General features: G+C 36.4%; 1 protein-coding gene across 2 annotated transcripts; it reads left to right on the top strand.

Annotated features, from left to right (window-relative positions):
• The first annotated feature begins 28946 nt into the window (after positions 1-28946).
• Positions 28947-63718, top strand: LOC144967439 (inhibitor of Bruton tyrosine kinase-like). 2 transcript variants are annotated; one of them, XM_078904687.1, is made up of 27 exons: positions 28947-29140; positions 32156-32793; positions 34577-34673; positions 35108-35232; positions 35997-36107; positions 37307-37392; positions 38797-38887; positions 40560-40677; positions 41285-41459; positions 42086-42209; positions 43223-43433; positions 44907-45072; positions 45350-45455; positions 47187-47384; positions 48313-48563; positions 49341-49427; positions 50615-50735; positions 51414-51510; positions 53053-53154; positions 53563-53680; positions 54468-54528; positions 55141-55491; positions 56819-57132; positions 57424-57519; positions 58472-58618; positions 60204-60474; positions 61827-63718. In XM_078904687.1, the coding sequence occupies exons 2-27, from the start codon at positions 32464-32466 to the stop codon at positions 61950-61952; spliced, it is 4080 nt and encodes a 1359-aa protein (XP_078760813.1). In that variant the 5' UTR covers positions 28947-29140; positions 32156-32463; the 3' UTR covers positions 61953-63718. The 2 variants fall into 2 exon arrangements, with proteins under 2 accessions (XP_078760813.1, XP_078760814.1); XM_078904688.1 differs by lacking the exon at positions 32156-32793 and having other exon boundaries at positions 28984-29140.
• Positions 63719-72089: the final 8371 nt, after the last annotated feature.

Raw genomic sequence — 72089 nt, 5'->3', positions numbered from 1 at the left:
AATGTGGCTCGTATCATAAAATAGAATGAAGGATCCACAGATCCTGGCTCCTGGCTCACATCATTAGATTATGATGAGCCAAGATGGAGAGAAGATGAGAAAGATAGAGATATATTATAGAAAGAGAGACATCTATATGGGACAACTTCCATGTGAGTACATCCATCCAGGAATACGTGAGTAGGTGACAAGACGAACATGCCATTGAATTAAACATAAGTAATAACACAAATGTGTTAAAACAATTAAACATTTATTACGGACGATACATACTATACTTGGACATATTTACAAACACTTAAACACATAGATATATTTTCAAACTACATGGAACAACTGGTTATCTCCATTTTCACTCACATCCTTTCTTCACACGACATGAACAGGAACTGAACTAAAATCTACTCAACTTCAACCCAGGTCCGTGAGCTTGGGCATGGGACCATAGTTGAGGACAACTCTTAATTACGTTGGGGGGTGAGATAATATAATAATTATCTCTCTTAGACCGTAACAATGTGGAAAACGCATTGGAATCCAAACAAAGAGTCTCCCATAGTGGGCAGGGAGGCACTTACTGTGTCTTCATCCCCTTATATTATGTTTTCCAACTTGCTTTCTGTCTTTGTCTTGGAATGAGATTACTTGGTTTTGTCCTGATCCTGGCTGAGAGGGAAACAGTCAAATGTGTAGTTAGTTTTGGGAGATGATATTTTTGTCCTTGTAAGTCATCTCTCTGTTATGCACTGTATTATGTTTTGTTTATGTATTATATATGATTTGTAAACATTTGAGTGTTTTCCTCTTAGTGGGGGCCTGTGCTTGTGTCTGGATGAGACTTTTAGGTGATCTCAAACTAAATACTTTGACGGTGTGCTCTTGGAATCTATATCTGTTTCCTATTTGGACCACTTCCCCTATGTCTCACTTTTTCTTTTGTGCTTTAATTGTAATTCTAGAACTTTTTACTATCCCATTTTCTTCCTTTTTAATGGCGCTGATATGACCTTAATGTGTTGCAAGCGCCGTAAAACCCTTAAAAACAAACAGACATACACAACAATCGCACACACTAACTATGCAAGTTTTACAAAATGAATTGACATTCAACAAAATGGAATCAAAAAATAAAACGTATACTTTACTCATCAATAAGAAAATGCCTAAGATAAAAATTTCTGGAAAAGATGAGTCTTTGACTCCAACCTGATTAAAAAATTAATTCTCTCATTATTTATCTGAGAATAACCTTTGGATAGGCTGCTAGTCTATCTCAAGTACTTTCCACCAAATGTATCAGACCCAGCTACCCAATTATTGTTGGATAAACCGGGGGAAGGGGTCAGAATAATATCATGTGGCACCTGGGATCTATATGTGAGGTAAATACTCTACCAACTCTGGATGTGTTTTTTTTTTTTTACCTCCCGCAGTTATCAGAGATGCCACTTGCTGTCTTCTATCCACAAATCTATTTTCCAATTTGCTTCTGTCTTTTGGAATGAGGTTACTCAGTTTTGTCTTGGCTGGAAGAGAAACAGTCAAATGTATAGTTAAAGTTTTGAGAGATAATATTTTTTCCTTATAAATCATCTCTCTGTCGTGTGCTGTTTTGTTTTGAATATACTATAATGGTTTGTAAACATTTTATTGTATTCCTATTGGTAGGATCCTGTGCCCGTGTCTCGATGAGACTTGGGTAATGTGATGGTATGCTCTTGGAATCGACATCTGTTCCCTGTTTGAACCATTCCCCATTGTCTTACCTTTTCTCGTGTTCTTTCATTTGGAAATCTATAAATTTTTATCGAACACATTTTCTTCCTTTTTACTGGCGCTGAAATGACCTAAATATGTTGCAAGCGCCATAAAACTCTTTTAAAAAAAAACAAGCAGCTGAACTAACTGAATTATGGGGACCTGCATAAAGAACTGTGATATTCATTCCAATTTAACATCTCTTGGTTTACCAGTGATTATAATCTTCCGCGGATCCGAGGAATTTCTGGGATTTTAAGATTGTTTCAGAACTTTTCCGCTGTTTTTGCCTTGTCAAACATTTTCCGCTAAGTAGTAGTACAGCTGAAAAATCACCCGTGCCGTTAGGGTCATTTTTTTTTTTTTTTACACCTCTGTTCAGCTGCATGATGACACTCCCATGCCCAAGACGATAGTCTAGACACTCTGGCGCCAAATGTGAAAAGTGCGCACATACCCATATGGCCTTGGATGAAGAGATAATTGAAAGGGAAGGGGGGTGGAGCAAAAGGTCTAATTGTTTTCTTGTTGTGTTGTTGGTTTTTTGTTTTTTTTTTAATGTTAATTTCGTTTTCTGTTGTTTAGTGTTGTTCTGTTTTTGTTGGGTTTTTTGTTTTGTTTTTATTTTTTGATACTTTTTCTCCTTATGTGTTTTGTATTTGTTTATTTCCTTATAGAGAAAAAAAAATTAAAAACCCAAACACCCCTAAAAGATACAATATCAAGAAATGAGAAAAGTACCCTGTTAATCCGATCTTATCCCGTAACGAGGATAACACACACATGACAGGTGAGAAGACACAAGGAACGCATGTCTCAAAAACACGGGATCGGGTTTCACAGTCAGGGCAATCTGAGGTTTTACTGTGATTTGTTTGGTGATACTGTGGGCAGTGGGGCAGTATACAGGCTTTAGCGTTGTTAAACAGCGTTGCTAAATCTGCCGTACTGTGGAAAAAAAAACATATTTAAGAATTTGGCCAGAAAAATTGTCCTTCAAATATCGATCGATTTTTGCACACACAAAAAAACTCTCAAAACTGAGACTTCACGAAGTCCTAGGTTTGGGAGTTTTTGCCAAGATGAGGGTCATTTAAATCGATCGATATTTGAAGGACGAGTTTTCTGGCCAAATTTTTAAATATGAGTTTTTCCAGACTACGGCAGTAAATGTCTTATGCTTAGTCTTCCCTATTCCGGTATTCGTATGGATTAAAAGTTACAAAGTCAACTTTAGTCTTGTAAATTGAATCTAAACTGCGGCTATGTTGTCTTGTAGTATGACACTCACTTTCGGATCGGAAGGCCCTGGGTTCGAGCTTCGCTCGGCGCATGGTTGAGTCCTTGAAAAGGGACCTTTACTCACATTCCCTCACCGTTTTCAGGTGTAAAACGAATACCTGGCCGTCAACAGCGTTGTCTCTGTCCGAAAAAAATTGTAATATCCTACATGACAAGTGTTGCTGTTGGCCAGGGAAACTTTGTAAAGCGCTTTGAGCACGTTTAGTGGATATTGCGTTATATATAAGCTCAAGTTTGTTTTGTTTTTTTTGTTTGTTTTTTTTTTGTTTTTTGTTTTTTGTGGGTGTCTTTTTTAAAAACTTACAGAATAAATAAACAACAAAGCAACGAGAGAAACTTCAATCAACAAGTAAAATAATGACAACAACAAAATACAGGGCAATGCCAGCAATCAAAATGTATAAGATGATTTATTCCTCGTAGAAAATGCGTTTTACCTAATCTTCCCTTTTTTCTTTTCTTTTCATTTCTTCTTACATCCCAAATTTCACAAAACCACTCGCAAGTCGTAACTATTGTTATCTGCCCCAATCTCCCTTAGATCAGATAGAGAACTCGTAAAAAGAGGATGACTCGTTAAGATTGATAAGGGCCGTCGAGGTGGATCACATACGTACATATAACAAACCTGCCTAAAATTACGAAAAATTCGTAATATTACGAAATATTAGTACCAATTTCAGAACTTCATGAGCATCCATAAGTCATTAAAACTTATCGAAAATGTGAGTTGATTCCAGACTACATAATTTTTAGGATTGTGAAGTGTTATTTAATCTTCGGGTGGGGGGGGGGGGAGATAAATTGTTGATTTTTAAAGCTAGATAAAGCGATTCGAATTTTTATCTCCTAAAAATGACGAATTTTTGAATTTTCAATTTGGCAGGTCTGATCTACAAAAAATAAATGGACCAGACTTTAACAAAAACTATCAATCGGGCACAGCTTTGAAGTTCGTCCCCAAACAAAAGCAAGCTTGATCCCCTCTTTTATGTCACCGATACGCCCTCGATAACATCTGGTCTTGAGTCTAGTCTCAGCTGGTCGGGCTATTTGTGCACACGCAGTGTCGTTATTGTCCAATGTATCTTTACTTCCTAGAGTCGTCTGCAATTAACTCGTGTCGTGTCGCAATAGCGATGAGACGGGCAGATTGCTCGTCTGGTTCTTAATGGGTTAAAGTTAATCTTTATCATTAAAATGTTGCTTTTGGGGAATGCTTAAAAAAAAAATTTATTGTCATTTTGGCATTGTTTAAATAACATGTATAAATGAAACAGACACATTTCATTAGCAAGGAGGAAATTAATCATTCCGAATAATTTAAAAGGTCTCAACCTTCCACCATAAAACAAACAACAACAACAACACGCGCACAGCACCCCCCCCCCCCCCCAGCAAAAAAAACAAAAACAAAATAAATAAAATGAAGCCAGGAAGTCTGAAAAAGAATAAAGGGTGAATTACGAGTGGCAAAAAGACACGTCAAATTAAAATGCACATTCCCAAGTTTTAAGATGTGAAGACGACTGGAAAAGTATTAAGTGTGCGACTTTGTGGTCTTGTGGTATAACACTCGCACTCGGAACGATAGGTCCAGGGTTCGAGTCCCTGTCTGAGCGACGTACAGCTGAGTCCTTGGAAAAGGCTATTTACTTACATTCTTTGTCAATACCTAGACGTGAAATGAGTACCTGGTCGTAAACTTGTAAAGTGCTTTGAGCAAATGTAGTTGATACTGCGCTATATAAAAGTTCAATTAAAAATTTTAAATTTTGTTGTTGTTCTTTTGTTTTGTTTTTTGTTTTTGTATTAGTTTTTTTTTTTTTTTTTTTTTTTTTTTGGTTAAAAAAAAAAAAAAACAGCAATGTCTCTAACTGGGGAAATTGTGATATCGCCTTACATGCACCATGCCTCGTCCTTTAATATGTTAAATGTTGCTGTTGGTCAGGGGCCCAATATAAAGCGCTTTGATCACGGTAAGTGGATATTATTGCGCTATATAAATGCTCATGAGTAGTTTTTTGTTGTTGTTGTTTGTTTTGTTTTGTTCTTCTTTTTGTTTTTTTTTTGTTTGTTTTTTTGTTGTTTTTTTTTTTTTTTTTTTTTTTTTTTTTTTTTTTTTTTTTGGGGGGGGGGGGGGGGGCGTTTCAAAGCCCATTCCTCATTGACAAGGAGACTGACTAAGTTGAGAGGACACATTCGTTAATGACAAAGTCAATAGGATTCAATAGTCCGATGTCACGTCGCCCAGCAACGGCGGCCATCGTGGTTCTAAACAAAGAAAATCGGTACTTTTTATTCTTCATGCTGGCTAGAACTTTTCATATGTCTTGTGATCAGAATGTATAAAAGTCAAAAAATGGTCATATTTATAATGTTTTACTCATCTGGATACACTTTTATGCTCGTCCGAGAAATATTTCTAAAGAACCAATCAAACTGCACGAAATCAAACTGCACGAGAGCGAACTGGATGAGGTTGACCACTTCACGTATTTAGGCAGCATATTAGATAAACAGGGTGGCACAGATGCAGACGTAAAGGCAAGAATTGGCAAGGCGAGGGTAGCATACTTGCAGCTTAAAAACATCTGGAGCTCCAAGGTGGTGTCAACCCGAACCAAAATAAGACTCTTCAATTCAAATGTCAAGTCAGTCCTTTTGTATGGAGCGGAGACCTGGAGGACCACAAAGACCACCACCGGAAAAGTACAGACCTTCATCAATAGCTGCCTCAGAAGGATCCTCAAGATTCACTGGCCAGACAGGATCAACAACGCAGACCTGTGGCAGAGAACATCTCAAATGCCAGCAGAAGACGAAATCAGACGGATTGGGCACACCCTGAGGAAGCCAACCAATAACACCGCTAGGCAGGCGCTGAGATGGAACCCCCAGGGAAAACGGAAGAGAGGGCGGCCTAGAAACACCTGGCGGGAGACCTGGAGGCGGACATGAAGAGGATGGGACACACCTGGGGAGAGTTGGAGAAGATGGCCCAGGACAGAGGAAGATGGAGGACTGTTGTCGATGGCCTATGCTCCACTAGGAGTGACGGGCATAAGTAAGTAAAGAGAAATATTTCATAAGGGCGTCCGCCATTGTTCCGATAGTTTAGAGCCAGTTACTAAGTTACCATCAACCCTATGATTATAGATAGTATGCGCTTGGCTAAGTAGCTCACAACATTGCCATCCGGAAATATAACGGACCAACACACAAAAATATGTACTGTGTTCAACCATGAACGTTTATAGATAGTATGCGATTGGCTAAGAAGCTCATAACATTGCCATCCGGAAGTCTAACGGACCAACACACAAAACTGTCTGTATCCATGAACATTTACAGTCAGGTTAATACAGTTCAGTGCGCATTACTCATAAACGCGGATGGCAAAAAACAATAACAAAGACCTGAGTGATGTCATCTTCGAACTATCTATAGATAGTATTCACAACATTGCCATATCAGTGTCAGCGTAGCCATCGTTAAGTTATAGATAGAATGAAGATGACGTCACTCAGGTCTTTGTTGTTGTTTTTTGCCATCCGCGTTTATGAGTAATGCTCACTGAACTGTATTAACCTGACTATAAACGATCATGGATACACAAAGTTTTGTGTGTTGGTCCGTTATACTTCCGGATGGCAATGTTATGAGCTTCTTAGCGAAGCGCATACTATCTATAGATAGAATGCGCTTGGCCAAGGAGTTCACAACATTGCCATCCGGAAGTATAACGGACCAACACACAAACTCTGTGTAACCATGAACTTTTATAGTCTGGTTAATACAGTTTAGTGAGAACAACTCACAAACGCGGATGGCAAAAACAATAACAAAGACCTGAGTGACGTCATCTGCATACTATCTATAACCTGACACTGAAACCGTGGCCTTCGTAAAGTTATGGCCTGATACTGACCAAAAAATGACGTCAAAATGCCAGTCTTTTGCCAGAAAAGAAAACAAATCGTGAGTTGTATTCAATAGCTCAACCAATGAAATAACTTGTTTCTATGAGCTCTACTAACGACAACTCACTAGGCGGTGCAAAAACCAAATAATGACGTCAAACTGCCAGTCCTTTTCGATTTCAGTATCAGGCTAAAACATAACGATGGCGACGCTGAAATCCAAAAAGACTGGCATTTTGACGTCATTTTTTGGTCAGTGTCAGTTAACGATGGCTACAGTGTCAGGCTATAACTTAACGATGGCTACGGGATAAAACAGTTTAGTGAGAATAACTCATAAACGCGGATGGCAGAAAACAACATCAATACGCTTCAACAGTCGTAACGTCACTTCCCTCGTAATGACGCATGGTAACTTAGTAACTGGCTCTAAACTATCGGAACAATGGCGGACGCCCTTATGAAATGTTTCTCGAACGAGCATAAAAGTGTATCCAGAGGAGTAAAACATTATAAATCTGATCATGTTTTGACTTTTATACAGTCTGATCACAAGACATATGAAAAGTTCTATCCAGCATGAAGAATAAAAAGTACCGATTTTCTTTGTTTAGAACCACGATGGCCGCCGTTGCTGGGCGACGTGACATCAGACTTTTGAATCCAATTGCCGTACTGAATATCATGATGGATAGAGTGACACTTCCACGAGGCCAGATAACTGTTCACCAGTGCTTTATTATGTGACAAACTTTTTTACAACGGTCATGCTCTCTCTCTCTCTCTCTCTCTCTCTCTCTCTCTCTCTCCTCTATATATATATATATATATATATATATATATATATATATATATATATATATATATATCGCGCGCGCACACACACACACACACACACACACTCACACAAACACATAATATTATACAGACACACTATCCATTCCACCAGCCATCCCCAGTCCCCCACAATGAAGCCCATACCTACACATTCATTATTTTCAATTTAGAAAACTCCCACACGGTGAGTTGGCATGGCTGGGCAAGATCCCATTGTTCTCCTGAAAGGATGAATATGTCAAATTTCCAAGAATACCAGAGCTATTATTCCAAGAATCCAGAGATGACGTCACAGAATCGGGTGTGGCGGAGTGATTTCGGCTTCCAGGCAGGACGGACGAGACTGTAACACAATGTTGTTCGTATCCGATTTCAGTGTCCAAGGGAGTATTCCACTGATCAACACGCGGACATTGGAACTTCGTAGAATCAGAATGACCAGGAATATCCAGATGGTGATTTATTTCAGATACATTTCTGATTTCGTGATTTTGGGCGAAGTTGTTCCTGTTGAACTGAACAATTTCCCTGGGCGGCCAAAAACTATTTTGGGTCACTTGCGAAGGCTTGAAGTTATGTGACTGTTGAAGATCGACGATACGTGACTGAGAGTTGCTACTGGAGCCGCTGTATAAACAATAATCACTCGAAGATTGGTTTTGGACATGCGTAGTAGAAGAAAAATATCCGTTGGAATCACAGTTGTTCCCCATTTCGTAAGACTCGAAGTTGATATGGTCTATATCGGCAGCAGCAGTTGTGATGTTGGAAAGTGGGATTGAGCACGATTGTAACTCTACCTTGCGTTTGCTATGGAAAGATCTAGGTGGTTTGTGGTGAGAAAGGTCATGGTGCCCGTTATTAACGTATTTGTATCTGGCTGTCATTTTGTAGTCATGTGACTGGATTAGGTCCTGAAGATGTCTGATGTACTGTATGGCAACTTTCAACGTTTTGAATTTGGACAGACGCTTGTGCCTGGGTTCATGGGGCACGTGTTTTCGAAGTCGAAGGAAGGCAGAATTTACGGCCTGAACTCTCTTACGTTCTCGTTCGTTGCGTTTAGCTACGAGATGTGCCGGCTTCTCGCTGTGAGGGATATGCTTGTAGGTAGTCTTTTTAGGGGGCTTTTGTTTTGAGCTTTTTTTCGTTGCCTGTAGTGGTTCCACTGCAGAATTCATTTGAAACGATGGGAAGGATTTCAAATTTTCCATAGAATTGAAATCAGAAACGTCTGAGAGAGCGGCCCGAATTCGTTTGGTAAAAAGCAAATGGTTTCTTTTGTGATTCCCCCTTGTCATATTTAAACAGCGCAGTGAGTCACTCATTGTCTCAATTCTATTTCCTAAAGCACAAGTACGTGGAATCACTATAAAGTGTCTCTCTTCTAAATCACTGGATGCATATTATGTAATCACGCAAATGTTCACTCTCTTGTGTTTATTTATATATTTTGTTGTTGTTGTTGTTTTGTTTGGTCGATTTGTCAAAGTAAAGAAGAATTGTCAAAACAAGTAAGATCTCAGTATAAAGCTGTTTCGTGACCATTTGCTAGTTCTTTCAAAATCCATTTCCAAGTCTCTATTGAAGACACCGGGGCTGTTTCCGGTCACAACCGAGGCATCGTAAACCGCCAGGACTATTAAATACAATCCGATATTGATGAGGTCGTTTCCAGCAATGGGTGACAGAGAAGTCTTGCCTCGAGGAAGTCTTTTCGACTCAAGCGCCACCTGTCGGAGATGAGATTTGAATAATTAATGAAGATGCGGGTATATTTTATAGCGGTTTTAGTTTTGTATAAATTTCAATTTTTCTGGATGTTTGTATTGTTTCATATTTAATCCGATATTAATGGGGATATAGTGAAATTTAAAAAGCGGTAGCAATAGTAGCGTCATATTATAGTAGTAGTAGTCGTAGTAGTAGTAGTAGTAGTAGTAGTAGTAGTAGTAGTAGTAGTAGTAGTAGTAGTAGTAGTAATAGTAGTAAGATATAATAGTAGTAGTAGTAGTAGTAGTAGTAGTAGTAGTAGTAGTAGTAGTAGTATAGTAGTAGTAAGTAGTATAGTAGTAGTAGTAGTAGTAAGTAGTAGTATGTAGTAGTAGTGGTAGTAGTAGTAGTAGTAGTAGTAGTAGTAGTAGTAGTAGTAGTAGTAGTAGTAGTAGTATTAGTAGTTTTATATAAAGAGAGATAACATTTATTTTTCAACTTAATAGCATTTTCCTTCTTAAATCAAGAAGGGGAGACAATTTGAACTAGAATCATTCCTCGATATTTATTTCTATCATTTGTCTGAATTTAGGCTGACATTTTTATTAACGTTTCGAGCATGTTTTCTTTCACAACAAAAATGGCATGATGACGGCATTGAACATTTTTTGCGTTTGTTTTGGGAAAAAAATAACGATAAGTATTGAAATGTAAGCTTCAATTTATTAAACGAAGACATATACTGTGGACGTTTCGGGTTTCCCATTTATCAACAAAACACGATGAATTCATCCTCACTATCTGTCTTCGTTTAATACATTGAAGCTTACATTTCAATACTTATCGTTATTTTTTTTCTTTCCAGCTTCAAGCAGCAAACATTTCCATGCTTTAGTTATTGTAGTGTCGCGAATTATGCTGTTTAAGTTTGTAATTTCTCACATCATAACAATATTTATATGACGTTTGATAAACAAACAAACAAACTCCCATGAATAAATTGGAATGTATTAATATCTTTAAATAGTGACGATCACAATATTTATAGTTTAAAAAAAAAAACTCATTTGATAAATTAGGAATGATATTTAATATCTTTTTTAAATGAGTGGACGATCGAAAGTGTATCTTCAAATTTTATGCAAATTTTCAGATTCTTAGAATTTGCAAGAGAAAAAAAAGAAGCTTTTGCTACCCTACGCGTGCATGTGCAATTAAAAAAATATATATATTACGACCGTCGTGTACATATATGCAGGTCTGACATCCGATCGAACGCACTTATGGGCCTAGTTTAACATTGTTATAGACATATTTTGCGTCATTTTGTTTGAGATTTCCATTACAACAATGAGCCCATAATGAATTAGGTCATCAGACTTGTAAATAAGTGCACGTTTGTTACGATCATTGCTATTTATTGGAAGTAAATTTGTAGTTTAATCGACGTGAACTTATTTGCAGGTCTGATAACCGAACGCAATTATGGATCCGATCTATCATTGTAATGGATAATATTTTGCGTTGGTTTGAGAGTATTTCCATCACATCAATGAGCCCATAACGACGTGGTGAATATGAGAATAAAGAGAAAATTTGGAATTTATCAAGTGTTGTTCCATTTTTAAAAATGTTATTTGTACAGAATCCAAGTGTGAATGGCGGTGGGATATTTGTTTTCTGTTTGCGTGATCACCTCATCAATAGAAACTTTTTGACATTAAACTGAAAAAGTTGGGTGTGGAATTCCCCCACCTTACCCTACTTATTTTTTCAGGTCTGATAACCCATAACAATTGATATGGGTTTATTGTTGCAATGGAATTACTTTCAATCCGACGTAAACATAATTGCAGGTCTGATAACCGGACGCAATCATGGGCTCATTTTAACATTGTTGTAATGGACAATATTTTGTGTTGGTTTGAGAGTATTTCCATTACAACAATGAGCCCATAACAAATGGCCTATCAGACCTGCAAATATGTGGACGTCGTCTCAAACCAACGCAAAGTATTGTTTATTACAACAATGTTTAAAACAAGCATATTATTTCGCTCGTTATTTGACTTGCACATATTATGTGCACCAAGGCCAATATCAAATTGGGTTACCAGACCTGCAAATAAGTTCACGTCGCACAGGGTTCAGCTGTGGTAGGGCAGGATTGGCTCATTAAAATGTTGCGTCATTAACCCGTTAACCGCCGTACACTGGAAAAACTCGTATTTAAAAATTTGGCCAGAAAACTCTTCCTTTAAATATCAATCGATTTAAATTTCCCTCATCTTGGCAAAAACTCTCAAGGAGAGTGTTAGCCTAGATGAGGGACATTTAAATCGATTGATATTTGAAGGAAGAGTTTTTTGGTCAAATTTTTAAATACGAGTTTTTCGAGAGTCCGCCAGTTAAATGGTTAAAAATTGCTGCCTTTGATTTGTGATGTGACGTCGAATATTTTGTTTTAGCTTCATAAACTGTTGCGTGGAAACAACAAAATGGAGGTTGTAATAGATGGGTATCAGAATCGTGAATTATGAAATCTTAAATCTTAAAAGAATATGATTTGCTTTTACAATGGGTGTATTTGCATGGTCTTTAAAAATATTATCTGCACACAAACTTTCAGGGAAAAGACAATCAGTGCTATTTCTTCCGAGTATTATCTCCTTTACATTATTATTATTATTATTATCATCATCATCATCATCATCATCATCATCATCATCATCATCATCATCATCATCATCAACAACAACATCATTATCATCATCATCATCATCATCATCATCATCAACAGCATCATCAACAACATCATTATCATCATCATCCACATCATCACCACCAACAGCATCATCATCATCATCATCATCATCATCATCATCATCATCATCATCATCATCATCATCAACATCATCACCATTTAGGTACTTCATCATTATCATCAACATCATCATCATTATCAACATATCAAAAAAAATATTAATAAATAAACAAACAAATAAATAAATAAATATCTAAATAAATAAATAAATAAATAAAAAGAAAGAAAGAAACCAACTAAATACAACAATAAAAATCTTACCTGTTTATTTATGTCATGCCTCCATCACAACAATAAGCACACTCAAATATAAACTTATAAAGCGAAAATATTTGAAAACATCCACTGTAGTAGAATCAACAGTACAGTCAGACATCAGTGAAAACTTATACGAGACTTGAATATATATGCATACACTTTACGAAAAAGAAGAGAGAGAAGAAAAAAAAGAAAAGAAAAAAACAACAACAATAAAGAATCGCAACATTTTGGCTACAAAGCACGTCAGTTATAGCCTGGTTTTGATTGGCTGACCGGGGTATGTGTCACACAGCGAAGCCCCGCCCCCTGGACAACCGGAGGTGGTAATAGTGAAATCCGAGTGGGTTGGCAGGTCCGTTCTAATCCGCTGACAATCCGACCACCGGGACACTAGACACGGGGCGGTCAATTCCTGGGAAGGTCGGGTAGCGCTCATCAATATTTAGCAGTTCCTATTTTGCATAACACACGAAAACATCGCAATTTGATGAGTTTGAAAGCTTTACTGATTTTTGCAATTGGATCTTTCATTCTAACTCTCTCTCTGTAATTTGTCGATATATCCACATTCCTACCCATTCCTATCTATCTATCTATCTATCTATCTATCTATCTATCTATCTATCTATCTATCTATCTATCCAACCAACAATCCATCCACCCATTTATTTATCTATTTATCCAACCATCTATCCACCCATTTATCTTTCTATCTATCTACCTATCTATCTAACTATCTGTCTATCTATCTATCCAACCATCCATCCACACATTTATCTATCCATCGATATATCTATCTATCTATCTATCTATCTATCTATCTATCTATCTATCTATCTATCTATCTATCTATCTATCTATCTATCTATTTATCTATTTATCTATCTATCTATCTATCTATCTATCTATCTATCCAACCAACCATCCACCCACCCATTTATTTATCTATTTATCCAACCATCTATCCACCCATTTATCTTTCTATCTATCTACCTATCTATCTATCTACCTACCTATCTATCTATCTATCCACATCATCCATCACATTTTATCTATCTTCTATCTATCACACATTTTACCATTATCTATTATCTAACTATCTATCTATCTATCTATCTATCCAACTATCACACTTTATCTATCTATCTATCTATCTAACATTTCATTTATCTATCTATACTATTCTATCTATCTATCTATCATCTTCTTCTCTCTCCTCTCTATCTATCTCTCTCCCCCTCTCTCTCTCTCCCCCGTCGCTCTGCCCAACGAGTATAACATCATTGCACTAACACACAGACACACCTACATACACACAAAAACAAAAACACGGACACACACAACACACACGCACGCACACACACACACATACACACACACACACACAAATGCGCGAGCTCACGTCAATGTCATGTCACTTTTTAAAACATTTATTTTTGGAAGCTGAATCCACACATCAGATTATGTGTCCGATCCTGGCAACAGACTGGGTACAATTTCAATAGGTCTTCCTCCTAAATATCATCATATCCACGCGCCTATGGTCCATTAACACCGGAGAGACCATCTCATCATTTATACTCTACAGAAAGCATATTATCTTTTCCATACAGAGAGCAAAAGATGATCCCATTAAAAATATTACTACCCCACCACTCTTTACTTTTGAGAGGGGGGGGTGGGGGGGGGGGGGAGAGAGAGAGAGAGAGAGAGAGAGAGAGAGAGAGAGAGAGAGAGAGAGAGAGAGAGAGAGAAAGAGAGAGAGAGTAGACAGTTGGGGGCATGAATCTGCTTTGTAAAATACGAAGATGTTGTAGAATTACGAAATTTTGATCCGCCTGCAGTTCTTCAGAGCCATTGGGCCTTCCCATTAACATAATGGGCCTACCCATGGAGCCGGAATTTATCCCAGTTTTATAACGTGAAGCGGAAAATATCAATTGCATGTTATCCTTTGGATAGGACGCAAGTCTATCGCAAAATATTTTCAACCAAATCTATTAATAATAATAATAATAATAATAATAATAATAATAATAATAATAATAATAATAATAATAATAATAATAATAATAATAATAATAATAATATAATAATAATAATAATAGGAAACACAGTTTATCAAAGTCCCAGACTCGTGGAAAAAAACAAACCAAATCCTCAAGCATTGTGTACAAGCGACGAGTATTAATTTGCAGTTATGTGCTCAATGTGTACACGTAATAGATCGGTTTATGAATGAATGAATAAATAAATAAATAAATACATAAATAAATAAATGTAATTCCTTTGATTTATCATCTCGGGGAATTTGTCTTTAAGGTCTATCTAGAAAAGCAAAGAAAAAGAAAGAAAAAAAGATTTAAAAAAACGGCATTCAATCTCGTGGTTCGTATCTAGGTCTCCCAGGTAGAAGTGTTATGCCTTGTGCGGATATGTAGTCTAGTGGGATGACATTCGCTGGGTTTGAGCCTCGCTCGGCGCATGGTTGAGTCCTTGGAATAGGCTCTTTACTCACCTTATCTCACCTTACTCGGGTGTAAAATGAATACCTGGCCGTTAACAGCGTTGTTTCTATCGGGGGAAAAAAAATGGAATATCGCCTAACAGGCGTCGTGTCTCGTTCTACATGTTACGTGTTGCTGTTGATCAGGGACCCTTTAAAAAGCGATTTGAGCACGTTTAGTGGAGCTTGTGCTTTATAAAAGCTAAAGTTGTTTAGATTTTAAATATTTTTCTTTGGATTAAAGAAAAATAAAATCCGTAATCCTATCACCTATCTCCTCCACATCGCGTGTACATATATTATGCAGGTGTGACATCCGGATCCACGTATGGGTCTAGTTTAACATTGCTTTAAATGGACAATATTTTGCGTCATTTTTTGAGATTTCCATTACAACAATGAGCCCATTAGTAATTGGGTTATCAGACCTGCAAATAAGTGCACGTTGCCTCCATGCTATTCACAAATGTTTACTTGTGGATTTGCAGTTAAGTTTCAACCAGATTAAGTGTTACTATACATACTGGATAACGATAATCTTTCTAGTACTAATGTGGTACAACAGACAATATGACAGATTATGATGATGTTACCACGAGCATCCCCGCCTGCTTCCCGCTCTATCATTTTTTAAAAAAATCCACCCCACCCTTTTGCCGCTCGCCCATTCATACACGAGCCCAAACCGATCAAAGGTCATTATTGTCGGTGCCGGAAGTGAGGCTAAATCCAATGGATCGATTATGGAGGCGGGCTTAGACACTTCAAACAGGAAGGAAGTAATCGGTGGGCGGTGACCATTGGGTCTGTTGCAGTGACTACCAAAGATTATATGGCGGGAGGAGAAGAGAAGCAGACGTTAACGTTTATTTTGTGCGGTCACCTCATAGAATTAAACGAATGAGAATACGTACGAAGCCTAAAAAGTGTCCACCAATGAAAGCATTCAGCGCCATTTTGTTGTTGGCTGAGAATGTAGTAATTACCATTCATTCGGTATCTATGTCAACATAACGACACAAGAAAAACAACAAACAATATCAAAATCCACAATAAAATGTTTCAGAACTGTTGCGTATATTTATGGCACAACGAAGCTGTCAAAAAATGAAGTTAGAGAATGTGTAGTAATCATGTATTATAATAACCTGTAATGTGTTTTCCAACCACCACATCATCTACTACTACAACCACCACCACAATATCATCACTAACACTACTACTACAACCACCAGCCCCACATCATTATCACTACCACTACTACTACACCACCACCAGCACATCATCATCACTACCACTACTACAATCACCACAACCACATCGTCATCACTACCACTACTACTGCAACCACCCCACCATATCATCATCATTACCACTACTACCACAACCACCACCACCACTACTACTACAACCACCACCACATCACTACCTCAACTACTACAACCACCACCACAATAGCATCACTACCACTACTACTACAACCACCACAACCACATCGTCATCACGACCACTACTACTACAACCACCACCATATCATTACCATTACCACTACTACTACAACCACCACTACCACATACATACATACCACTACTACTACAACCACCACCACCATATCATTACCATTACCACTACTACTAACAACCACCACTACCACCATATCATTACCATTACCACTACTACTACAACCACCACAACCACATCGTCATCACTACCACTACTACTGCAACCACCACTACCACCATATCACACCATTACAACTACATTACAACCACACAACCACATCGTCATCACTACCACTACTGCACCACCATACCACCATATCATCACATTACAACTACTACAACACCACACACATCATTCACTACCTACTACACACCACCACCACATCATCATCACTATCACTACTACTACAACTACAACCACCACCACATTATCATCACTACCACTACTACTACTGCAACCACCACCACCATATCATCATCATTGAAATATATATTTTTTTAAATTGAGCTTTATATAGTGCAATATCTACTAAATGTGCTCAAAGCGCTTTACAAGGGGTCCCTGGTCAACATTTAACATGTCGGACGGGACATGACGCCTGTTAGGCGATATTACAATGTTTCGGACAAAGACAACTCTGTTAACGGCCAGGTACTCATTTTACACCTGAGTACGGTGAGAGAATGTGAGTAAAGAGCCTTTTCCAAGGACTCAACTATGCGCCGAGCGCGAGGCTCGAACCCAGGACCTTCCGATCCGGAAGCGAGTGTCATACTACTAGACCACATAGCCGCATCATTACCACTACTACTACAAACACCACCACCACATCATCATCACGACCACTACTACTACTACAACCACCACCACCACCATATCATTACCATTACCACTACTACTACAACCACCACCACATCATCATCACTACCACTACTACTACAACTACAATCATCACCACCACCACATCATCATCACTATTACTACTACAACTACAACCACCACCAACACCACATCACCTCACTAACACTCAGTACTACAATCACTACCATTAGGTTTTGGAGCTTTACTTCATTTGAAATAAGGAAACTTCGGAATTGTATTTGGCATTGTGTTTATATATCATAATATAATTCTAATCAGTTATCTATTTAGAACTAGATACTATACAATATGTATGCCAAATACCACCCCAATTCCCCTTTCTTGTGTGCGGGAATTCCTCTTTCGGCATTGAAATTGAGTGTGAGAGAGTCATCACTACACACATAAACAACAGAAACAATTTAAAAACAAGACTATGACACGCAACCACACACACACGAGGCTATACTATTTATCCTTTTCTCTATATAGAATAGGACAAGACAAACAATAGCTTGACTCTCGCTACACTTCGCATTGATGTTTGTCGTCTCACGAGTTCAACCTGTCGGTCGACCTGTCAATATTCCTTTTTGCCTCGGACGTAATCATTAATAGAATGTTGTGTGGTTTTGACCGTGAAGAAAACCTTAAGAAGTCACATTTATATCATTTTAGAGAGATCGTTTTGAATAATTTTGAGTTGAACGAGCGAGCAGCAACTTGTTTTCATGAACGGCCGATCAGCGCTTGTTTACTATAGTAACGCGATTCCCAGCCAACAGCAAAATGGCGGATATTTTTCTCATCGAGGCCGCTGGTTGGTTAGCCAATAAAAGCACCGTACGGTTTCCATTGGGTAAATTCCTTGGGTCACCTAAAACTAAAAGATGAGTAGCAGATCTGTGGACCTGACTTGGAAAAGGTGATCGCATTGTTGCAATTGTTGTTGACTATTGCCCTGATTTTAAAACATTAAAAAAATCAAAACAATTAAAACAAAAACCAAAAGAAAATTGTTATCATTAATAATAATAATAATAATAATAATAATAATAATAATAATAATAATAATAATAATAATAATAATAATAATAAAACAAATAATATTAATGATGATGACGGTGATGATGATGATAATAATAATAATAATAGTAATTATTATTATTATTATTATTAATTTTAAAAAGACAATACAAAGTGAAGACTTTTGCGTTGGTTAACGGCCAGGCACTCATTTTACACCTGAGTACGGTGAGAGAATGTGAGTAAAGAGCCTCGACTATGCGCCGAGCGAGGCTCGAACCCAGGGCCTTCCGATCCGAAAGCGAGTGTCATACCACAAGACCACATAGCCGCACAATATATAGCTGATCAATAGTTGATCAACGGTATTAAATAGAACGCAGATGAAAGTATCTCCTCAACTGACATCATGATTATAATTGAGCAACACGTTGCCATTTCAATGAAAACATGCTATATCTACCATTAAAGATAGTGTATGATTGTTTGGACGATTTAAAATATTATTGGACATTGAGTTCATTGTCAAACCTATTATGTGTTTATATATAATTCTGGTCAAGTTGTGGTTATTTATTTATTTATTCACTTTTTTTTCTGTCTATTTATTGACTATATTCATATTTATTTATTTATTTATTTATTTATCTATTTAATTATTTTGGTAGTTTCCATTTACCTGTATTGATTTGAAATTATTTGTAAATGCATGGTTCATGATATTGGCAATTGCCTTAAAATAAACCTTTGAATTGAATTGATAAAGAAAGCAACAACAATAAACGTATAGGAGAGAACAGTTGTTAATGTGGTGTGTTGTCGCATTGGGCCATAATCTTGTCTGTCCTAGACAAGATGTTATCGCTCATGTGTTTGTTTTTTTTTTTTAAGTCTAAATGGAGGATCTATTTCCTGTTTTACAAAAAGTTTGAGTTTAATGTCTCTTTTCAACGAAATCTCATTAAACTTATTTAAAAGACGCACCTCTGTTTAAATGTTTATGTGCTGTAGGAGCCAGTCGGCCAATTTATCGTGCGGCTATGTGGTCTAGTGGTATGACACTCGATTTCGGATCGGAAGGTCTTGGGTTCGAGCCTCGCTCGGTGCATAGTTGAGTCCTTGGAAAAGGCTCTTTACTCACATTATCTCACCGTACTCAGGTGTAAAATGAGTACCTGGCCGTTAACAGTGTTGTCCCTGTCTGAATTTTTAAAAAAATATCGTTCAACAGGCGTTTGAGCACGTTTAGTGGATATTGCTCTATATAAAAGCTCATTTATAAAAAAAAAAGCTCAATCTATTGTATCGTTTAAGAGCTAATAGGTTCTAAAAACCTTTAAATGCTCTGTGTTACTTTTATGCAAAGATACAATTTATCAATTATAGAAATAGCATTCAATGTCACTTAATTGATAATATTGAGAATTAAATATATAACAAATAAATAAATGTCATTTTCAATATTTGTAGTATAATTAATTATATCATTTGGCATGTCCAACTTTGTACATTCGAGCTTGTTAACAAATTGTCAACACGGAAGGTATAAATATTGTGACATACGTCTCAATACGGTATTATTGTAAAGGTGGCCTAGATGCTGAAAAGGGTGTTTATAGTAATATCAAATTATATTTTTTCACAACGTACGAAACTAACTCATTCCTTTTAATAAAACATACTTAATTTTACTCATGTCTCATATTTCTTTCTTTTTTTCTTTTTTACTTGTTAGTGCCCATGTACTCATTTTACATCCAAGGACGGTGAGAGAATGTGAGTAAAGAGTCTTTCCCAAGGACTAAACTATGTGCCGAGCGAGACTCTAACCCAGGACCTTCCGATCCGAAAGCGAGTGTCATACCACAAGACCATATTATAGCCGCACCCCCCCCCCCCCCAAAAAAAAAAAAAAAAAAACGATAAAAAAGAAAGACAAACAAAAAAGCAAAAAACAAAAAAAGCAAAAATAAAAGCAAAAGCAAAACAAACAACACCAAAAATAATTTAAAATAAATACAAAAACAAAACAAAACAAAAAACCCTCCAACCAACCAACAAACAAACAAAATCCAAAAAAAAAAAAAAAAAAAAAAAAAAAAAAAAAAAAAAAAAAGAGAAAGAAAAAGAACAACAATGCAACAACAAAAGACAACAAAATGAAAAAAAAATATTCTATATATAAAAATAAATAAATAGATAAATAAATAAAACCAGTGATAACATCATGTTCCATTATTTGTATTGACTGGGGGAAGGACTTCTCTATCGGTGTGTTTTGTGTCAGTCACATCAACCCTGTGATTATAGATAGTATGCGCTTTGCTAAGAAGCTCACAACATTGCCATCCGGAAGTATAACGGACCAACACAGAAAACTGTGTAACAATGAACTTTTATACAATAACAAAGACCCGGGTGACGCCAACTTCATTCTATCTATACCATTGTCGATTATTTATTTTACCAAAGCCAATAAGTGTCACCGTTTAAAGAAAGGCCACCTTGTCCAGTTGTGTCTGATTCCAAGATGGCGGACGGAAGAGATTACCATGGAGATTCTTCTTCTTCTTCTTCTAGGTTCCATGCCTGGTCCAGGCTTCGGATACTGCATGAATTATCTCTCTCCATTCCTCCCTGTCTCTTGCTTTTTCAAACAGCTCTTGGATTGTTAGGTTGGTGAAGCCCTTCAGTTGGTCTATGAGTGTTTTTCTTTGTCTCCCCCGGGCGCGTTTACCAGGTATTTTTCCACAACTTGCCAGGTATTCATTCTTATCTTTCCTTACTATGTGTCCGAAAAAGGATAGTTGTCGATCCACTATTAAGGGCATTAGTTTCCTTTGTTGGTATGTTTGTTTTAGCACTTCTTCGTTCGTTTTGTGTGCGGTATACGATATTCTCTGCATCCTTCTCAAGCACCACATTTCAAAAGCTTCAATGTTCTTTTGTGTTTCTGCATTTGTAGTCCAGCTTTCGCATCCGTAGAACAAGATTGGCCACACGTAGCACTTCAAGACTCGGAATCTAATCCCGAACGACATCTGTTTGTTTTTCAAAATGTTTCCCAGGTCCATGAAGGCCTGTTTGGCTTGAGTTATTCTTGCTCGTATGTCTCGGTTACATCTTCCATCTGTTGTCACTATTGAACCTAGGTATTTAAAACTTTCTACGTTGGTAAGCTGCTCGCCGTGAATCGTTATATTGCAGGTGTTGTTGTTTTCGGGGTTTTTCTGTATTACCATGCATTCTGTTTTGGTGATATTCACTTCCATTCCCTTGGCTTCACTATCTACTACCACTTTGTCAACAATCTTTTGAAGTTGGATTTCTGATGTTGCAATGAGTACCGTATCGTCTGCGTATCTTATATTATTTATGTTGTGACCTCCTACTTTTATTCCCTCCATATTATTTATGCCCCTCATGATTGTTTCTTGGTATAGATTAAACAGATCTGGTGAGGCAACACACCCTTGACGGACTCCTTTCTTAATAGGAATGGAATTTCCTGTAGAGTTTCCGATTTTGATAGATGCCTGCTGGGTGTAGTATAATGTTTGCATGAGTCTGAGGTCTTTCTCATCAGCGCCAATGAAGTGCAGTTGTTTTAGTATTTCTTCGTGGCGTACTCTATCAAAAGCTTTTTTGTAGTCGACAAAACAGAGGTATAGTGGGGTCTGAACCTGTATAGCTCTTTCACTTAAAACACAGAGGAGGTATATTGCGTTCCTTGTCCCTCTGTCAGGTTGGAATCCATATTGTTCTTCTGCGATTTCGGGGTTAATCTTATTCCTTAGCCTGTTGATAATTATAGCAACAGTATTTTGTTGATGTGACTTATTAAACTTATAGTTCTAAAATTTTCGCATCTGACTGCACCTGCTTTCTTTGGTATTGCTATGAAAAGAGAGTTACAGAGATCTTCTGGAATTTTCCCAGTATTGTATATATTGTTGAATAATATGTGAAGTTCATCAATTGCTAGATCTCCTAGGCTTTTTAATACCTCTACAGATATTTCATCAGGGCCTGTTGCTTTACCATCCTTCATTCGTTCCATAGCATGTTCAATTTCACTTTTGGTGATGTTTGGTCCGCTTAATGGTTCTTTGAATTTCAGTGGTGGTTCATTTCTATTTGGATCATTGTACAGTTCGCCTATGTATTCTACCCATCGGCTTTCTATATGTTGTTCTTCAAATAGCAGTTCCCCTTGTTTGTTTTGGATACAACTTCCTGCTGCTTTGCTTTTCCTTTTCCCTGATAGTTCTTTTATTCTTTGGTGAGCTTGTTGGGGGTTGGGTTTGTATTCTCTTTCGATTTCGCAGCATTTCCAGTCTAGATAGTTCTCGTGTGCCTCGATGCATTTGGATTTAATGTGGTTGTTCAATGTTTGGTATTCTGCAGACCCTCTGTTGCATTTTCGTCTTTCTTCAAATAGGTTTAGAATTTCATTTGTCATCCATTCCTTTTTGCTGTTTGTTTGAGCTATTGGTAAATGCTTTTCTGTAGTTGCTTTGACACACTTTTGGAATATATCAAATTGTTTTTCACATTTTTCGTTATCAGGTTCACTTTGGCTTTGTATCATGAGTGCATTTTCAAATTCTTCTCTCATTTTTGTTTGTATGCCATTGTCTTTGCATAACCTGTAATCCCTCTTTATTCTACCAGCTGTTCTCTGAATAGCTTTAAACTTTATCCTTACTGTACAAACAACTGGGACATGGTCACTGTCTACATCGGCGCCTAGACAAAGCAAAACGAATGTGTAAATCACAAGAAGTCCTTATGGTAATGGGGGACCTAAATGCTAAGATTGGCAGAGGCAGAGATGGTGACATAATCGGACCACATGGACTCGGAGACAGAAATGAAGAGGAAACATCTGGGCAGATTGGTGTAGAACAAATAAATTAATGATTTCAAACACCTGGTTTCAACAACACCCAAGAAGAACCTGGACATGGCAATCACCAGGGGACAGAGCAAGGAACCAGATAGACTTTATAGCAGTATCATCAAGATTCAGAAATGGCATATTAAATTGCAAAACCTACCCAGGCGCCGATGTAGACCATGGAGATTACCGATCCACTAAAGCCTACTAAAAGCCAACCGGTTTGTCGTGTTTAATACAGTGACTTATTCTATACTATCAGTAGACAATGGTTTAATAGCATTGCCAGCTTGACGCTTTAAATGCCAAAATTCGTTTTTAAAAAATGTTCACAAATTTACGTCTAATTTTGATAATAAAAATAAATAAATAAATAGATAAATAAACAAATACATAAGTAAATAAATAAATAAATAAATAAATAAAAATAATTGGAGATATACCTACATATTATGATGTTGGTATTCTAAGTATTTTTTTTTTTTATGAGGTGCAAATTCCTTAAATATTTAATAGCACACACACAAAAAAAAAAAATGTCAATATGAACTAGCTAGATGTTGAAAGTGAGATGCCTGCTCGAACCCGGTACCTTCCTAGTTACAGTGCTATGTCTTAACCACTCCCCCCCCCCCCCAAACCTACACCAAGGTTCCCTAGCCAACAGCACCACTTAACATGTAGTACTAAACATGACGACTGTTAGGCAAAATTATATTTTCTCGGACAGAGACAATGCTGTGAACGGCAAGGTACACATTTTACACCTGAGTACGATGAGAGAATGTGTCAATAGCCTATTTCAAGGACTCAATTATTCGCCGCTCAGATCAGGACTCGAACTCTGGACCTTTCTGTCCGAAGGCGGGAATTATTCCACTAGAACTCCTCACACTGACAGTTATTTTCTGTCAATCAGTATTTGGCATTTTTTTGTGTGGAAAAAATATATTATCTGGCATCCCTGTGGTTAACATCGTCCTCTGTGTGATCATCCCAAATAATAATAATATTATATTTTAGCCATGGGTCATTACCACTAATACCAACGATATCATTATCGTGGTTATCATCACCATCATTCCAACATGTTATAAAAATCTATCCAGTTTTACATAACTTCGGATACAGGCCCGACCAACCAACCCCCACGTCACTTGCCCCTGCCCCGAGCCTGCTCCTCCCTACCAAAAATTCGTATGATTTTGTTTTTAAGCGTTTTACGGTACTTGCAACACAGGAAGGTCATATCAGCGCCAGTAAAAAGGAAGAAAATGGGATAGTAAAAAGTTCTAGAATTACAATTAAAGCACCCAAGAAAAGGTAAAACAAAGGGGAATTGGTTCAAATAAGAAACAGGTGTAGATTCCAAGAGCACATTATCAAAGTAGTTAGTTTGAGATCACTAAAAGTCTCATGGCTGAGTGGTTAAGGCATCGCACTGCGACCCGGAAGGTCCCTGGTTCGAGCTCCACTTCAGGCACTTTCGTTTTTTTCCCTTGGGAAAGATTATTAATCCCCAATTTGCTCACTTGGAGAACTGTTGACATCAGACATTTTGTTTGATGGGTTATCTATATTCCCTCATGGAATGCTTAGGCGACGGGATCTATTGATGCCTTTTCGGAAGGGGGGGGGGGGGGGGGTAATTTTTAAGTATCAAAAGAAAGTTCAGTAAAGCTTTTGAAAAGAAATGTTTGGTTCGAGTGTTGGTATAATATGAGGATTTTGATTAGTAGTCAGCTAATCTTTCCAAGAAAAAAATTGTGCGGTATTGGTATTTTATGGGATCCCGCTAGCTCAGTTGGTAGAGCACTCGCTTCACACGCGAAAGGACCAAGATCGATCCTTGGTAAAGTCGAGATTTTTGTTCTGACCCCCCTTGTCCACCCTGCAGTGATTGGGTAGCTGGGTCTGTTAGATCTGGCGGAAAGTACTTTACGATAGATTAATATTCTATCCAAAGGGTACCAAGCAATTGCTATTGTCTGTTTCACGCTCTAAAAACCGGGATAAACTCCGGCTCCGTGGGTCTAATGGCTCTGAAGGACTACTGCTGATATTCCATCCAAATTTTCGCATGAGAAATACGAATTTTAAAAAAAATTGTAAGTTGGCAGGTATGCCCCTAACCCATCCCATAAACCAACTTAGGTGGTCCCTGCTCAATCTATTGTAAACGTTTTTTACCAGTTAGGTGAGATCAATATGCAATATGCAGGCCTTTAAGTTTTCACTACAAGATAAATAATGATGACGTGACTTAATTCTTTGTTATTGCTTGGGTGATTCGTTCTCAATAAATTCTCTCAATCAGACTATAACCGATACACGTTCAAGGTTAAATATTATAGTTTTGCATTTTTGGACGATTAGTGTGCTGGGCAGAACAGGCGAGTATTATATTAAACGTATTTTGGTGATTAGTTCTCACTAAATTCTTACAATCAGACCATAAGCGTTCGAGGTTAAACCTATGTTTGCGTGTTGGGGCAATTGATCTGGTGGGCAGATCAGGTGAGTAGTTAATCTTAAACGCGTACCATCAAATCCTATTAAGCCTTTAGTAAGATAAGATAAGAATAGAATGAAAGACACAATGACGCAAACTGCCTGCTTTAAGTTATAAAAATTCGTAATGTTCGGAAGATGAAAACTGTACTCTCTATAGTTAACTTAATCATCATCAATTTACTTTCACAAGGATTTAACACTTCAAAATACTTAAAATGATGAGATCTGGCATCATCTTTCATTTTCCATAAGTTTTAATGACTCATCAAGTTCTGAATTGGGAGCCAAAATCTCGTAATTTTACTAATTTTTTCGTCCAGAGATTTTTAACTTCGCGAAGTCCCAGGTTTGAGAGTTTTTGCCCAGACGAGGGTCATCTAAATCGATTGATATTTGAAGGACGAGTTTTTGGGCCAAATTTTGTAATACCTGGAACGGCAGTTAACTGGTTAATGGTGCTTAAAGAGCGTTATATCGGAGACTAAAGAGCGTTATATCGGAGACTAAAGAACGTTATATCGATAGAGACATGAATCTTCGGGGCTCCATCCGTATTAGGCTGTTCAATGTCAAGTCAGTAAACATGACATTTGTGTATTGATGATATGTGTTTAAATAAAATACATACCATTTCTTCCCGCGATAGATAGTTCGAAGTTGACGTCACTCAGGTCTTTGTTCTTGTTTTTTTGTCATCCGCGTTTATGAGTAATTCTCACTAAACTGTAATAAACTGATTATAAACGATCATGGTTGCACAGTTTTGTGTGTTGGTCCGTTACACCTCCGGATGGCAATGTTGTGAGTTTCTTAGCTGAGCTCATACTATCTATTAGGCTATTCAATGTCAAGTCGGTAAACATGACATTTGTGTATTGATAGTATACGTTTAAATAAAATACACACCATTTCTTCCGGCTATATCAATCGTACAAATACACAAGTTTATAGTCTGAGAGAATTAATTCAGGTAGAAGAAATCACATCTGAATATATAAGTATAAAGCTGTGAAAACCCGTGCCTAATTTATATTCTATTACACATTATAAAACATTATGAGCGAGAGGATGTTTACCGACTTGACTCGACCTGCCTGACATTAGATACCCATCGTCTGCTATTTAAACCCAATAGGATTCAATAGCCTGATGTCACGTCCGCCCAGCAACGAACAGCTTGGTCCTAAACAAAGAAAATCGGTACTTTTTATTCTTCATGCTGGCTAGAACTTTTTCATATATCATGTGATCAGAATGTATAAAAGTCAAAACATGATCAGATATATAATGTTTTTCTCCTCTGGATACACTTTTATGCTCGTCGGAGAAGTATTTCATAAAGGCGTCCGCCATTGTTCCGATAGTTTTGAACTAGTTACTAAGCGTCATTACGAGGGAAGTGACGCCATGACTGTTGAAGCCTATTGCCACTTCAGATGTTTCGCGTCTTTATATCATTACATCGCTGTCTCCGGTTATATTACATATATTAAATACCGTATGACATAACAGCTTGCATTATAATCATATCTATTTATCACCGTCTATCCTCATCCTCTCCATTTTTCTCAAGGATATAAATACGATATTTATCATATATCTACCATAAGCCCCGATTGTGACCAAGCCATAGTTCTGACAACGCCGAGTCATCGAATGGCAGGGACTGACATGTCAACGACACCCACGTGTCAAAGGTAACGGATACCGGGTCACGCTTCTATCGCTAATCCACTAACATTATACATTATACATTATTGCCATGGGACCTCCCCCCTCCCCCCCCCCCAAAATAAATAAATAAAATAAACCTAAGCAAAATAGATAATAATAATTGAGCTTTTATATAGCGTAATATCCACTAAATATGTTCAACGAGCTTTACAAAGGGTCCCTGACCAACAGCAACATGTAACATAAAGAACGAGACATGACGCCCGGTAGGCGATAATACAATTATACATAATAATATATAGATGGATAAATAAATGAATAAGTGGATAAATAAATAACTATTTGAAAAAAAAAACAAGTTTATACATTCATCTATTTATTGATAGGGGGGGGGGGGTTCCGATAGCTCAGTTGATAGAGCACACGCTCCACAGGCAAAAGGACCAAGATTGATCCCTGGTGCAGTCGAGGTTTTTTCTGACCTCACCCCCCCCCCCTGTGTCCACCCAGCAGTGAATGGGTAGCCGAGCCTGTCAGATTTGGCGGAAAGTATTTTGCGATAGACTAGCGTCCTATCCAAGGATAACACGCACTTGCTATTGTCCGTTTCATGCTATAGAAACTGGGATAAACTCCGAATCCATGGGCCTATTGCTTCTGAAGGACTACTTTTATTTTTTTTAAAAACTTTATTTATTCCAAGACTCATCATACCCGAAGTATTTCTTTGTGATGTGCTATAACATATTTAAAAAAAGATATAATCAAACTTATATGCCCTTCCGCCACGACATCACAAGATATTGCCGACTAGGCATTCCACGAAGGAATATTATAGACAATCCATCAAACAAGATGTCTGATGTCAACAGGAATCACTCCATGTTGTCCAAAGTGAGCAAATTGGGGGTTAGTAATCTTGCCCAAGGAAAAAAAAACGAAAGTGCCTGAAGCGGGGCTCGAACCCGGGACGTTCCGAGTCACAATGCAATGCTTTAACAACTCGGCCACTTCGGACAGACAACACTGTTAACGACCAGGTACTCATTTTACACATAAGTACGGTGAGAGAATGTGAGTAAACTCTTTTCCAAAGACTCAACTATGTGTCGCTCGGGGCTCGAACCCAGGACCTTCCGATCGGAAGGCGAGTGCTATACAACTAGACCACACATTTGTGCAAAGAAGAAGAAGAAGAAGAAGAAGAAGAAGAAGAAGAAGAAGAAGAAGAAGAAGAAGAAGAAGAGGAGGAGGCCAAATTAGTTTCTAAATGAATTCTGCGAAAACTTCATATCACTACTTATTCAAATCTGACCAAAATTGAAAAAGAGTTACCCTACTTACAATCTTCTACTTCCCTCTTCTCTCTAGTATGTATTTCTTCACCTCTGCCTTCTGCTAGAGAACTGTTTCTGTCATTCTTGTGGTGCAATCTGCTAACCTTATGATTATAATAACATTACATTGACAAAAATGATTTGCTCTTCTCTTTTCTTCAGCGAGATGAATTTGTCCATTGTTTCTTTCTCCTAAGAAAGGTGAGCTTACAAGTTAGACATAGAACTGCTTACGGGAAATCACTTTCGATTTCACCGGGCATCACTGTTAGGCACTTTGATAACTCCAGTCCAGTGGCCGCCGATAGGCTCACTGTAAGGTGAAACCCGTTTTTTGGAACTTTATTCTTGACCCTTTACTGTTTTGGTCACCATGGCGTTATTTGTGAACCTATGTGACTAACTTTGGTATCATTATAAAGGGCACAAAACAAGCTTTCTAACGGTGTATTTAATTCTTAATTCCTGATTGTATTTCTCAGAAAGCTTATGTAATAAAAATTTATAAATTTTTGAATTATAAGAACTTTTTAAATTATGGATACATTTTAATTATACTTCATACATCGATAGACAATTAATTGAAGAATATCTCTGCCAAATTTCATCAAAATTGATACACTCGCTCATTATTTTATTTTTTCCGCCATCAACCCCACTTTTTAGGACAAAAACCTCATATTTTTCCCCCTTTTCATTTATCCTTAATTTTTTCCATACTTTCCATCCATAAAAATGATTTATATGAAAATAAAGATTATTTTCTGACGTTTAAAATGATACCTAACACTTGCCAATTATTTTTTAATTGAAACAAAATTACTGAAAACAATAAGTGGGCCATGTTGACTGTAAAACTCAAAATTTCACGATCGCCGCGAGATGCTGGTTTTGAGGCAGCAGTGAGATCACAGATTCTCTCTGTAAAATTGACAAAAAATTTCAATAGAAAAATATAAATAACTCTGGAACCGTAGGTCGTAGAGAAACAAATAAGGTATCAAATTTTATGTTTTTTCAAGTCCCATCCCCCTGACTGAGTCAAATCAAGATATTTTGAGTTTGAAAATTTTATCAAAGTGCCTATCACTGTCACTTCACTTAAACAAGATATGAAGTGAGTAGAAAAGTGCCAGAAGACAATAGAGAATAAAAATTTTTTTTTTTTCGCGGCGGTGGTGGGGTTTGAACCTGCGACCTTATTGGTACGACAACTCCGCCTGGCAGGTGAGAGCGTGGCTCTACCGTGTGAGCTATCCACGAACACAAAAATATTCGTTTCAAACCCAAAGTCATTTCTAGATCCCTCTCTCACCCACTTCTTGAGATCGCCGATTCGTTCGCCACCATCGCGAAGTAATTTTGACCAGCAGTTAAGCTTAATAGCCAATATTCTCATCACAAACATATAACATAGAAACGATTGAGACATTGAGTATGCTCCGGTGTATGGGGTGAATTTTTAATTCAGAAAAGTGAGTGGAGCAGGCACTTATGTTGGTAACAACAAGATATGAAGTGAGTAGAAAAGTGCCAGAAGACAATAGAGAATAAAAAATTTTTTTCGCGGCGGTGGTGGGGTTTGAACCTGCGACCTTATTGGTACGACAACTCCGCCTGGCAGGTGAGAGCGTGGCTCTACCGTGTGAGCTATCCACGAACACAAAAATATTCGTTTCAAACCCAAAGTCATTTCTAGATCCCTCTCTCACCCACTTCTTGAGATCGCCGATTCATTCGCCACCATCGCGAAGTAATTTTGACCAGCAGTTAAGCTTAATAGCCAATATTCTCATCACAAACATATAACATAGAAACGATTGAGACATTGAGTATGCTCCGGTGTATGGGGTGAATTTTTAATTCAGAAAAGTGAGTGGAGCAGGCACTTATGTTGGTAACAACAAGATATGAAGTGAGTAGAAAAGTGCCAGAAGACAATAGAGAATAAAAATTTTTCACTTGTGATGGTTTCCGATCACTGGTGACTGGTGATACTGGTGATGTGGTCGTTTGTCTGGAACTCGCCAAATCTTTCCAGTTTTCATTCTCAATCACACAAAATTGAATGACATTAAATAGGAAGGAAATAAACGTGCCCAAGTAATAAATAAAATTCAGATAAATAAACTTGATAATAATAATGGCAAATGGATGGGGATCGAGATCTCGGGATTAAGATTTTAGCTCAATCACCAATCAACCAAAAACATTAAAAAATTGACTATTTTTTATGAGAGAGAGAGAGAGAGAGAGAGAGAGAGAGAGAGAGAGAGAGAGAGAGAGAGAGAGAGAGAGAGAGAGAGAGAGAGAGAGAGAGAGAGAGAGAGAGAGAGAGAGATGTTATTATTCTGCACAAGTCACAAGTGCATATAATCCTGATGGTACCAAGATTGGCTCAACCAATCTCTCAGCTGACCTGCATAACATTTTTTTCTGAAAAACAAATATCAAATAAATCCATCCAGTTCAGAAGAATATAAACGTCTTTTTAAAAATTATCACTTTTTATATAATACGGACTTATGAGCTGGGTCTGGATAGTCTGACTGGAGGTCAATTTGACATCGACTGGAAAATCTATCTTGAACACTATTCATGACTGTGTTGTGCTCACGCCTTGTCACCAACTTTTATTAGAAGATATCTCTCCCTCCTCATTTCTTCATGTGAAAAAAGCTTGTGATTTATAATTTATAAGTTGAAATTTTGGGAGGCCTTCCGAAAGCTCCTACATACCCAATATTCTTGTTTTAGTAGGGGGTTTGGGAGGGGGAAAACTTTTTTATGTCCTAGTAGGGGGTTTGGAGGGGGGAGACTTTAAAAAAAAAGAAGAAAATTTCCCCCCTCCCAAACCCCCTACTAGAACATTATAAAAAACAAGAATACTGGGGATGTAGGAGCTTTCGGAAGGCCTCCCGAAATTCTATAAGAAACGGAGCTGATATGATGTTAATATTGATATGTATCTAAAAAGGTTAATACCTATTTTTTTTTTTTTGTGTGTAACACATGCAAAGCTCAGCAGTATTTAAGATACTGCAATTTTTTTATTTGATTGATGTCTGACTTCTCTTTCTTTCATTATTCCCAATTGAAATGCTACCCAGCTTTCCTTTTTTCCTCCTTCACAACTCTTTTTCATCTATTTATTCATTAATTTCAAATAATATCCATACAACTGTCAATGTCAATCATTTTATCATCTCTTTCCAGGTCCCCTTATTACAATCATGGCTTGCTGAAGGCAGTGTGGCTGTGTTGGCCCACTGTGGGCATTGTGGGCCTTTTTTGATTTTGTTTGAAAACAGACTATTGGCCCACAGATATCAACTACAACTTGTAGTACAAGGATAGACTCGCAGCCACATGTTCTACAAATTGAGTCAACAGTTACCTTCTTGAATTTTGAAAAAAAATGTTTTTTTGCCACTGTCTTTCAACACTAATGTCTTCCATGATGATAAAGTTAACTTGAACGTTACAAGACAATAATTCATTTTGTGTGTATTTAAAAATTTACTATGACTCCTCCGATACATCTAGAAAAACAATGTGCCCCAAAATGTCGGTCACGACAACATGTAGACCAGATAACCTCACAAATTGCCAGACTGTCTCTGCTAGAGTTCCAAGCATTTTCCTGGCTGTGCCACAATTGGTCCAAACACCCAGACCTCCTCGGTCGCATGGCCTTGCATATTGCTGCCTCCTGCGGAAAGACTGAAATCTTAGAATGGCTGTTGGAGGAGAAGAAAGTGGATCTGAGTGTGAAGGACGCTGAATCAGGTTATACAGCACTTCATCGGGCTATTTATTATGGACAAATCGCTGCAGCCAAGATTTTGATACAAGTGAGTTTATTTGTGACAAACCGCTCCAAAAAAAGTTATTGTGTCAGAGTTGACTAGAGGCTGAAATGTGAATCACAGTCCAGAACATAAAACTTTGGATTTATACTTTTCATTGGTAGCATAGAATGCACTTTTCTTAACAGCAAAAGGCTAACGTTTCGTTTTTCTGATCATTCAAATTTTACATTCACAATTTGACATCTGCTTCATCCTCACATGATACCAGATGGAGGCATGAAGTCACAATTGTCATTGCATTAGATATAATCAATGGATGATTATGTGTCGTGATGCAGGAAATTGAGTCACAATAACTATTGTTTGATTTAAGCAATTAAAAAAATTGAGCTTTTATATAATTGAGCTTTTATATAGCTCAAAATATCCGCTAAACATGCTCAAAGCACTTAACAAGGGGTCTCTGGCCAACAGCAACATTTAACATGTAGGACGGGACATGGCGCCTTTTAGGCGATATTACAATTTTTTTTCAGACAGATACAATGCTGTTACTGGCTAGGTACTCATATTACACCTGAGTACAGTTAGAGAATGTGAATAAAGAGCTTCTCCAAGGACTCAACTATGTGCCAAGCGAGGCTCAACCCAAGACCTTCTGATCCGAACGTGAGTGTCGTACATAGGCGCACAGCAATTCATTTTCTCAAGAATCTACATACATCTATTGGTGATTTGCATTTTATTTGATGCTTTTATCTTAAATAGACTTAGAAACTGAGGTATGCTATGCAAATTGAGCTTTTTAGAAAATCTAAAAATTAAGAAAGAGAATTACAGTTAGAGGTTGAGACCAATTGATTGAAAAAACACCCCAAAAAATAAAAAAACCCAGTGAAATGTCCCAGACACATGAAATATAATATACATAAATGATACTTTAATTATGAAAATGTATGTTTTTAAATGCCGACTGTAATATTTGTAACAACCAATTATGAGGTGAATGAAAACTTTTATTCCATTCCATATAATTTAAACAAAATGAATTTATGGAAAAACATCCTGTTTCATTTTTCGTAGTTCAAACAGTTCAAATCACGAATGAAATGAGATCGATTCGAATTAAAAACAAAGCTTTATTTTAGGCAATTAATTGCATTCAGAAATTGTACAATGACTTTCAGTCTGAAAATTTGAGATCGTGTCAAGGGACATAAGCAGTCAACTTGAAGCCCTTTGTCCTAGATCTGTTTTTACTCTACTAATCTAGTGATGGCTTTGATTTTATGATAATGAACTGCATTTTGATCAATTGGCAACAGCAGCTTCTATTGGTGTCACACTACTATGTTATGATGATCTATCCAGCCTGCAAACTCATGGTTGCTTGCTTGTACAGTCGCGAACCTGCTCTGAAGCTTCTTCACAATGGAATGCTCAACTAGATGCTCTGCGGTTTGGGTGCCATGAACGGCCTGCCCAAATATGTGACGGAATGGAGATCCAAACCTGATGCCATAATGGCTTCAGCCATCCTGGGCTCTACACTAGATATCTCTCAGGATCAGTTGGCAAAATGAAAATAGGAAAGATGTCGATCATCTATGAAACTTGTCTTGAGACATTCTCGTGTGTTCCAAATGTATGTGTGTCATAATATCTTTTCTCTTCAGTCAGTGTCCGAGAATTAGCTGCTGGACAGTTGAAATTGACGAGGATTTGAAAAATCCATTTTATTTAGTTGTAGTCATAATGTTTTGAGACCCATTGTCCTAACTTCCATGTAATTTGGTGCAACCTGGTTTTTGATTTATATCAACAGTATGACAGTGACTTGCAAGTGTGTGATCATGAAGGGTTAACACCTCTGGATGCAGCCATCTTTGACAGACCTGGTTTCATTTCTTATTCCATTACCGGTAATTAGTCACATTTGAAATATTTTTATTTTTTCTGACTTTATAGTAATTTTTTTCCACTGACTTTTATCGTATTAGATTTGATTTATTATTCTCAGTTCTCCAGGGTTGACTTTACTTTAACAATTTCATTTCAATTTAAGATAACGATTTTATACATTTACTTAAATATATTAGGTGTTTTGTCTTTTCTTAAATTTTTAAAATAAGATATAATAAGATTAAATAAGAATATTTTATCTGTTCATAGAAATTTACAATAGGTGTTGCCCAAATGATATTTTTTTTTCTTTGTTGTTGTACATTTAAAAAAAAGGTTTAGAGACTTCACGTTATCCTATAGCCAAATATAACACTGACTGAGAATACGTTGACCCTCAATATAATTGCAATTTCTTTTATCCTATTCTAATGTCTTAATGCTACCCTCTCAGAGCCCAACGAAGTTTGGACATGGGGTGAAAACATGAACAGCATTCTTGGACATCACAGCACTCACAAAAGGACAAATCCTGACATTGTGTCCGAGTTTAGAGACCAAGGACTCTCTATGAAACAGGTAATTTTTCGTTTGTGACCAGCACTTGTTAAAACGTGAAGAATGAAAAATAAAGGGGAGGGTACTTAATACCTAACATTATAAAGTTAACATGAACTTTGTGATGTCCAAGGGTTCAAATTGATTACTTCATTTTTTGATAACCAAATTCATAGAGAGTATTTGACAAAGTGTTTAATATTTTTATGTCTTATTGCCTCCTGTTTATTTATTCTTTTATTTATTACCGAAACCATTCATCCCAAAAAAGTTACAACCTGTCAAATATAAATTAAATAATCATAGGTTTTAATGCATGACTTGCTCACATGATTCAAACATAATTTTCAAGAAGATATTTTTCCTTTGTATATTTGTGTTCCTCTAGGTTTTAATTTCCATGAACATGTCATGAAACTGTATGCTCTCTTCCTTCCAATTTCTCAAATTTCATTATTATGATTTTATAGTATAACCTTTTTTTAAAATTCACAACTCTCTAAATATTGTTGATGGCAGTTATATGACTCAATAGAAAGCCAGCACTTTTTTCCAACAAAACAGACCTGGTTGAAATGATTATGATTCCTGCGTATTTTGCCTCAAATATTGAATGACAAAATCACATGTCATGATTATTGTGAGGAAACAATATGTCACAAGATTTGATACAAATATTGAGCGGAAAGTTAATGATTAGAAAGTTAGTGCTGTTATTTTATTTATAATAATTATCGTTAGTGTTATATCAGCTCACTCTTTAAAAAAAAAAAAAAAAATTTCAGGTGGTGGTTTCCAAATATCACTGTGTGTTTCTGACCCAGGATGGCCGAGTGTTTACTTGTGGTAACGGCCAAGGAGGCAGACTAGGCCATGGAGACCAACATTTTGTTCTGGTAAGTATTTTGGAAGATTTTTACCTGGCTTTGTTAGGGGGCAAAGTGGCAGAGAGCTTGAGGCATTGCACTGGAACTCAGAAAGTCTCGGGTTCGAGCCCCGCTTCAGGGACTTTCATTTTTTTTCCTTGGGCAAGATTATTAACTCCCAATTTGCTCACTTGGACAACACGGGTGGTTCCTGTTGACATAAGATATCATGTTTGATGAATTATCTTTATTCCTTTGTGGAATGCCTAGGCAACGATATCTTATAATGTTGTGGCGGAAGGACACAATTTTGTTTTATTGCTTTAGTCTTTTGATCTTAGTGTTAGTGTTGTTGATAAGTGATATAAACATAAGATTATTGATATTGTGATATTTGATTATCGTTGATAGTTAAGACAGAGGACCTTAATAATATTTTACACACAACACAATTTTGGACAACTTACAAATGATGGCATTCATCTAAGGCTTAAAGTTTTCCTATAAGTTTTGGTTTACAAAAATGATTATCTAGGTTTTAAGTCTTACCTACCTCTCTTTCTATAAAAGATAAAGAGAATTGTGAAAGATGCTGACCTAAGGCTAAATAGACTTTGACATAAATCAATGTTCACAATTTGAAGGAAAGTTACATTTTTTCTTTCCTTTTTTAGAACTGACTAGACGGAAGCCAGAGCAATAAATATTCTGTTAAAAAAGGAATATCTATTCATTTTGCCGTTGAATTTTGCCTCAGTGAAATAGCAGTAAATTTCTCATGAATTTTTAAATCACAGGCTTTCCCTGCCTGATCAGGCAATAGATTGTAAATTCCATACAAGCACATCATATTAAGTCAGCTTTATATAATGCTATGGATGACTGCTGTCACTGCTGTGAATTGTCAACAAAAAGATGGTAATATTTGTTGATATGGTAATATTACATGAAGAAGACTAGTTGAACTTTGAAGTAACAATAAAAAAATTTAATGAAGAATCATAGACAAACGGTCATGTTTAGGTTCATTCGTAGAAGTGATAAAAAACGGAAAAGATAAATGCGCATCAATCTGCCCAGTGAATAATGTCAGTGCAATTGAATATGTTAAACAATAGGAATATAAATACATTAAAAAAAAAAAGAAAACAAAACAGTTCAGTAATTAAAAGAAATGTCAACCAAACTTGAGGACTTAAAATTTAACATGATAACTCCCTATCCTGCAGGTCCCCAAGATGGTGGAATCCATCAAAAGCCAGACCTGTGTAGAGATTGCAGCAGGCACAGACCACACCCTCATGAGGATGAGAAGGTAAGTAAGTCAGGATCTAAATACCTTTGGTTGCAGTAAACTTGGGCTTTCTGTACAAAAAATTTCCTATGGATGAATAAAGTATTATTATTATTATTATTATTATTATTATTAGTATTATTATTATTATTATTATTATTATTATTATTATTATTATTATTATTATTATTATTATTATTATATAGCGCAATATCCACTAAATTTGTTTAAAGTGCTTTACAAGGGGTCCCAAGCCGACAGCAACTCTTAACATTTAGGACAAGACATAATGCCTGTAAGGTGCTATAAAAATTTTTTTCCCGACAGAGACAGCACCGTACTCATTTCACTCCCGAATGCAGTGAGAGAAAAGGAGTAAAGAGCCTTTTCCAATGACTCAATTTTACATTGCTCCCATGAATTCATCTTAACAACGCCACTATATTAATCTTTTTTTTTTTTTTTTTTTTTTCCCAATTCAAGAAGATAGATTAGAATCCCATGAAATGGAAAAAAAATAAAAAAATCGCCACATCATCTCGTTCATCTGTTGTGTTTCACTCATCCTGTTTTTCGATAAAGGGGAAACCCGAAATGTCCATTCTATCTGTTTGCATAATTAAATTGAAGCTTCCATTCAATTTCACATTGTTATTCATTGCTGACATCAGAACTTGAACCAGGAACATATCAGTATCAGTCCAATGGCGAGTGTTATGCCACAAGGCCACAAAGCTTTATTGGTAGAAGATTGCACCTCTCTCAGTGACCATGTAGAATCAACTCCTCTCTTCTTGTATATGTCTTTTCTCACATATAAAGGCGCCCTTTTACTAAATTTTGTAGAGAATCGGAATGCTTATTGAACCGTTTATTTTGAGTCTGTAAAATGTCAGATGAGTTTAACCTGTATGTGGACAGGATTGACGTCATCAGACACAGAAGTTAGTAAGCAGGAGTGAAGCACTATAACCTGGTCCATTCTTGTTTTAGTAGGAAATAAAAGTGAAGTTGTAGGTGACTCAATTTTCCCATTTTCATCATTCAAAGAAAACCACAGTTTTTTTGTCATTCATTTATTGACTTAAAGAGGAAAAATACTTGTCTTGTGTGCCTCATAAAACTGTACACTGGGTGTTTTGAAATCTCAAATTTTCTCGGGTGATTCTATGGAATTGGAATCCAGAAGATGTACAACTCATTTTTTGGTGTTTGGTTGGCTTTAGGAAGAATCAGTGCTCTTTTAAAAAAACAAACTTTAGTGCTGTTGATATTTCATACAAATTTTTAAATGGCAATATGACTCATTGGAACTAAGAGCTTCAAAAAAAAACTATTGTTACTTCCGCCTGTACTAAATTTATTTTGTAAATACAGTTTAAGATAATAATGATATTATAATTTCTTTATTCATCTCCTACACAGGGGATTGGTTTTATCTTGTGGGTTAAACACTTGCCACCAGCTGGGCCAAGGTCAAGGTCTTGATGAACCAAGTTGTCTACTGCCAAGACAGGTAAGGGATTTGACTGGTGTGAGGGAGGAATCCTTGTTTGATTGGTTAATGTGAAAATTGCACGGGTAGAATGTGTCATGGTTGGCACGTATGTTTAACATGATAAAATCGAGAGAAGTTCCCTGATCTTTGATTAACTCACTCAACCCTAACACCGACTATATCCGTAGTTTACTTGGTTACTTTTACCCCATGCCTATTTATTACATTTTTCTGAGACAATTTATAGGCGTAGTATCAAAGTTAATGTTTTTAGTTTTTACATGTTAATGGTAGTTGAATAAAACTATCTATGCACATGCTCATTTTTTAATACATTTTTTCCAATTTCGATAAGTAGCAAAAATCTCTATGATTGAGTAAGTTAACTATCCCAACAAATCATACTTATACAGACCTGCCTGTTACTATAAAAAAATTCGTAGAATTATGAAATTTTGGTTCCAGTTTTACAACTTGACGAGCATCTCAAAGTCATTAAATCATGTTGAAAATGAAAGCTGATACCAAGTGAAGTGTTATTTAGTCCTTGTCAAAGTAAATTGTTGATCTTGAAAGTTAACTATAGCAACTACAATTTTTATCTCCTATAAACTACAAATTTTAAAAATTTTAAGTAGACAGGTCTGCTTATATATAAGAGTGTACATCGCTGTGTTGTAAAGTTAAGAGTCATGGACTCACTTCTTAACCTAAATTAGACATGAGGATTCGGTTCGAGCCAGTGATTAGACACCTCAACAGAATGTCCTTAGGAAAGGCATTTAGCTCGCAGTTTCCTTTTTCAACCAGCAGTGATTGGAAGCTGGGTCTGTTGGATCTGGTGGAAAGTATTTTGTACTTTTGTATTTTATATACGCATCCTGTCCAAAGGGTAGCAAGCAATAATTACTATCCATATAATGCTACTTGCAAGCTCTAATGGCTTTGAGAGATAAGATAATTTATTCATGTTAGGAGTGTGTAAAATGTACGAGATTTGTCACTCCTAGAAACTAGAAGAGATCTCATTCTTTTTCTTTGTGAGTTGTCCTCATCTTTTTCTCTTTTGAGTTTGATCAAAATCAATTGACAGTTGAAATGTATCTTCCCTTCATATTCATATGCAAATCCACTATGACTCCTCTTCGCCAAAGACAAACGTTATGTTTATGAAAAGAAATTATTATTAAGGTACGATAGCTTGGAAGTGGAGTTTCAACTTCAGGAGATCTTAACTCTCAGTTTTTTTAATGCCAATCAGCTTTTTGACATCTTTTAAAAAATTGAGCTTTTATATAGAACAATATCCACTAAATGTGCTCAAAGTGTTTACAAGGTGTCCCTGGCCAACAGCAACATTTAACATGAAGGATGGGACATGACGCCTGTTAGGTGATATTACAATTTTTTTTCGGACAGAGACAACTCTGTTAATGGCCAATTACTCATTTTACACCTGAGTACGGTGAGAGAATGTGAGTATACAGCCTTCTCCAAGGACTCAACTATGCGCCAAGCGAGGCTCGAACCCAGGACCTTCCGATCCAAAAGCGAGTGTCATACCACAAGACTACATAGCCACACCTTTTAAACACTATGTGTATATTGTTTTATAGTCATTGATTGTTCTTGTCAATGATGTTGGTGTTATTGTCATTATTATGATATCCTATTTTTCTCTCTGTGTCAGATGAAAAGCAAGTTCCTTAAAAAGAAGCCCATTCTAGGAATCTGTGCAGGCCGCTTTCATTCCGTAGTGTGGGCAGCTGATGAAATCTACACCGTGGGACTCAATGCGGGACAGTTAGGTAATCAGAATTTTACTTCATAATTTGATGATAACTTTACAAGGCTCTTTTTGTCATTGAGATTTATCTTTTATCTTTTTACAAAAACTTTTTATGTCATGGTTGTCAACATTGCACATGTTGGTGATTTCTTGCCAATTCCTTTGTTAAAAATTTTTATATTGGCAATTCTAGATCCTTTCCTTTTTTCTGTAGCATGGACAAGAAAAGTCCTTTATGGCTATAAGACCCACTTATTTATTTCTAAATGCTTTCTGCCAGGTCTTAATTCTAGTTATCCAACCATTGCTGATTGGATACATTTCTTACATTAGACTTTTTTGAATTTGGGTTGTTTGCATGGCAGTCTAAGACTTTACCATTGGATCCAGGTGTCGATAATATAGCGTTAAGATAAAGAACTGAACAAGTGTGGATGGAAGGTGCCAAACAAAGAAAGAAAGAAAAGTACAAGAAAAAAAACATTCCAAAAAACTCAGTCTGCCTCGACTGGGGGTTGAACCTCAGACCTTATTATCGTATTACGGATGGAATGATTGGTCATTTGATTAAAATTTTAAAAATATGTATTTTATTTTATTTTTAAAAAATTGGCTGTATTTTACAGGGCACCCGAAGGGAGACAAATACATTGACCAGCTCCAGTCCGTTCCCTCCCTTAGATCATCTTCCTCCATTGAGATTCTGGCTGTATCTTGTTCAGATGCAGCAACAGCGTGCTTAACAGCCAAGGGTCATGTCTTTGTTCTTCATGAGTACCAGTGTAAGAGGATTGCATTAAGGTTAGTCAAGTCATGATACAATGCAAGAGATTAGTCGAGCTTGTCCTAGGTTTTCACCAGGCAGTCTTTCCCAGCTTTTGTTACTTAAATCCGTTGTTCTTCCTCTGTTGGTTGAGATGTGAGCTTGGTTGGACATCTTCTTCTTGTAATACTTTGAAATGTTAAAATATGGCTTTACTGTGCGAGATGGAAATCTTGCAAGATTCTATTACTTGCAGAAAGGATGTGCCAAGTATCTCTCTGCCATCTGTCTGGTTTTTAAGTGATGTATTTATATTTATATATAAATAGAACGAAGATGACGTCACTCTGGTCTTTGTTATTATTTTTTGCTATCCGCGTTTCAGAAGTTCTCACTAAACTGTATCAACCAGACTATAAATGTTCATGGTTACACATAGATTTGTGTGTTGGTCCGTTATATTTCCAGATGTCAATGTTGTGAGCTTCTTAGCCAAGAGCGTATATTTTTTTTTATTGGCTGAAGAAGGGTTTTTGAGCCTGAAACATTCCTTGTTTGGTATTTTGTTCTTTATTGAAGCTGTTATATTCATTTTTGTTTATAATAAATTTGCCAGTGTGCCATTGGTCAGAGGCCAGTCTATTTTGTACTTATTCCCTTCCAGGTTGTCTGGAATTGAACAGATATCAGTGACAGGAGGTAGTTTGGATAACTACATCTGTTCTGATATGTTGATGGAGAAAGGAGGACATGAACTCATGCTGGCAGTTAGGAATAAATGTGGACAGGTGAGTGTCTTCCAATCGCTTATAATGTAAATGTTGCTGCTCGAAGCTTGAAGAAATAAATAACAATGTGAAATTGAATGTAAACAGATAGAATGGACATTTCGGGTTTCCCCTTTATCAACAAACAGGATGAATGAAACACTACAGATGAATGAGATGATCATCTCATTCACCTTTATCAACAAACAGGATGAATGAAACACTACAGATGAATGAGATGATCATCTCATTCATCTGTAGTGTTTCATTCATCCTGTTTGTTGATAAAGGGGAAACCCGAAACATCCATTCTGTTTTTGTAATTAAATTGAAACTTACATTCAATTTCACATTGTTATTTGTTCCAATCGCTTATAGGAATCTGATTCGGCCTCTTTGTGTCTATATATCTTGTAACAAAAACATTAGAATATGGAAAGTTTGATGATATGGTTAAGAGGTTATCAAATCTTAAATATAGAAATGATTTAAATTTGTTGTTGATCAGAGGGATCCATTTTGTTGTCAAATTGGATTCATTTGATTTCTTATACAATTCTGTTAAAAAAAAATAAAAAAATTCTGACAAAACCCAAGACTTTTTTTTATTTTAAGGCATTCTATGGTGCTAACAGTTTGAATTGGTATAATAATAATTGAAAGTTATCCGTTTTTTTATTGATCTTTTTTTTTTTTTGAATTCAAGAAGATAGATTAGAATCCATGAAATAGAAGAAAAAAAAAAGATGGATCCCATCTGTAATGCAACATTTACACACCAAATATGTCTTATTTAAAAAAGAAATATTTACCTTTGGCGTCAGAAATAAATAACAATGTGAAATTGAATGTATGCTTTCTTCGAGCTTCGAGCAGCAACTTTAACATTACCCAGTAATCTTTGGCATCAGATAACATCAAAATTACTTAAAGTGCATTTCTTTTATTTTTTCTTTAAACATTCTGTCCCATTTCAAGTTTAAAGAATCACTCACAATTTGTTGACTGTTGCGACTTTTTCTTCCCATCGTTAGGTGTACATGTGGAGGGAATCCAGTCCCAGTGTCAAACGTTGTCGCTGGAAGTTGAAGCGACAACTGACAGTGACAGATGTGTCAATCAATCAGGCTGGTCTGATTGTGACCACAGCCAAAGGACAGGCATACATGGGCAAACTCTCCAGCAGGAAGACTGGTGCTGGTAACCAGGACGTCATCAAAGAATCCCCTAAGGAGACCTATAAATGTAAACTATAGATAATAATAATAATAATAATAATAATAATAATAATAATAATAATAATAATAATAATAATAATAATAATAATAATAATAGACTCTTATAGAGCGCACAGTATCCTCAACAATGAGAATCTTGACACAAAACAATATTTAAAGTGCATGACATCAAGAAAGAAATGTTTTTAAGGATTTCTTGAAAACTGACAATGATTTGGATTCTCAGATGCTCTGTGGAATGGTGTTCCATACAGACGGACCAAAATGAGAAAAAGACCTTGGAATGAAGTTGATGTCACTCAGGTCTTTGTTATTGCTTTTTTGCCATCCGCGTTTATGAGTAATTCTCACTAAACTGTACTAACAAAGACTATAAACATTCAAGGTTACACATAGTTTTGTATGTTGGTCCGTTATACTTCTGGATGGCAATGTTGTGAGCTTCTTAGCCAAGCGCATACTATCTTTAAGATAATAGTCACAATATCATTGAAGAGTAGTGGGTCTTCAAAGTCTATAAGACACTTGAAGCTGGAGTTTATACTGGTTTTGTGTGGTTATGTGGTCTTGTGGTTTGACACTCGCCTTCCTATTGAAAGGTCATAGGTTCAAGTTCAGCTCTGAGCGGCGCATAGTTGAGTCCTTGGAAAAGGCTCTTGACTCACATTATCTCACTGTAGATGTAAAATGAGTACCTGGCTGTTAACAACTTTGTATCTGTTGGAAAAAATTGTAATATCACCTAACAGGCATCATGTCTTGTCCAACATGTTAAGTGTTGCTGTTGGCTGGGGACCCATTGTGAAGTGCTTTAAGCACGTTTTGTGGATATTGCGCTATATAAAAAACTCAAGTTTCTATAGCATTAAATGGAGATCAGCAATTGTTGTTGTTTTTTTTTTTTTTTTTTTTTTTACTATTTTACTAGAATGCTAGTCTATTACAAAGTGCTTTCTGCCAAATCTAACAAAACCAGCTACCCCGAGCTTGCTGAGTGGACAGGGGGTCAGAAAAAATCTAGACCGCAGTGAGTTTAAAATAACATTGCAAAATTATTACAAGGTAATAGAAATGAACAAAATCAGTGGTAATGATTTATTGACAAATGTTATCGTTTGCTTTCTCTTTTATTGTTTTTTTTCTTTTTTTTTTGACAATGACTACACAGGAAAACATCTGTTAGGGCAGCGTGGCTCAGCGTTACGGTCTTTGCTTCCTATCCGAAAGGTACAGAGTTCAATCACCCGCCGCTGCGTTGTGTGGCCTTGAGCAAGTCACCTCGCTCTAGCTCACTTTGCAGCGCTGCTCTGCGGCTGACACCTGGGTTATTCCAGTCTTCGCTTGGAATAGACCCTAGAGACAAATTTCCCCTTGGGGATGAATAAAGGGAATTTTTTTTTTTTAAGACTCTTTTAGTGCCAAATGATACCCATTTTGAGCCAGAATTTATCATTATTTAACAATTTTTACAATTTTCCAGTGGGTGGAGATGTGGAAAAACAGCCACGCTTGCTTGACTTCATGTTGAAAGAGGAAGTTGAGGATGTTGCGCCCATTCGCATACCCGGTGTGCATAGAGCCCTGTCTGTGGCTTGTGACAAAAGAGGAAGGAATTTTGGTGTCATCCAGGCCTTGCCCAATGGCTGGTAAGAGGACATAATAGTGAGGATGATATAGATGTGTGTATGGATTGAGACGAATCTGGGTGTTGAGTTTCAACAATTGGGAGTTGTATGTATTATTTTCATAAATTATTTTCAAAATCGCACCCCCCCTCTTCAGCTCGGCCTGATAATACATATTTCTCTCTTTATAAATATTTGTTTTCTTTTCTTTTTATCTTGTTTTGTGTTTTTTACATATCAATGATGTTGATAAAATGACAGAAAAAATTAATTTATATTTCAATATGTATCTCACCAGTGTGTTCAAATTTCCAAATGTGTCCTCGTCAGTGATGAATGAGAACATTCGACGTCTGCTGGTGGAGGCTGATGAGGGTGACATTCTACACGACGTAGTCATACAAGTATGTATTTGACAAATCCAATGAGGGGAGCTATGCGGCTATGTGGTCTTGTGGTATGACACTCGCTTTCGGATTGGAAGGTCCTGGGTTCAAGCTTCGCTCAGTGCATCGTTGAGTCCTTGGAAAAGGCTCTTTACTCACATTCTCTCACCGTACTCAGGTGTAAAATGAGTACCTGGCCGTTAACAATGATGTCTCTGTCCGAAAAAAATTATAATATCACGTCCTGTCCTACATATTAAGTGTTGCTGTTGGCTAGGGACCCCTTGTAAAGCGCTTTGAGCATGTTTAGTGGATATTGCGGTATATAAAAGCTCCTTTTTTTTTTCTTTTTTTTTTGTTGGGTTTTTTTGTGTGTCTGGGTGGGAATACAAATGGTCTCAAACAAGCCACATGGATAGATTGCATTTGAGGTCCACATTAGGTCCCTTTTTGAAGTAGTCATCTTAGGTGCTTGTGAACAAAAATAAACTTAAGATCATATTTTTTGATAACTCTTTTCATCCTCCATTTTACTGGTTTTGAACTGACTGAAACCATAAAACTACACAAAACAGGCTAAACAAGCACATATTTAGAAATAATTAAATTCGTCCATTTGTTGTAGGAGGAATTGGCGTATAGAGTTGATGAAAAGGATAAAAGATATGTGCACTCAAAAGAAATGTGCACTTGTATAAGTAGCTTATACTTACCCATGCACTAAACAGCCATGTTGACGGTAAAATGCGTTGGATGTAATGAAGTGATGTCTTCATCTTATTTTTCAAATAAACCAACTGACTTGATCAGACTGATTATTACTGGGTGGGGTTCCTTACCTCCCACAGAGGGCAGCGAGGCACTCACTGTGTCTTCTATCCTCCTATATCAATTTTCCAACATGCTTTTTGTCTTTGTCTTGGAATGAGATTAGTTGGTTTTGTCCAGGCCCTGGCAGGATACCCTGGCTGAGAGGGAAACAGTCAAATGTATATAGAGTTTTGGGAGATGGTATTTTTTTCCCCTTGTAAATCATCTCTCTGTTATGCACTGTATTATATGATTTGTAAACATTTGAGTGTATCCCTCTTAGTTGGGATCTGTGCTTGTGTATGGATGAGACTTTTAGGTGATCTCAAACTAGGTACTTAGATAGCGTGCTCATGGAAACTACAACTGTTTCCTATTTGAACCAATTTCCCTTTGTATAACCTTTTCTTAGGTGCTTTAATTGTAAATCAGGAACTTTTTACTATCCCATTTTCTTCCTTTTTACTGGTGCTGATATGACCTTAATGTGTTGCAAGCGTCGTAAAACCCATAAAAACAACAAAAACAACTGAGTATTACAGACAACATGCATATCCAAAAGAAAATGAAAAAGACAGAGATAATGCCATGATTGATTTCCAAAAACATCGGTATGACACTTGCCTTTGGATTAGAAGGTCCAGGGTTCAAGTCTTGTTCTGAGTGGATCATAGTTGATTCCTTGAAAAGGCTCTTAAATTACAATTTCTCACTATCCTCAGATGTGAAATGAGTCCTTGATTGTTAACAGCGTTGTGACTGTCTGAAAAAAAGTATGTAAGAGGCTTGTGTCTCATCTTATATGTTAAGTATTATTGTTGGCTTAGGTCCTCTTGTAAAGTGCTTTGAGCATGTTTGGTGGCTATATAAATGCTCAATTTAATTTCAATTTCATATGTCATTATTTTTGTTTTCTGCGTCCTCTTTTGAATTTCTCAGGTTGATGACAGGAGGTGGCCAGTTCATCGCTACATCATCAGCTCAAGATCAGACTACTTTTATCACGCATGTCAAGATCTTGGCAAATCAGATGATAATATATCATCAGTCCCAGTGATCAAGATGGAGGATATGACCCCTGACCTTATGGATCAGATTATACAGTATATGTACACAGACACTTGTGACTTGATGTCGGTGAGGGATAATTCACTGTTTATATATATTATTTTCACACTGATGATTTTATAATATTACAATGTCTGGTCCAAAAGTCTAATAGCCATTCGCTGTCTTTTGAAGAGAGAAGTGGCTTCTATTAAAATGTGGCTAAAATTCTTATAATAATAATAATAATAATAATAATAATAATAATAATAATAATAATAATAATAATAATAATAATAATAATAATAATAATAATAATAATAATAAAATTAGATAATAAAATAATAACAATAATATAATAATAATAATAATAATAATAATAATAATAATAATAATAATAATAACAATTCGAGCTTTTATATAGCGCAATATCCACTAAACGTGCTCAAAGCTTTTTACATGAAAAAGAATGACTTAGTTTTTATGGTACATTTTCTATTTGGGGTCCTGGTGGCTTACTGGGTAGAGGCTAGGACCTGAAGTAAAAAAAAAAGTAGTCCTTCCGAGCCATTAGGTCCATGGAGCTGGAGTATTTTGAGACATGCCAGCCTTATATCTGAATGTTGACATAAAAATTGCTATTGTCCAGCTTAACAGGCTTGAATTTTTACTTTTTTTAAAACTTGAAAATACTATTTTATATCTGATTTTATATAATAAGAATTACGTCCTTCTGCACAGCATTGTTAGATGCTGTCACCTAGGCATTCCATTATCTGTTGACAATACATCAAACAATAATCTGATGTCAACATGAATCTAATCATCCTTTTTGTTCAAATGAGCAGTTTGGGGGAAAATAATCTTACCCAGGGAAAGAAACAGAAGTGTTTGAAGCAATGCTTGAATCCAGGACCTCTGGGTCTTAGTGAAATGCTTTTAACCTCTTGTCCACCTTGTTCCCCCACCCCCTCCCTCTCTCATTTATCATCATAAATGTTATATCTTTCCACTACAGCCAGGATATCAGGTTAAATTGAACCTGAGGACTGCTAACCCTAGAGACGATAAACAGGGACGAAAAACCAATAATATGAAAAACAATAAAATGGAGGAGGATGTTGGATTGGACAGGCAGACTTCTGCATTTGTGGTGGAGCAGAAGAGGAAGAAGAGTGGAAAGGGCAAGGAGTCTCATCAGTCCAAGGACCCTGTGAAAATATTACAGGAAGCGGCTCAAAAACTTGGCATCAAAAACTTATCAGAGAGGTAAACCTCTTACCATATCAAATAGGAGCATTGCTGTTGAATTACCTACAGAAAGTTTTTTTATACTTAATGATTTGAGAGAAATAGATCAAGTTTCAATGATTTTGATTCTGACATGGGAAAGTGAGACAGACCCTACCCATCATTTACAAAAAAGATATAAAACAATGTTGTGTTCAAAATAAATTAAAAAAAACAACAAAAAAATCTACCTTTATTCATACCATAGGATTAATTTCTCTCTAGGGTCTATTTCAAGGGGAAACCGGAATAACCCAGGCAGCAGCTGCAGTGCAGCGCTGCAAATTGAGCTAGGGCGAGGTGACTTGCTCAAGGCCACACAGCTCAGCGGCGGGTGATCGAACTCGGTACCCTTCGGGTATGAAGCTGAGCCACACTGCCCCATACCTTCCAGGAAGTCAAATTGAACCATTACTTTACCAATCCTTTTATGCTCGAGTCATTGATCAGCCTTTCCCTTTAACCACCCATAGGAAAATCGTCACATTCGTTACGATGCAGCCAACATTATTCTCGTTCTAATTTCTTTTGTACATCATATTTGAACAAAAATGTTTGCTATAGTTAACATATATTAACATTGTGTTGAAGAGCTCGTTTAGCAAACAAAAAGTATGTATAGCAAGAACTGACAGATTTTGTGTTTGAATGAAATAAATCTATTTTTGTATAACTGGGTGTGACGTTTTGGAGAAAATCCGGAAAAGGCTGGTAAGGAGAGAGTTAAATCTAGAATATATTCGTTTATGTCCCCAGATTGAATCAAGTCAGATGTACAGACGGTGTCATTTCATTGGACAGTCCACTTGACAAAGATACTTTTCATTTTGACAGGTTGAGCTTGTAAGTTAAAAAACACTTTAAAAAAATATAATGTAACTACCTCAAGACTGTTTAAATTCCATGTATCTAAAGAGAAATATTGGCTGGGAGTTTTGGTGATGACTGGGAGAGATTCGTTCATCCTGGACTATTTTTTATATCTACCATTGAGTCAGTGTTATTTTAATGCATTTTGAATGCATTGTTTAAGAGTTAAATTGTAAAGTAAAATAAAGGGAGTAAAAATGACTCAAATGACTTAACAAAGGGGAGTGAAACTATTTGTAATTCATCACTTTCTCATTGTAATCTATCTTAGTGTAAGATAGATACACATGAAAATATTACTCATGACGATCATAGTTTAAGGCCTACGGGGTTATATTCAGTTCAATACTATTACATTTGCACGCTGTAAAGTGTTTGATCATTTGTATAATGTAAAACAAAGTGAATCAAAAGCTAACATCTCTCAAAACCCTTTCTTTCTCTCTCTCTCTCTCTCTCTCTCTCTCTCTCTCTCTCTCTCTCTCTCTCTTTTCTCTTCATCTCTCTCATCTCTCATCTCTCTCTCTCCTATCTACTATCTATCTATCTATCTATCTATCTATCTATCTATCTATCTATCTATCTATCTATCTATCTATCTTCTATTCTCTCTTCCTCTTCTATCTCTCTATCTATCTATCTATCTTCTATCTATCTATCTATCTCTCTCTCTCTCCTCCCTTCCTCTCTCTCTCTCTCTCTCTCTCCCTCTCCTCTCTCTCTTCTCTTCTCATCTCTCTCTCTCATCTCTACTCTCTCTCTCTCTCTATCTCTCTCTATCTCTTCCTCTCCCTCCCCTCTCCTCTCTCTCTTCTCTCTCCCTCTCCCCCCCCCCTCTCTCTCCCTCTCTCCCCTCTCTCTCTCTACTCTATCTCATATCTCTCTCCTTCTCTCCTCTATCCCCCCTCTCCTCTCTCTCTATCTCTCTCTCTTATCTCCCCTCTCTCCCCCTCTCTCTCTCCCCCCCCCTCTCTCTATCTATCTATCTATCTCTCTCTCTCTCTATCAATCTATCTCTGTCTTTTCTCTCTCTTTCTCTCTCTCTCACTCTCTCTCTCTCTCTCACTCTCTCTCTCTCTCTCTCTCTCTCTCTCTCTTTTTCTATCTCCCTCTACCCCCCCCCCCCCATCCCTCACACACGTTTGCCATTCTACCCTCAGTATTGGTCTAAGTGATGTAACTATTGTGACGGCAGACGACAAGGAAATTCCATGCCACAAGTGTATTCTTGCATCACGTCTAGAGTATTTCTACAGCATGTTTGCCACAGGATGGGTGGAGGTAGGCAACTGATTATAACTGGGCGGGGTTCCTGACCTCCAATAGTGGCCAGGGAGGCACTTACTGTCTCTCCTATCCTCCTATATCTGTTTTCCAAATTGCTTTCTGGCTTTGTCGTGGAACGAGATTACTTAGTCTTGTTCTGACCGTGGCCAGAGTTCCTTAGCTGGGAGGGAAACAATCGAATGTATAGTTATAGTTTTGGGAGATTATTTTTTTCCCTTGTAAATCATCACTCTGTTATGTATTGTTATTTTTTATTTTTAACATATGATTTGTAAACATTTGAGTGTATTCCTCTTTTACTATCCAATTTTCTTCCTTTTTACTGGTGCTGATATGACCTAAATGTGTTGCAAGCGCTGTAAAACTCTTAAAAACAAAAACAAAAACAAAACACACTGAGCCGAGAAAAAAGGCATTTTTGTGTACATAAACGTCCGAGGTCTTAGGAGTGAGTCATACTGTCTAAATGTGTGCATTTATTTATTCATTCATTTATTTTAGATTTGGGCTCACATTTCATTATGTTAAATACTAATTTAATGTTATATTTCTCTTTATGTATATTTCAAATACCAATCTAAACAACTCTCAATCACAGTTATTGGTGCTTTCTCGTAGTATGATACTCATCCTATGTAACTCTTACTTTTCAACAAACTTTGTTTTCAACAGTCGAAGCAGACAACATGCCTGACCTTCCCTGTACCCGGAGAGGCCTTTGAAATCCTGATAGATTATATCTACACAGATGAAGCCCAACAACTCGTGGGTTGGTATCACATTAATCACAGTAAAATAACAATGAAAAAATTAGCTTTTTTTTATGTAGCTCAATATCCACTTAATGTGCTCAAAGCACTTTACAAGAGGTCCCTGACCAACAGCAACACTTAACATGTAGGACTAGACACGACGCCTATTAGGCGATATTACAATTTTTCAGACAGAGACAATGCTGTTAACGGCCAGGTACTCATTTTACACCTGAGTATGGTGAGAGAATGTGAGTAAGAGTCTTTCCCAAGGACTCAACTATGCGCCGAGTGAGGCTCGAACCCAGGACCTTCCGATCCGAAAGCGAGTGTCATACCACAAGACCACATAAATATATGGACATTTTTCACTCTGAATATTGTTTTCAACCTGAACATATTTTATCAAATAGATGTATTTCAATCGTTTTTGACTTGCTGTAAGGAGGAGAAACGTGGAAGATGTCAAAGCAAAATGATTTATATTTTATGTTTTTTTTTTGTTTGTTTAAAAAAAAAAAAAAAACTTAAATATTTTGATTTTAAATTCTGTTTGAAGTCTTGTGAAAATATTGGAATACTCCTTCATCTAATGATTGTATTAGAGATAATGCATAAATTGTCAAATACTCCTTCATCTAATGAATGTGATAGAGATAATGCATAAAATGTCAAACATCCCTTCATCTAATGAATGTGATAGAGATAATGCATAAAATGTCAAATACTCTTTCATCTAATAATTGTGATAGAGATAATGCATAAAATGTCAAATACTCCTTCATCTAATGAATGTGATAGAGATAATGCATAAAATGTCAAATATCCCTTCATCTAATGAATGTGATAGAGATAATGCATAAAATGTCAAATATCCCTTCATCTAATGAATGTGATAGAGATAATGCATAAAATTTCAAATACTCTTTCATCTAATGAATGTGATAGAGATAATGCATAAAATGTCAAATACTCTTTCATCTAATAATTGTGATAGAGATAATGCATAAAATGTCAAATACTCCTTCATCTAATGAATGTGATAGAGATAATGCATAAAATGTCAAATATCCCTTCATCTAATGAATGTGATAGAGATAATGCATAAAATGTCAAATATCCCTTCATCTAATGAATGTGATAGAGATAATGCATAAAATTTCAAATACTCTTTCATCTAATGAATGTGATAGAGATAATGCATAAAATGTCAAATACTCTTTCATCTAATAATTGTGATAGAGATAATGCATAAAATGTCAAATACTCCTTCATCTAATGAATGTGATAGAGATAATGCATAAAATGTCAAATATCCCTTCATCTAATGAATGTGATAGAGATAATGCATAAAATGTCAAATATCCCTTCATCTAATGAATGTGATAGAGATAATGCATAAAATTTCAAATACTCTTTCATCTAATAATTGTGATAGAGATAATGCATAAAATGTCATCTGGTCATCTGTTTCAGTGACATATGACCTATGACCTATGATATGCTATAAATTGGTACATCAGACGTATTTGATTTGATATGTAATATCCACTTCCCAGATTGCTCGGATGTCAAACTCTTGTATGAGGTCATGGTTCTTTCAGATCAGCTGTTGTCTCGAGGACTCAAGGAATTGTGTGAGGTGGCTTTGGCCAACATCGGTAAGTACGTGGACAATGATTGTTTGATGAAATGAAGGCACCTTTAGCCAGCAAAATGAATTTGTCACTTTGGATGGGTGACCTTTGATCTGTTATAAAGTAATTCACAGCCATTAGAATAACTTAGGATGTGGTTGAGCAGTTATAATAAGGGATTTTAAAAAATGATGTGGTTGAGATAATAGGGCTATTGGAGTTGACATTAAATAACTTTTTTTTTGGATCTGCAAATTATTTTTAATGATAGCTCACTGAACCTATTTTCTCTCTCTTAATTTTTCAAAACATAACAGCTCGACTTGATTTTTATTTTCTATTTATATCACATGCTTTTTAAAAATCATTCGTAACTTATTGAATCTTGGTGTTTTAATTTTTACATTGATTCATTATATTATCATTTTCCAGTATCCTTTAAGAATGTATCAGAGTTTCTGGAATTCTCCAGTGTATACAACGCTGACCAACTCAAGGAAACATGTCAACAATTTGTCTCTTTCAATCTGTCTGCTGTACTGGAGGCTAGGTAAGGATATTCTCTTTAAATGATTTCTGTAATCTAAAACCCAATGAACTGTCACCACATCACTGCATGTGTTTCATATAATTGATTTTATTAATGTTACCCCATACATATAAATGTAATTTAATTTAATGTAATAATTAATTTATATAACGCAAGGAATCCACAAAAAGTTCTAAGGTGCTACACATACAAACACAAAAGGTAAGACAAAACGAAAGTACTATTCCTACTCGAAAGCTTGTCTGAATAGGAATGTTGTCAAAAGTTTTCTTAAATTACTGAGCGCGGAGGTGCCTTTATGTTCTTTTATCTAATTTGTTCCATACTTTTGGGACCCCGGCAGCATAACATAATTTAATGATTTAATGCTCAATAGCTTCCTTTGGAAGTGGATGCTAGGTTCTTTAAAAATAAAATATTGTTGTTGTTGGTGTTAGAACTGTTTTATTAATAATGATGAAAAATATAATAAAATTCCCTTAATTCATCTCATAGGGGAAATTTGTCTTGGGGGGTCTATTCCAAGGGAAGACTGGAATAACCCAGGCATCAGCCGCAGTGCAGTGCCGAAAATTGAGCTAGGGTGAGGTGACTTGCTCATAGTCACACAGCACAGTAACGGATGGCCGAACTTGTAACTTTTGGGTACAAACAAAGACTGTACCGCTGAGTCACACTTCCCCTAACTGTTGTTGTTGTTATCATTGTTTTAATTAGAAATGATTTCATGTGATTTTATGATTATCACAGACTTGAAAGTTGTCTTTTCTTTATTTTGTTGTACCAGGATTATGGAGGTATTGAGTGAAGAGACGTTACAAGAACTGACAGATTACTATAGGTCTACGGTGAGTAAAATGGATGATTTATTGTAATGTATTCATTACTGGTTTGTTTGTGGTATTCATTAGTAGTTTGTGGTAGATTTATTGTATTATATTCATTAGTAGATTATTCGTGGTAGATTTATTGTAATGAATTCATTACTAGTTTGTGGTAGATTTATTGTAATGTATTCACTCCTAGTTTATTTGTGGTAGCTTTATTGTAATGTATTCACAGTTGGTTTGTGGTAGATTTATTGTAATGTATTAATTACTAGTTTATTCGTGGTAGATTTATTGTAATGTATTCACTACCAGTTTATTTGTGGTAGATTTATTGTAACGTATTCACGACTGGTTTATTCAAGGTAGATTTATAGTAATGTATTCACTAGTAGTTTATTTGTGGTATCTTTATTGTAATGTATTCACTCTAAGTTTATTTGTTGTAGATTTATTGTAACGTAGTAGTTAATTTGTGGTAAATTTATTGTAATGTATTCCCAACTAATTTATTTGAAAAATGACTCATAATTATAGAATTGCTGATAACTGAGACAACCTTTAAAACTTCCCAGTTTTTCTATTATATTCATACTCATTCTGATTTCTTGATTGTCATGTCTACCACCCCAGATGCCAAACGTGGCATACAGAGTGTTGACCCCGTCCAGTGATATCTTGGACCAAACTTACTTGGACAGTCTTGTGGCAGAATATCAAAACCAAGACTCGAACCCTCAGGATGGGACATCGGAATCCACCAGGAAGTCGACATCAGCCAAAAAACGGGCAAAGCGAATCAAGAGCGTGAGCGAATCGGATGGACACCAGAGTATACAGCCAATCATATCGTCAGACAACCCAAGTCAGTCCAGGCGCAGGAGTCGACAGATGTCTATCGGCTCTGACGTTGGTGGCAAGTCAGAAGATGTGGCTGTGACAATGATGGAGTGGAAAGACAAACACGTTGGAGAAGATAACACGGTAAGTCAAGATTTAATATTTAAAATTTAGATAATGAAATAAAAAACTCCCTTTATTTATCCCCTAGGGGCAAATTGTCTCTAGGGTCTATTCCAAGGGAAGACTGAAATAACTCAGGCGTCAGCCGCAGTGCAGCACCGCAAATTGAGCTAGGGCGAGGTGTCTCGCTCAAGGCCACACAGTGCAGTCGCGGGTGATCGAACTCGGTACCTTTTGGGCACGAATCAAAGACCATACCGCTGAGCCACACTGCCCCCAAGAATGTGTTAAGGTAGGGAATAAAGAAAAGGAAAAAATTTGGAAAACAAGCCATCAGATCACCTTTTCAAATACAAACCAAAGTTATAACAGAACTTTACATGTAGGTTGGGGGTCCCGATAGCTCAGTTGGTAGAACACTCGCTTCACACACGCAAAGGGACTGAGATCGATCCCGGGTGCAGTTGAGATTTTTTCTGACCCTCCTATCCACCCTGCAGTGAATGGGTAGCTGAGTCTGTTAGATTTGGCGGAAAGTACTTTGCAATAGACTAGCATCCTATCCAAAGGATAGCAAGCAATTGAAACCGGGATAAACTCCGGCTCCATGGGCCCAATGATCTGAAGGACTACTTTGTTTTTTTTACATGTAGGATGAGACGTGATGCTTGTAATATTTTTTGGGGGACCACGGCAATGCTGTTACTGGCCAGGTATCACTGAATTCATACATGTCAATTCTCCATCTAGAATGCTACAGTCTTTATCTGACCACACTAAACTTCAAGTAAACAACAAATCAAATTATTTATTTTATGGTTGAGATTGTTTTCAACACATGATCCTCAAATATGGAACAATCTTCCCAGGGCTATTCATAAAAAAAAAACAACATATTTTAAAGTTACTGTCAATATTTCACATTTATTTGATATAGATGTTGTTTTTTGTTTGTTTTGTTTTTGTAGTTTTTTTTAGTAATAACTGAAAGTGTGTCTGTTTGTGTATTTGTTTGTGTGTGTGTGTGTGTGTGTGTGTGTGTGTGTGTGTTATTTTAGATTGTCATTCTCAAAACTGTGAAGCACATCGAGCAAGCCTAGTCATGGTTATGCGCTATACAAGTGCTGTATATTATTATTATTATTATTATTATTATTATTATTATTATTATTATTATTATTATTATTATAACATATGATGGACAATGTTTTATTGATGCATTTATGCGCCATCTCGTCATGCTTTACTGATTGTGTCTGAAATCCTCCTAGTAGATGAGGATTTTTGTAAAAAAAACAAACAACAGTGATGGCATCTTTTGAGATATTGTTTTCTTGTGTCTTGTCAGACGGCTGCACCCAAGACCAGAGGATCAGACAAAACGGCTAGGCAGAAGGACTCAATGGTCTCTGCCATGCCCACTCATCCAGAGGATGTGCCCATATGGACCTCAAAGATGAAGACACTGACCACTTCCCATCAGTTAGACACAGATGACAAGACAGACCATATCTCTGCAAGCCAGACATTACCAAGCAGTCCTGTCCCACCGTCACTTTCATCACCCACACCACCACCACTCAAAAGCCCTACAATCCCAACTGCTGCTGCTACAAGCCTGAGAGACATCATGAGAAATGAGTTTAAAACCAACCGGTCTGAGTAAGGCATCACAATAGAAATGATTCGTTATTTTATTTTAGGATGACAATGTGTTAAATTTTTATTTACACATCAATTGGCACAAGAATTTCCCTAGATTTGTGTTAATTTGAAGTTTAAATAAGATAACATAATAGACGGAATGAGAAAGTTTAGGGGAAATAATCCTCAATATCTCAAAAACGGAAAGAATGGAGTTAGGGAATTTTGGAAAACCACTCTTCATATATTTTTGATATATAATAACCATTTCCATTGGATTCACTAACAGTTATCTCTTCAACTTGCCAGGCTCAAACACAATGATGCCAAAAAGAAAAAGGATGGCAAAAAACAAGATAAGAAGGAAAACAAACCCGTGGTTGCCAAATCACCAACCTGTCCATGGTATGTTTTACACTGCTGTTTTGTGTGGCTATGTGGTCTTGTGGTATGACACTCGCTTTTGGATCGGAAGGTCCTGGGTTCGAGCCTCACTCGGCACATAGTTGAGTCCTTGGAAAAGGCTCTTTACTCACATTCTCTCACCGTACTGAAGTGTAAAATGAGTACCTGGCCGCTGACAGCGTTGTCTCTGTCAGAAAAAAATTGTAATATCGCCTAACAGGCGTCATGTTTCGTTCTACATGTTACGCGTTGCTGTTGGTCAGGGACCCCTTGTAAAGCATTTTGAGCACATTTAGTGGATATTGTGCTATATAAAAGCTCAATTTTTAAATTTTTTTTTTACTCTAGAAAAATGAATTATAATTTTCTTTTTTTAATACAAAAATTTTTTTTTTTAAATGGAGCTGTTGTGTTGTACAATATCCACTTAATGTAGCCCAAAAGTAGGATAAGACATGATGCTTGCAATATATTTTTTTGGGGACAAAGACAAGGCTGTTACCGGCCAGGTACTCATTTTACACCTGAGTGTGGTGAAAGAATGTTAGTAAAAAGACCCCCTTTTCCAAGGATTTTGTGGTATGACACTCGCTTTCGGATCGGAAGGTCCTGGGTTCGAGCCTCGCTCAGCACATAGTTGAGTCCTTGGAAAAGGTTCTTTACTCACATTCTCTCACAGTACTCAGGTGTAAAATGAGTACCTGGCCGTTAATAGCGTTGTCCCTGTCCGAAAAAAAAATATAACATCGCCTAACAAGCGTCATGTTTTGTCCTAAATGTTAAATGTTGCTGTTGGACAGGGACCCCTTGTAAAGCGCTTCGAGCACGTTTTGTGGATATTGCGCTATATAAAAGCTCAATTTAAAAAAAATATGAACCATCATCAATGTAATAATTATTTCTATTTCCACTCTCTTAATATTTCGTATTTACGTCCTTGTGTTATTCCCAGGGGTACAGTGAGTGGGGTTGTCAGCGGTGTAATCAGTTCATTCCGGGATTTGATGCTACAAGATCAAACCCAACACGAACCTGGTCCAGCTGCTGCTAAGGGACATACAGGACACACAGGGACACCTGCATCTACAAAATCTTCCAGGTTGGTTTAAAGTGTTGGATAAAAAAAATCAACAAATTCATGCCCTTTCGCAGCGGCAACATAAGATCCCATCGCCTCGGCATTCCATGAAGGAATATAAGTAATCCATTAAGCAAGATTACATGAATCACCCATGTTGTCCAAGTGAGCAAACTGGGGGTTAATCTTGCCCAAGGAAAAAAAAATGAAAGTGCCTGAAGCAGGGCTCGAACCTGGGACCATCCAGATCAGAGTGCAATACCTTAACCACTCGACCATTTCACCACCTGGTTAAAATGCAAGGTTTATTCAGACCAGCTATAAGTTTCTCTGTTGTCCGTCTGGATTTTAAGTGATGTATTTTCATGTTTTTATTATGGCAACCCTGCAAAATGCAGGATAGGCTGAAAGAAGAAGAAGAAGAAGTATTAATATTTTTATTGTTTTTATTGAAGGGTTTTGATCCTGAAACGTTCTATGTTTGGTATTTTGTTCTTTTTCAAAGCTGTTATATTCATGTTTGTTCATTACTTAATGAAGTCCTAATGATTTTATTCAAGTTTTATAAAGTCAGTTTTAGATTCAGTTTTCAACATTTACCTCATCCTGATATAATATCATCATATTGAGATGGTGAGTAATACTTACGCATTCAATTTCCTCTCCTGTTCGTGAATAATTGGTATGTCATAGATGCTATACATTTCTGTAATTTACTCACAACAGACACATGAAATATACAGGCAAACAACACTACGTGTAACCTAAAATGTTTATATTACTATTCAAACATTTATTAAGTGAGAACTGATCATCCGAAGATGTTCTAAAGACAATAGCAAAGAAACTCTGTGTGTTGTTTTACTTCGTTGGTAGGAAATTGAAAGAAATTTTAATTCGTTTTAAATCGTTCGATTCCTGTATGGTTCTGCAACTCAAACGAGTGAGTTGCACTCACTTTGTTATGATAAAACAAGAGACCGACTGAGAGGAAAGGTCAAATGGAGGGCAAGACGGACCGGAGTGGACATTGAATGAACTCAGTTTACAGCCTTACAGTGTTTTAATTTGTTTGTATTTTACCATTTTCTTCCATTAATAGATTTAAAGTTGTTGAAATAGAATCCATGACAGAACAGTGCTCAACTTTTATTTAAAAGATAGCAGTAAATGAAAAGTTAAAGAATTAGTAAGGGGAACTTTTATCAATCTAAGAAACTAGGGAGCAGGCACTGGTATAAGATTAAGATCTGAACAAAAGTGTATGAAAGGTGCCAGACAAAGCAAGAAAGAAAAATACGAGAAAAATAAAACATTCCAAAAAAATCAGTTTACCTTGACTCGAGTTACGTTTTTTTCGGGATCGTTTTTTTTCTTGTATTTTTTTTCTTGCTTTGTCTGGCACCTTTCATACACACTTGTTCAGATTTTAATTTTATAAACCTGTTTCTTGTTTCCTTGCAATTGTGAGGAAGACACGGTGTGTTCTATGGCAATTTGCATCACCTTATATATTGCCATATATACATACAGTCTTATGCATATCCTCTGTTTTAACACGACTGAAATTCATCAATTAAAATAATCTTTCTTAATTTTTGTCCAGACATCCCCGATCAGCCCCTATCGCCATCCCACACAAGGCATCAGGAACTCAACCTACTTCTCCAAGGGGAGACAACCCTTGGCAGAAAGGGCAAGCACAGTGGTCGTCCCCTCCATCCTTCCTGTCATGTTCCACATCCCCACCACCACTGCTACCTTCACGACCATCCCCGGCTACTGCCAAGGTCAATTTTACTGACATCATGCAGGATGAGATGGAGAAAGAGGCAACGTTAGTCAAGATGAGACAAAAACCTCTTACTTTGATTCAGGTTGGTGCTTCTTGTAGCTCGCAATCCCTATAGCTTGGTGGTTGAGCACTTACCCTGCAATCAATTTTAGCCCAATGAAATGGATGACTTAATGAATGAATTAATTCATTGATGCTGAATATATTATTTTCCTCTTATAAATTTAATTGTGTGATATTATCTTCTTCATTGTCGTGTTGATATCGACCATGTAGCTTTCAGAGTTGAATTTATGATGGTGTTAACTCTTGTCTTTTATTATCCAAAACCTGTTACAGTGGCCTAATGGGTAAGGCATTGCACTTTCACCTAGGATTCCTGAGCTCGATCCTTACTGTTGGCCTTTCGTTTTTTTAGATGATGCCTAGGTTTTTATATGATATTTTACAAGGATAGACCCTGAAGAGTAATTTCTCTCTGGTTGAATAAAATATAATTTTATTTTATTTCAATTTATAGATGAACATTTTTACCCCATTGTTCTTCCTTCCTTCTGGGTGGGGTTCCTGGCTTCCATAGTGGGCAGGGTGGCATTTACTGTGTCTTTTATCCCCTTATGTGCGGCTATGTGGTCTAGTGGTATGACACTCGCTTTCGGATCGGAAGGTCCTGGGTTCGAGCCTCGCTCGACGCATAGTTGAGTCCTTGGAAAAGACTCTTTACTCACATTCTCTCACCGTACTCAGGTATAAAATGAGTACATGGCCGTTAACAGCGTTGTCTTTGTCCGAAAAATTGTAATATCGCCTAACAGGCGTCATGTCTCGTCCTACATGTTAAATGTTGCTGTTGACCAGGGACCCCTTGTAAAGCGCTTTGAGCACGTTAAGTGGATATTGCGCTATATAAAAGCTCAATTTTTTTTTTTTTTTTTTTTTTTTTTTTATATCTGTTTTCCAATTTACTTTCTGTCTTTGTCTTGGAATGGGATTACTTGGTTTTGTCCTGACCCTGGTCGGAGTTCTTTGCTGGGAGGTAAACAGTCGAATGTATAGTTAGAGTTTTGGGAGATGATATTATTTTCCTTGTAAATCATCTCTCTGTTATGCATTGCATTATTTTTGTTTTACATATAATTTGTAAACATTTGAGTGTGTTCCTCTTAGCGGGGACCTGAGCTTGTGTTTGGATGAGACATTTAGGTGATCTAAGTACATTGATAGTGTGCTCTTGGAATCTATATCTGTTCTTTATTTGAGCTAATTCCCATTTGTCTTCCTTTTTCTTGGGTACTTTAATTGTAATTCTAGAACTTTTGACTATCCCATTTTCTTCCTTTCAACTGGCGCTGATATGACCTTAATGTGTTGCAAGCGCGGTAAAACCCTTAAAAACAAAAACAAACCATTGTTCTTCCTTCCTTCCTTCATCAGATGGAAGAAAAAGCCATGCAGGATCTACTCCAACATTACCATGCCAGTGAGAGGGTGGATGACTTTGTCACAGTGGAACGGGTCACCAAGCACGCTGTGGCTACCCCTGTCTGGCAAAGGGACTAATAAAGGCACTACCTGTGAAAACAGATGTTGACACTGAATGATGCATTATGGGTTAAAAAAAAGATGACAGCACAGTCATACTTGCTGAACCAAAAGATGGCAACGATAATAGAGGAATGGTAGAAAAACTGATATTAATTCAGAAAAGTTAGTGGAGCAGGCACTTATGTTGATAATAAGAAATGAAGTGAGTAGATAAGTGCCAGAAGACGATAGAGAATAAAAAACCATGCGGTGATGGGGGTTTGTACTCATGACCTTACTGTTACGACAACTCCGCCTGGCTGGGAGAGGGTTTCTACAGTTGAAGCCATCCGCCACTCCCTAGGAGTTGTGGATGGCTTCAACGAAAGAGCTACCTCTCCCAGCCAGGTGGAATTGTTGTACCAGTAAGGTCGCGGATTAGACACACCTAAAGTCTTATTTTTTAATAGATTAGATATGCCTAAACTCTTATTTATTAATAGATTAGACATGCCTAAACTCTTATTTATTAATAGATTAGACATGCCTAAACTCTTATTTATTAATAGATTAGACATGCCTAAACTCTTATTTATTAATAGATTAGACATGCCTAAACTCTTATTTATTAATAGATTAGACATGCCTAAACTCTTATTTATTAATAGATTAGACATGCCTAAACTCTTATTTATTAATAGATTAGACATGCCTAAACTCTTATTTATTAATAGATTTGACATGCCTAAACTCTTATTTATTAATAGATTAGACATGCCTAAACTCTTATTTATTAATAGATTAGACATGCCTAAACTCTTATTTATTAATAGATTAGACATGCCTAAACTCTTATTTATTAATAGATTAGACATGCCTAAACTCTTATTTATTAATAGATTAGACATGCCTAAACTCTTATTTATTAATAGATTAGACATGCCTAAACTCTTATTTATTAATAGATTAGACATGCCTAAACTCTTATTTATTAATAGATTAGACATGCCTAAACTCTTATTTATTAATAGATTAGACATGCCTAAACTCTTATTTATTAATAGATTAGACATGCCTAAAGTCTTTTCACTCATAGATTCGATTTAAAAAGGATCTTGTCTCTAAGCATATATCGTTGATAAATCATTTTTTTCTTTTCGTCACTTGTTATGATTCAATATAATGTATTGTAAATATGTTGTTACTGTTATTGTTGATATGAATATTGCTGTTGTTGATTATAATATTCTGTGATATTATATGGTAACGGGTCAAGTTTCCACATTTCTGTTCTGTTACTTCTCTCCCCCAACCATTGTGTTATAATTTATGTTGTAGGATGTATAGGCCTATTTGCTAGCTTGTGTACATGTGGATTCCCAGAGCAGACGATGGAGCACATCCTTAGAGAATGCCAGGATGGGCCCAGCTGCACTGACCATGACCTAAGAGTCTGCTCCACAGATGCTGTGGAGTGGGTTTGTGTTGGAGCAACAAGCTATAATGATGAGGCCTATTTGCTATAAGTGCTTTATGCTTTTTTTTTTGTAAACTTTTTATTTTTGGTTTTAATGTAGCAATTCTAGTTGTCTAGAAATGCTTTTTTGTTGTTGATGTTGATGTATATTCTACAGTCATCTCTCAAGGCATTATTTTAACCTATATTTAATTATTTTATTGTATTCTGTTCATGGTAACATTCAAATTGAAGCAGTTTTAGGTTTTTGCCTACACAGTTGTTGATAAATCACCCAAATACCCATCTGTTTTGCGTAACAAAACAGTAATAAAATATTTGTATCAAATATGTGGATATATTATGTGTATTATCAAATGCTTATAATGTGCTTTAAAATATGAATAGGATGAGAGATTTGATCTAATCTCTGGTAGGCAAAAATTAGGAAACAGCAATGTGGTACTACTCGTGATCATTAATTTGTATCACACGAACACAGTTTTATATAATTTTAATTGGCTATATAAAATGGCACTTAATATATTGTTACTGTGTGGGGTTCCTGACCTCCCATAGTGGGCAGGGAGGTACTTACTGTGTCTTCTATACACCTCTATCTGTTTTCCAACTGCTTTCTGTCTTTGTCGTGGAAGAGATTACTTAGTTCCGTCCTGACCCTGGCTGGAGTCCTTGGCTGGGAGGTAAACAGTCGAATGTATAGTTATAGTTTTGGGAGATGATCTTTTTTCCTGGTAAATCATCTCTCTGTTATACATTTTATTATATTTTATTTTCATATTATATATTTGTAAACCTTCAAGTGTATTTCTCTTAGCGGGGACCTGTGCTTGTTTATGGATGAGAATTTTAGGTGATCTCAAACTAAGTACTTTGATAGTGTGCTCTTGGAATATACATTTGTTCCTTATTTTAACCAATTCCCCTTTTCTCGGGTGATTTAATTGTAATTATTCTATAACTTTTTGCTATCCCATTTTCTTCCGTTTTACTGGCGCTGATATATATATATATATATATATATATATATATAATATATATAAATATATATATACTATAATATATTTATAGATTTGATGTTGGTGGGTACTTGTAGGTACGAAAGTGCTCGATAATGGTGGTTAGAGCTAATATATAATGTAAATTTTCACTCACATTTTTTGCCGAGACGACTCGTTTCTGTGTTTTTCCTTTAATTCACACTTCTTCAGTCGGCATAATCCATTTGGATTATGCCGACTGAAGAAGTGTGAATTAAAGGAAAAACACAGAAACGAGTCGTCTCGGCAAAAAATGTGAGTGAAAATTTACAAAATATATATTATATATATATTATAATATATATATATATATTATATATATATATATTAATAATATATATATATATATATATATATATATTATATATATATATATTACACATCAATACTCCTTAATGTGTTGCAAGCGCCGTAAAACTCTTAGAAACAAACAACCAATATCTTGTTAGACTAAGGGAGGCTATTTTTGGCCATCTAGTAGTGTCTTCTATCTCACTACTCAGTTATCCCAATGGAGCTTTCTGTCCTTGTACTTGGATATAATGGTGTCACACAGTCTTGCTAATTGCTTATCAAGCAAAAAATACTCCAGGGCTGAGCTTGGGACCTTTCTGAGAGAGAAAAATGTGAGTGTTTTTTCGTTAGAGATGATAATTTTTTCCTGTTATAAATCATCTCTTGAGTGACTGGCAATAATAGGGGCAGTGTGGCTCAGTGGTACGGTCTTTGCTTCGTACCCAAAAGGTACAGAGTTCGATCAACCACCGCTGCGCTGTGTGGCCTTGAGCAAGTCACATCACCAACGCGGCACTTCGGCTGATGCCTGGGTTATTCCAGTCTTCCCTTGGAATAGACCCGAGAGACAAATTTCCCCTATGGGATGAATAAAGGGAATTTTATTTTATTTTATTTTTATAAGGAACTCTGTCGCATTGGGCACAGGGGTGGATGTTGATGAGATCTACTTGTTGCTATTCTCCTTTGTCTTCCCTGTTTTCAAACACATTGGGTTCAACCTTTCTGAAATAACTGTGTCCCAAGAGTGTTGCAGACACAAGAATCTTATCTCTATTTAATTATCCTTTTGTATTGTTATCCATCTTCCTGTATGGGGTTCCTGACCTCCCATAGTGGGCAGGGGGGTACATACTGTGTCTTCTATCCCCTTATATCTGTTTTCCAACATGCTTTCTGTCTTTGTCTTGGTATGAGATTGCTTGGTTTTGTCCCGACCCTGGCCGGAGTCCTTGGCTGGGAGGGAAACAGTCAAATGCATAGTTATTGTTTTGGGAGATGATATTTTTTTCCTTGTAAATCATCTCTCTGTTATGTATTATTATATTTGTTATTTTTAATGTATAATGAAATGTAAGCATTTGAGTGTATTCCCCTTTGTTGGATCTTGTGCTTGTGTCTGGGTGAGACTTATAGGTGATATCAGACTAAGTACATTGATGGTATGCTCTTGGAATCTACATCTGATCCCTATTTGTTCCCAATTCCCCTTTGTCTTACTCTCTCTTGAGTGCTTTAATTGGAATTCTAGAACTTTCGACTATCCCATTTTCTTCCTTTTTACTGGCGCGGATATAACCTAAATGTATTGCAAGCGCCGTAAAACCCTTAAAAACAAAAACAAAACCCTTAAAAACAAAAGAAAAAACCCAAAAAACCCAACATTTATTCATCTTCCTTTTCCTAGGCGCTCAAATTACTAAAAGTGTTGCAAGTGCCATTTAATTTCATTAACTAAACTAGGATTACTGTTAAGACTGTCAGTTTCTTTTAACAGGACATTGAATGTCTTACTCCCTTTATATTGACAATGTACAGTAATGTATGGTTGCTGTATTTGGTGATGGTTGTGGTTGTTGATGTTGTTGATTAAAGTGATATTCCTTGTACTCCATAATGTAAATGTTGCTGCTCGAAGCTCGAAGAAATAAATAACAATGTGAAATTGAATGTAAGCTTCAATTTAATTACGAAAACAGATAAAATGGATGTTTCAGGTTTCCCCTTTATCAACAAACAGGATGAATGAAACACTACAGATGAATGAGATGATGTGGTAGTGGTGTTGTTAAGATGAATAAACAAAACATTGATGGCCCATAAATGGACTGAGATCAATCATGGGTGCAGTCGAGATTTTTTCTGTCCCTCCTGGCCACCCAGCAGTGATAGGGTAGCTGGGTCTTATAGATCTGGTGAAAAGTACTTTGCGATAGACGTGTCCTATCCAAAGGGTATTAAGCTCCATGGGCTATGGCGCTGAAGGACTACTTTCTACCCTTGTAATGGGATGAGATTACTTGGTTTTGTCCTAGCTTTGGTAAGCATCCTTAGTTTAGAGGAAAACAGTCAAATGTATAGTATTTGTTTGAAAATATCAAATTGAGAAATTGTTCAGTTTATTTATTTGAGAAATTGTATTTCATAGGTAATGTCGAACTAAACCTGTGAATGGATTCCTTTCAAACAAAAGTGAAACAGTTGGATATCTGGGTGGGGATCCTGATCTCCCATAGCGGGCAGGGAGGTACATACTGTGTCTTCTATCCCCTTATATCTGTTATCCAACATGCTTTCTGTCTTTGTCTCGGAATGAGATTACTTGGTTTTGTCCTGGCACTGGCCGGAATCCTAGCTGGGAGGGAAACAGTCAAATGCATAGTTATTGTTTTGGGAGATGATATTTTTTTCCTTGTAAATCATCTCTCTGTTATGTATTATTATATTTGTTATTTTTAATGTATAATGTGGGCATTTGAGTGTGTTCCTCTTTGTTGGATTTTGTGCTTGTGTCTGGATGAGACTTGTAGGTGATTTCAAACTAAGTACATTGGTGGTATGCTCTTGGAATCTACATCTGATCCCTATTTGTTCTCAATTCCCCTTTGTCTTACTTTTTCTTGGGTGCTTTATTTGTAATTCTAGAACTTTTTACTATCCCATTTTCTTCCTTTTTACTGGCGCTGATATAACCTAAATGTGTTGCAAGCGCCGTAAAACCCTTAAAAACAAAAAAACAAAAAACAGTTGGATATTCCTTTTTGTGGGTGATGATATGTTTAGTTTCTGGGTGGGGTTCCCGACCTCCCAAAGTGGGCAGGGAGGTACTAGCAACACATTTAGCTTATATCAGCGCCAGTAAAAAAGAAGAAAATGGGATAGTAAAAAGTTTTAAATTACAATTAAAGCACCCAAGAAAAAGTAAGACATAGGGGAACTGGGAACAAATAGGGATCAGATGTAGATTCCAAGAGCATACCACCAATTCACCAATGTACTTAGTTTGAGATCACCTATAAGTCTCATCCGGACACAAGCACAAAATCCAACAGAGAGGAATACACTCAAATGCTTACATTATACATTCAAAATAACAAATATAATAAAACATAACAGAGAAATGATTTACAAGGAAAAAAGTATCATCTCCCAAAACAATGACTGTTTCCCTCCCAGATAGGACTCCGGCCAGGGCCGGGATAAAACCAAGTAATCTCATTCCAAGACAAAGACAGAAAGCATACAGATATAAGGGGATAGAAGACACAGTTTGTACCCCCCTGCCCACTATGGGAAGTCAGGAACCCCACCCAGCTATATGGAAGGGATCATTCGTGACAAGAGGATAGAAGAGGCAACAATAAACATGTACAACGTAACAACGAAACCAAAAATGAAGGAACAATTTAAAATTTAAAAAAAAAGAAATTTATTGTCACAACAATATGGACATTGGTTGTGATAAATATATAAGAAACTTGTCACGTCTAAAATCACTTTAATCTCTACCTACACATGTAAAGCCATAGTTTGCAGTACACACACACACACACACACACACATACACCAAATCATTTTAAAAAGTACCAACACATACCAAGCCATTTTAGGCTGTAATTAAACAGCTTTTTTTCAACACATGTATACAGCCAAGCTTTTTTTCAACACATGTATACAGCCATTTTAGACTGTTCACAAAGCTTTTTTTCAACACATGTATACTGTACATAGCAAGCCATTCACTGAGGTGGACTCATTTGTTTTAAAGATAATTCGTTTTAATTTTAGTAGCAGTGTGACACTTTTAGGCCCATTTATTCTGTCGAGGAGACATTGAGACTTTTACATATCTTAATTTTAAAATAGGTGGAACTATTGTTGTAAACTGTAAAGTCTGGTGTGAGAAGAGCTTTCATATCTTAATCTTAAAATAGGTGTAACTATTGTTGTAAACTGTGAAGCACTAAAGTCTGGTGTGAGAAGAGCTTTCATATCTTAATCTTCAAATAGGTGTAACTATTGTTGTAAACTGTAAAGCACTAAAGTCTGGTGTGAGAAGCGCCTTCATATCTTAATCTTAAAATAGCTGTAACTATTGTTACCAGGACACAGAAGAAATGAAATATTTCAGGTTATTACACAATTGAAGACAGATTCTTCTTCCTTTGATTGCCCACAATCAATTGGTTGATTATTATGGCAAGTAAAATGATAAATCATTTCATATTTCATAACACGTAATAATATAACACAGGTTAATATCACAGGTTTCTTTAAGTTAAATAAAAACAAAAGAACAAATAAAAAAAACAAAACACAAAACAACACAACAAACTGTTGAGATTGGGGTTTTTTAAAGGATCAAAGCGACATCATGAAATATTCTGAAAAATCTTGCAAATCAAAGTGAATAATGAAATATATAAAAAAGGCCCCCCCCATAAGAAGAGCAAATGTTTATTTCGATGTGAACTTTAAAAATGATGTGTCATTTATTGCAACTGCAAGAAAGCATAAATACGCTGTCTTCTGTATCATAGTCATAGTTTTTTTTAGGGGTGGAATTGGGGGGGATGGGGGTGGGAGATTTCGAGATAATTTAAAACCAGTAAATTGACCTTAGTCTCTTCTGACCCAAGAAGCAATAGTTTATTCAGCTAGATTCGGCGTTAAACGGACAGCAGAGCAATTACTTGTTACCCTTTGGAAAGAATGCTGGTCTAAACCTTGAGTACTTATTATTTTTATCAGACTCAATAGAATCAGCTACCCAATCACTGCTATGTGGTAAGAGGGGGTTCAGAAATATGACAAAAACAAACCCCAAAACTACAGGGATTTAAACCAGTTGTGTTTTTAAGGGTTTTACGGCGCTTGTGATGCATTTAGGTCATATCAGCGCCAGTAAAAAGGAAGAATATGGGATAGTAAAAAATTCTAGAATTACAATTAAAGCACCCAAGAAAAGGTATGACAAAGGGGAATTGGTTCAAATAGGATGAGGATGCATTTTCCAAGAGCACACTATCAAAGTATCGTCTAAAAATCTCATCCAGACACAAGCACAGGTCCCCACTAAGAGGAATACACTCAAATAGTTACCAATCATATGTTAAAAATAAAAAAAATAACCATACATAACAGAGAGATGATTTACAAGGAAAAAAAAATTCATCTCCCAAAACTATAACCATACATTCGACTGTTTCGCTCCCAGCCAAGGACTCTGGCCAGGGTCAGGACAAAACCAAGTAATCTCATTCTAAAACAAAGACAGAAAGCATTTGGAAAACAGATACAGGGGAATAGAAGACACAAGTACTCCTTGCCCACTATGGAAGGTCAGGAATCCCACCCAGAACTCCAATGTCATTTTCTTATATCCTTGGTTCTCCCATAATAATAATCAATAATAACATTGATACATGGTATTTATATCACGCATTTTCATCACTACTATTGTCTCAATATCATGAATAGGTAACGGTAAAAAGGTAGTGCTTTAACAATGACTTAAAACTATCAATAGATTTTGGTTCCCTTATCCTTCTGGGCAGAACATTCACTCTATACAAGGGGGCCAGTGTGGGTAAAGGAACGGCCGCCATCAAATTTTATGACTTTTAACAAATGATGTTTTTAGTAGTTTAGTGAGAGTCAATATTTTCATTTCGAATCAAAATGAGATCAGATTACATGCTTAAAATAGAAAAACAAAATCAGGGAAATTAAAAAAAAATGAATAAATAAAATTGAACAATTATAATGGACAGAACTAAAAGTATACATTGCTATAAATCAATTCAAATCTTATCCCACCTTCAACAATCTTAGTCAATTACTGAATTCTATAAATCCTCTCTCTACTGGCAAAACTAAGCTTGTAAATTCAAGATGCTTTCAAAATTAAAAATTAAAAAATGACAAAAATAAATTTTAAAAATAAAATATATCAATGTTTTTCCCTAAGGAGACTACCATACATAATAATAATAATAATGTAAATCATTTATACTGCGCCTCTTCCATATACAAACAGCTCTAAGCGCCTTTTCAATACAAACATTAAAACTACAATAACAGGTCATACACAAAACATGCTTAAGACGTTCATATCATAAAAATAATCCATAAACCGAAACTGGTTTTAATCTATCAAAGTTTTTCCTAATAAAATAAATCTTGATATTTGTCTTAAAAGTAGCACCTGTATTGCATTTTCTTAAGGAAATTGGAAGAGAGTTCCAAATAGAAGGGGTAGCATGAGAAAAAGGCCTATCAGAAAACTTATTGGAGCCTTTTTTGGGAACAGGCAATCGGAGATGATCACTGGATCTTAAAGTTCTGGAAGGAGAATACAATGAAATAAGGTTGCATAAATATGAAGGAGCAGTTTTGTTGATACATTTAAAGCAAAGAACAGCAATTTTGTATTCGAATCTTAATTCAATAGGTAGCCAGTGAAGTGACAATAACATGGGTGTAATATGATCTCTTGCCCTTTTTCTAAGAATGATCCTAGCAGAATGGTTTTGTATACGCTGCAATTTGTGAAGAAGATAGTTTGGAATGTTATGAAAGAGAAAATTACAGTAATCTATCCTAGAAAACATAAATGATGAAACAAAGAGTTTTTAGGCCAATACTATTTAAAAACTTTGATAATTGTGAAATCTTTCTAAGTTCGAAATGCAGTATTTTACAAATGAAAATGTTACTGCTTGAAGCTCGAAGGAAAAAATAACGTATTGAAATGTAAGCTTCAATTTATTAACTGAAGACAGATACTGTGGACGTTTCAGGTTTCCCCTTTATCAACAAAACAGGATGTATGAAACACTAAGAACGAATGAGAGATGTGTGAATGGCGTAGTTAAGGTGAATGAACCAAAACAATGATGGGACAGGAAATAGAATGACCCTTTGTTAGGAAGCACAAAATAAAATATGACAATAAATATTGATAAAAGGTGTGCAATTCAGGAAAACGTCTAAAAAGGAGGATGTGTCCTGCAATATAGAATGTAAAACAGAATAAAATGTAGACTATATTAGAATATTGATTAAATGGAATTGGAATAAAGTATTAGAAACAGTTAGGGATAGTAGTATAACTATTGTTGTTATTAATGATAATGATAGTAGCAGTAGTAGTAGTAGTAGTAATAGTAGTAGTAGTAATAGTAGTAGTAGTAATAGTAGCAGCAGCAGTGGTAGTAGTAGTAGTGGTAGTAGTAGTAGTTGTGGAAGGAGTAGCAGTAGTCGTAGTAGTAGTAGTACTAGTAGTAGTAGTAGTTAATAGTAGTAATAGTAGTGTAGTATTAGTAGTAGTAGTCTCGAGTTCATGCCGTGAGGTGACAG

The sequence above is a fragment of the Berghia stephanieae genome, chromosome 3 (genome assembly GCF_034508935.2).
Source record: "Berghia stephanieae isolate SIO BIC M18660-M18661 chromosome 3, UCSD_Bste_1.3, whole genome shotgun sequence".
In the NCBI taxonomy this organism is placed as follows: Eukaryota; Metazoa; Mollusca; class Gastropoda; order Nudibranchia; family Aeolidiidae; genus Berghia; species Berghia stephanieae.
The sequence above is the reverse complement of the archived record's forward strand: the minus strand, read 5'-3'. Positions and strand labels throughout refer to the sequence as shown.

Coding starts and splice junctions, on each gene's coding strand:
- LOC144967439 (XM_078904687.1), top strand. CDS start 32,464: ATGACTCCTCCGATACATCTAGAAAAACAATGTGCCCCAAAATGTCGG. Junction 38,888..40,559: donor GTTGTCTACTGCCAAGACAG/GTAAGGGATTTG, acceptor TCTCTGTGTCAG/ATGAAAAGCAAGTTCCTTAA. Junction 42,210..43,222: donor TTAGGAATAAATGTGGACAG/GTGAGTGTCTTC, acceptor TCCCATCGTTAG/GTGTACATGTGGAGGGAATC.